Genomic DNA, 72,089 nt, shown 5'->3' on the forward strand with positions numbered 1-72,089 from the left:
GAAAGGTAAAAAGGATGGTGGAAAAACCTTTAATCCAGACAATATGAAAAAAAGAAAAAAAATGGTGATGTTTAGCTAGGAGAAGATAAGAAATAGGTGAAGAATATAATAACTATGTTCAAGTGCTTAAGGGACTGGCATGGGGGAGAGGATAGGTCCCAGTTGCTACTGTGAATGATGTCATTCTCCTTTGCATAAATTTTCATAGTATTTTAGTTTTCAAGTTTGATTGTCCTTATAAATTTATTGCATTTTTAGTGTCTGCTCGATGCTAGATCCTAGGAATATATGGTTTCCTGCAATAAGTGCATAGACTCTTTTCCAATTTATATATATATATATACATATACATATGTATATATATATATTTATGTATATATGTATTTATGTGTGTGTATATATACATATCTATATCTTATTTTCCCTATTTTATAGTGTCAACTTTCTCGCATTCTTTATTGTCCTTTCTTATGTATGTGCCTCAGGTATCCATTGTGAATAAAGCAGAGTTTTACGTAAAGTAGTAGAGGTAAATTCACCCACTTGTCTGCCATGTGAACTTTTTTCTGTATTGTCTGTAGAATCATAGATTTAGAGGTGGAAGAGAAGTGATTTCAGCTAAACTCTTTCCTCGTTTTATTTTATTTTATTTATTCATTTTACCTTACACTATTTTTATTATTTTTTAAAACATGAATTTTGACTTTTTAAGTATTTTTTAAAAATTTTAAAGAATATTTTCCCATGGTTATATGATTCATGTTCTTTCTCTTCCTCCCAAATCCCCACCCCTGCCTTCCCTGTAGTTGATGCACAATTCCACTGGGTTTTACATGTGTCATTGATCAAGACCTATTTCCATATTATTGATAGTTACACTGGGGTGGTCATTTAGAGTCTACATCCCCAGTCATATCCACATCAACCCATGTGTTCAAGTAGTTGTTTTTCATCTGTGTTTCTACTCCCAAAGTTCTTCCTCTGAATGTGGATAGTGTTCTTTCTCATAAGTCTCTCAGAATTGTTCTGGATCATTGTCTCATTTTATTGATGAAGAAACATTGACTTAGAAAGTTAAGGGACTTACCCAAGATCATATATATAGTAAATGAAGAATTCAAACTTAATTTTTGCACACTTTCCACTATTATTGTCCTCATAAACACTGAGGAAACTGAGACAGACAGAGATTAAATGTCTTGCCCTGGGACACAGAACTAGCAAGTGTCTGAAATTGGATTTGAACTGAAGTCTATCTGACTTTAGGCCTGGAACTTTGTCCACTGTATCACTCACCTAGCTGCTTTTTCTTTTGGAAAGAGCATCATATATAATTGAATTGATATAAATGAAAATTGTCTTAAATGACTACAATTGTGCTCCCTACTCTTTTCTCTCTATATCTGGCTATATCTAACTGTTTTAATCACACTTATGGCTGGAAGAAATATTACAGATCACTCAGTTCAACCCTATAAGTTAACAGAAAGTGATGTCTTCAGAATGGCATCAGTAATAAAAATCAACATCGGGGATTTAAAATCTGCTTTCTCATCAAATGGTCAAGAATATCAAGTAAATTAGTAAAAAAAATTAACGGAGGCCACCCAGAGGCCACCCACCATTTTCAAACCATATTACTAAGTGGTAAGCATCAAAACAATTTGGTGCTGGATGAAAAAGAGAAGAGTCGATTAGTGAAATAGATTCAGTATACGATTTGCTACAATAAATGAACATAGTAACCTAATGTTTGGTAAATCCAAATATTCAAGCTTTGGGGGGCAATAACTACAATAAACTTCAGAGCAATCTGTCAGAAACTAGGAATAGACTTAACATCTCATGACATATGTCAAAATAAGGTGAAAATGGGTTCATGATGTAGACAAAAGGGTAATATCATAAGCAAATTAGGAGAATATAGAAGAAATTATAAGGGAAGAGTTTATGACCAAAAAAGAGATAGAGAGGATTGTAGGAAGTAAAATGGATAATTATGAATGCATGAAATTAAAAAAAGGTTTTTATAAGCAAAACCAATGCATCCAAAATTAGAATTAAATCAGGAAATTGGGAAGAAAATTATCACAAGTGTCTTTGATACAGGCCCAATTTCTTGAATATACAGGGAACTGAGCCAAGTCTATAAAAATAAGAGATATTCACCAATAGATAAATGATAAAGAGTAAGGAGATACACAAAGGAAATTTTCAGAAAAAATCAAAGCTATATAGTAATATGAAAAAATGCTCTAAATCACTAATAATTAGAAAAATTCCTATTACACCAACTCTGAGGTACCACTTCATACTTATCTTATTGGCTAACATAGCAGAAAAGGAAAATAACAAATTATGACGCGAATATGGAAAAAAATCAGCACACTAATGCATTAGTGATGAAAACCCTTACCATCCTCCTTGGAATCAATACTGTGTATTTGTTCCAAGGCAGAAGAGTAGTAACGGCTAACAATGGGGGTTAAGTAACTAGCCCAAGGTCACACAGCTGAGAAGGTCTAAGCATTCTGGAAAACAATTTTGAATGATGGCCAAAGGGATATGAAACTGTACTCTTTGATCAAGAAAGACCATTACTAGGTCTATATTCAAGAATTCAAAAAAAAGGAAAAGGACCAATAAATATGTACACAATATATATAGGGGATCTTTTTGTGTTACCAAAAATGGACATTGAGGGAAATAACTGATCAAGGCATTTTATATAATTGTGATGGAATGCTATTGTGTTATAAGATATTGACAAAGGGTATGACTTCAGAAAAACCAAGGAATACATATCAATTGATGCAAAATGAAGAGAGCAAAACCAGGAAAGAATTATACACAGTTACAGCAATATTGTAACAATAATTAACTGTGAAAGACTTAGTTACTTAGAGCAATACAATCATTCATAACAATTCCAAAGAACTTAAGATAAAAAAAAATGCTGCCTACTTCCAGAGAAAGTACAGATGAATTACGTGTGTAAATCAAAACATCTTTAATCACTTTTTTGCTTTATTTTGAAACATAGCTAATATAGAAATGTATTTTGCATAACTTCATAGTATAATTGGTATTATATTTCTTCCTATCTCAGTGGATTGGAAAGGGACTGGAGGGAAGAAGAGAATTTGGGACTCAAAATTTTAAAAATGTATGTTAAAAAAATAAATGCTGTGTGACCCTGGGCAAGTCACTTGACCCCCATTGCCCACCCTTACCAATCTTCCACCTATGAGACAATACACCGAAGTACAAGAGTAAAAAAAAAATAAATGATCATGACTTTTGCTAACTGAGATGTCTGTTCTCTTCCAGACTCTTCATTGTGGTGTCTCTTTTGTTAATGACTAAGTTTATAAAAAATGTTGATACAATCAATGTCTACTGTTAACCATGCCCCATTTTGCATAGTTGAAAGTTTATTTAAACAGGTTAAGTTGAAATAATTGTAATTACATAGAGAACTATCTTCTTATAATTATTCTTCTAATTTAGGGGTTTCTTTGTCCTACATAATTTAATGTTTTCTGAATTTTTTGAATGTGAGGTCAATTATTTGGCAATGCAGTAGATAGAAATCCAGGCCTGGAGTCAGGAAGACCTCTGAGTTCGAATCCAATGTCAGACATGTACTCACTGTGTGACCTTGGGAAAATCACTTGACCTTACTCAGGTCGCTCCTCTGTAAAATGGAAAACCACTCAAGTATCTTTATCAAGAAATTTCTAAATGGAGTCACCAAGAGTCAATGTAACTGAAATGATGGAAGAATAGCAAAAACCACCAATTATTTGATTTTTAAAAATCCATTGGATTCACTGCATATTACTTGTTTTGTTAATATCTATTGATTGAATAGATACTCGAGGACAAAAATATTATAGTTTGATACACTTATGTGTTGCATTTCTTCTCAGAAACTTCCATAATTTTCACTGATACTGTCAGATTGAGTCCCTGAAGGTAACTTCTACTTTCATGGGTTCAAGGATACTGGACTGGTACTGTTCATTTCATTCCTCGAGGCCCCACTAATATCTTTACCCATCAACACAATTAATTTTTAGCAATGCCATTTACTAAAATATAATAAAAATCAGCTACAAAAATATCTCCTCATCCTTACATTTAGCACACTCTAAAAATACACACAGAATGCATGAGAAAAATAGACCCAGGTTTTTAGAGGAAAATGGTAGTGAGGCAAGCATGTACAGAATATACGTGACCAAGGCTATTTATTCACTTCTTCAGTACTATGAGTGTTCAAAAAACCTTCTGTCCCAGTAAAGTCCCTCCAAAGTTCTCCCATTGGCATAGCACCTTTTCTAGTTGGATTTCTCAATCAGTTTCCCAGGATCTATTCTTACCTTAAGTTGGTTCTCAATCTCTAGGTCTAATTGCCTCTTAAGTTTATAGTTGATTCTCTTCATTGTTACTTTTTTTTTTATTAATTTTTTATTTTTAGAAAAATTTTCCATGGTTACATAATTCATGTTTTTACTTTACCCTTCACCCCCTCAACCCCACCCCCCCCAGTCCCTCATAGACAACTCTCATTTCCACTGGTTTTAACATGTGTGGTCAGTCAAGACTTATTTACATATTATTGATAGTTACATTGGTGTGGTCCTTTCGGGTCTACATCTCCAATCATGTCCTCATCAACCCAAGTGTTCAAACAGTTGTTTTTCTTCTGTGTTTCCCCTCCTGTAGTTCTTCCTCTGAATTTGGGTAGCATTCTTTTCCATAAATCCCTCAGAATTGTCTTGTGTCATTGCACTGCTGCTAGTACAGATGTCCATTACGTTCAGTTTTACCACAGTGTATTGGTCTCTGTCTACAAAGTTCTTCTGGCTCTGCTCCTTTCACTCTGCATCAATTCCTGGAGGTCGTTCCAGTTCACATGGAATTCCTCCAGTTTATTATTCCTTTGAACACAATAGTATTCCATCAACAGCATATGCCACAGTTTGTTCAGCCATTCCCCAATTGAAGGACATACCCTCGCTTTCTAGTTTTTTGCCACCACAAAGAGTACAGCTATAAATATTTTTGTACAAGTCTGTTTATTTATGATATCTTTGGGGTACAAACCCAGCAATGGTATGACTGGATCAAAGGGCAGGCATTCTTTTAGTGCTCTTTGGGCATAGTTCCAAATTGCCATCCTGAATGGTTGGATCAGTTCACAACTTCACCAGCAGTGCATTAACATCCCAATTTTGCCACATCCTGAAAGTTGTCTCCTGTATCTTTTTCAGGGCTTCAATGACCATCTTTCTCCATCTGTGTCTTCTGCAGTTGGTGTGTCTCTGATACTTTAGCTAGGCTCTGGACTTTCTCAGACTGATCCTCCATGCTGGACTGATCACCCATGCAGAATGGGAGGTTTACTTTTGGATGAATAGCTCTGTTGCTAAGATGTTATGGCTAACATATAGGTGGAGTGGGATTATTAAAAAAAAAAAAAAAACTCCTCTTGCCTTACTTTATAGCTCTCATTGCCAAGTTCCTCCAAGTCAATACTGAAGAGTACTGATGGATTTTTATTGACTCCAATATTTAGATATCTAATGTTTACAGGGCATGGTTAATTTTCAGCCAAGAAAAATTATTTCCCCTTCAAACTGGGAGAGAGGTATTTATACTTCACAAAAGGATCATGGGGTGGTAAGCTCTGGTTACTATAGCAACATGTTGTCATCTATGTCCAAATCCTGTGACTATATCAATTAGATCTGGGCAGAGGTGATTCAAGTTCTTGTTCCTAATTCAGATATGTTGATCATGTGTAATGAACCCATGAGCCCCATGGATTTGTAGCTCATATTTTGGTAACCAACCACTGCTCTCTCAGTGATCTGACTACAAATAGAAATATATTATTAAATGGCATCTATGCCCCAAAAAGTTGTTTTCTACTTGTTAAGATATAAGTCTCTGAGTTTTTGTGTATATTGCACACTATGTGAACATATATGTGAATAAATATGTACACGCATGTGTATTAATTTATGCACATAGCATGCATGTTCACAATCATAGCACATGTACACATATTTATGTACATGTGTCATATAAGTACACACATATATTGGTGTCTGTATACATATAACATGTATACACACATGCACACATGTATGTACATAGACACAAGCATATAGTATGTCTACATGCACAGAACCTCAGGGAATTCTTGCTATTAGGGAGTGATATGTTAATAAACAAAACAAATTACCTTAGATATATCTACTATCTCTTTGTACTATCTCTTTGTAATATGTATATATCAATTATATATTTGTGCAGCTATGTAGCACAGTGGATAGAGTCAGAAAGATCTGAGTTCAAATCTATGCTCAGATATTTAGCCATTGTGTGACCCTGGGCAAATCATGTAAGCCTGTTTGCCTCAATTTCCTCATCTAGAAAGTGAGCTTGAGTAGAAAAAGGTAAACCGTTCCAGTATCTTTGCCAAGAGAAATCCAAATGTAATCAGGAAGAGTTAGACGTGACTTTAATGATGGAACAACAGCATTATGTGTGTGTATATAGAGTCAGAATTAGAAGATCTGTATTTATATATTGGAATACATATGTTCTCTGCATATACTACATACATAATGTGTACATATAAAAGTATGTATCATATATGGACATACACATATGGATGTATACAAGTACATATATTGGTATATGTATAACAATACAAGTTAATAAGTACAACTATATAAAAGTTAAATACAAGGTAGTTTGGAAGGCAGGGGATTAGAAGCTGATATAGTATACACAGAGTTACATACATATAACTAATAAAAAAATGTATGTATTTTAAAAGTACATAGTGAGCTTCCTTGAGAGGAGGATGTCTAAAGTCCAGTATGGGCTAAAAAACACAGTGGAGTGTTTCATTTTTATATTCATATTTAGTAGTTTTTTGATCCTTTTGTGCTTCAGTATAGATTTAAGTCAGGAACTGAGAGATAGTAAGAAAACATTTTAACCTGAAGTTTTTAAAAGCATTCGGCTGTCTTCCTAGATCCATTAGATGCCCTGGTTGACCTCTTTCCCTCCCAATCCTTTGAATCCACTTGAGGACACATCCCAAGTTGGCTTCCATTGCCTGTGGTAGACTAGAAAGCCCATTTCAGATGCTGGCATTTCATCTAAAGAAACGTTTGTTGTCTTCACTCTGGCATCATTTTCTATTCCACTCATAAGAAAGTTTCTTCTCCAAAGGTCATTAACCTGCACAACCAAGAAGCCAAAGAGGGAACATTACAGACCAGCTGGAATAAGGGAAGAGGAGGAGGGAAATGTCCCAGCTGTGATACTATCTTTATTCTCTTCCAAAGACTTGAATGTCTGCTCCATTAATTTGGAGGAATTGAAAGCAGGTGAAGGAAGGACTCATGCTTGCTGATGTTATCAGGAACATACCTGCCAAATAAGTTACCCAGGCTTAAATCTGCTGGGAATTAATTTAATGGAGCTGAAGAAAACCAGAATACCCAGAAACAGTTCAAAGACTAGTTATGTTTTATTTTTTTTAGAAAACATCAAATGTTTAGCAGTCCGGCTATGTTAAATGTAGTTTTGTATACCATCAGACATGAATTTTAGAATTTGGGAAACTCTTCAACTTATTTTGAATAATCTGTCTTCTGCCACAAAGTACACAGATGGAGTTTCTATGATCTCTCCCTGGCACTTGACGCAGCCTCCTGACATTCTGTAATAGACCTTCCCAAACTTTCCTGCTGGTCAAATGGATAACAAGTGTTATTCTCCCTTCTGTCAAGTTAACTACAGGAACATTTTTGAAGAGTGAATCACAAACTTAGAAAATTTTAGAGTTGAATGAGACTCGTAACGATAATAATAGCTGGCATTAATAAAGCACTTCATTTTGTAAAGCACTTCACATATATTTTTCATTAGTTCCTCACAATCTTGTGAGGTATATTCTACTAATATTCTCATTTTACAAAAAGAATTGATCTTTACAATATATCCAACAAGTGGACATCCAGCTTTTGCTCAAAGACCCCAAAGAGGAAGAACTCCCTGTTTCCTGAGACAACCCATTCCATTTAGGAATAACTCTATTTCTAGGAAATTTTTCCCGATATGAAGTCTAAAATTTCTTCTTTACAAATTCTGCCTATTGCCCTCCAGGACCAAAAAGAATGAGTTGAATCCTTCTTCCACATTCTTTCCAAGCTTAAAGACAGTTATCATGAGCTTTGTAAAGGCTCTACAGTAAGAGGGCCTGTTTTCAAAGTTTTCCACTGATACTACCTATGCGACTTGTCAAAGTCATGTTAACTCTAGATTTCAGTTTCTAGCCGATAAAATGAGTATGTTGGTCTAGATGGCCTCTGTGTTCCCTTTTAGCTCTTGAGTCACAATCTTGTGAGTCCTTGTGTTCCTTATTCTGGGCTAGACATCTCCATTTCTTTCAACAACTCTTTCTATGGCAGTGGTTCCCAAACTTTTTTGGCCTACCTCCCCCTTTCCAGAAAAAAAAATATTACTTAGCCCCCTGGAAATTAATTTTTTTTAATTTTAATGGCAATTAATAGGAAAGATAAAGGTACCTGTGGCCATCACCGCCTCCCTGGATCGTGGCAGCACCCACCAGGGGGCAGTAGTGCCCATTTTGGGAATCACTGTTCTATGGCAAAGGCTCAAGCCCCTTTTCAATTCTGATTGATCTCTGGATATTTTCCAGCTTAGCAAAGTTCAAAGAAGAACTATAAGCCCAGAAGTGAACATGGTACAACAGATATAGTTTGATTTTAACTTTTATTATATATTTCTTTTCCAGATGACATATAGATGCAATTTTAATTAATTTATTTAAAAGCCCTAATCTTTTGTCTTCGAATCAGTGCTAAACACCAGTTCCAAGGCAGAAGAAAATTAAGGGCTAGGCATCTTGTCTTAAGTGACTTGCCTAAGGCCACATTAGCTAGGAAGTATCAGAGGCCAAATTTGAACTCAGGGCCTCCCATCTCTGGGCCTAAATTTCTATTCTGAGCCACCTACCTGCCCCAGATGAAATTTTTAATAATCGTTTTTTTTCATTTTGTGATCTATGTTCTTTCATTCTTCTCCCCCTCCCTAAGATTTCAGGTAATATGACATGTGCTATTATACCATACATATTTCCAAGTTCATCCTGTTGTGAATAAAGAAATATACAAGAAAAAGTCTCATGAAGGAAATAAAATAAGAATGAAATGCTTCAATCTGCATTCTGATTCTGAAATTACTTCTGTGGTGGTAAATAGCCTTTCCCCCCCTCCCTCTCAGGAGTCTCTTGGAGTTTTCTTGGATACTTGTATTACTTATAGTTAAATCATTCACAATTGACCATCAAAGAATTGCAATAGATATAGTCTGACCAAGACCAAATAAAGTGGTACTATCACCTCCTTATTCCTTAGATTTATTATTGCTGACTCATATTCAGTTTGTAATACACTAAAACCTTTCTAACCACCTTTCTGACCACACAATATTAGACATGTGAAGGGGACTTTTTAAAGCTTATATATGACTTTACATTTATCCTGATTTAATTTTATCTAATTAAATTCAGCCCAAGGTTCTGGTCTATCAGTAATACTTTGAATCCAGATTCTTATCCATTATGTTAACTCTCCTAGGTTTGTATTATCTGCAAATTTGATAAGGATGTCATAAGGATGTTCTTATCCAAGTTTCTGGTAAAAGTGTTAATCAGGAGGTTCTGGGTTAAGATGGCGGCAGAGTAAGGAGCAGCTGCTTGATCTCTCCTAACCGAAGCATATAGGACTCCTCAAGGGGACATAAAAACAAATCCAGATGAACGAAGGGACCCCACAATAGGGTGCAGCATTGAAGGTATGTGGAATCGGGGCATTTCCACACTATAAAGGGATGAAACAGCTTTGTGCTAAAGCCAGCTCACAAGAGTTAAAGCAGGTTTGGGGCACCAATTAAGTCATTGACAGCTCTAGGACCTGTTCCTGAGAGCAGCAAGACTTAGGACCCCAAGAGGCTAAAGAAAGCACACAGACTTTGATTATAGACCCTGAGCTCTGGCGTGGGTAAAGGCATTGATATAGGCATGGACAAGGATCTTGAGCACAGGCTTGGATCTCTAGTGGGGACCCTGTGCAGACAGGAGCACTGCTATGGAAGCAGTGCCCTGAGACTGCTGAAGGAGCCTCGGGCAGAGGGGCAGATCAGGGGGACCACCAGGAGGCTTGACCCCAAGAACAACGAGACCTGAGACCTTGGGAGCCTAGAGACCACAGACAGACCCTGAGTGTGAGGATAAAGCTGAGAAGGCACTGGGCTAACAACAATGGCAAGCCAAAATTGGAAACCCCAGAAGAGAAAGATCATCAAGAAGAAATCTGTAACACTTGACAACTTTTACACAGAGAAAATCCAGACAACAGAGCAAACAGCAGAGTAGAACAAACAAGTAATCATATCCAAACCTTCTCAAAATAATGAAAACTGGTCACAAGCTATTGAAGAGTTCAAATCTGAGATGATGAGAAAGATGGAAGAGATTTGGTGAGAGAAGTGGGAAATAGCTCAAAAGGAAATAAAGAAGTTAGAAGACAGAAACTCCCAAATGGAGAAAAATGCCCCAAAATCACACGAAATGGTAATCAAATTGGAAACCAAAATCTGGCAAGAAAATAAAAGTTTAAAAGGCAGAATTTCACAATTGGAAAGTGAGGCAAGTAAATTGAACACCAGAAATGACCAGATTGAAAAGGAAAACCAAAAGGTTATAGCCAAAAACCAGTCCATAAAGGCTAGAATTGAGCAATTAGAAGCTAATGATCTCTCAAGACAGCAAGAACAAATAAAACAAAGTCAAAAGACTGATAAAATAGAAGGAAACATGAAATATCTCAAGGAGAAAGTGACAGACCAAGAAAACCAGTCTAGAAGAGACAATCTGAGAATCATTGGTCTTCCTGAAAAAGCAGAAATTAATAGAAACTTGGACTCCATACTAAAAGAAATTATTCAGCAAAATAGACCTGAAGTTCTACAACAAGAGGGCAATATAGACATTGAAAGGATTGATAGATCACCTTCTACACTAGACCCAGAAAAGACAACTCCCAGGAATATAATAGTCAAATTCAAGAGCTTCTGAGTAAAAGAAAAAATCTTACAAGAAGCCAAAAAGAGACAATTCAAATATCAAGGAGCACCAATAAGGATCACACAGGATCTGGCAGCCTCCACGCTAAAAGACCACAAGGCTTAGAATATAATATTCAGAAAGACTTGGCCTTCAACCATGGATCAACTACCCATCAAAACTGACTATATACATCCAGGGGAAATTATGGGCATTCAAAAAAATTGAAGATTTCCAAGTATGTGCAAAGAAAAGACCAGGACTAAATGGAAAGCTTGATATCCAAAAACAAAAATCAAGAGAAACATGAAAAGGTAAATAAGTAACAGAGAGGAAAGAAAGAAAACTCATAATTTTAAAATTTGACTCTTTAAGGGCTTCAATAAGATCTAATTATCTGTATTCCTATGTGGAGAAATGCTATGTATAATTCTCTGTAGTGAACTCTATTCAATATTATAATATTCACTATTAGAGTAATTAGAAGAATTATTCATAGGGAGAGTTTGGAATACTAAATGGTCTAAGATGATATGGGGGTGGGAAAGAGGGGGGTGAATAGTAGAAGACACCAAGAGAAACTTGAATGAATAAGAAAAATAGGATATTATATTACACACAAAATGGGCATGGGAAGGGGAGGGAACAAATACTACTATAAGAAGGAGAGGAAGAGAGCATTAAGAGGTAATATTTAAACCTTACTCTCAGTGTAATCAACCTGGAGAAGGAAGAGTAGTTGTATTATCCATTGGGATATAAAACTGTATTTAACCCTACTGAGAAAGTCAAAAGGGATAAACCAAGGGGAGCAGGGGAGTGGGGAGGTCAAAAAAGGGAGGGGAGAAGAAGGGGGAGGGAATTCATTAGGCCTTTAAAGATAAAAAGAGGGGAATAATAAGGGAGGGGGTAGAAAGGGAAGTTTCTCAAGGGAGGGGATAAGGGTTACCAGCTTAAAGCAAACCACTGGTTTAAAAGGAAATAGAGTAAGAAGAAGAGGTAGGACTAGGGGAGGATACAAAAATGTCAGTGAATGCACAACTGATAATTACAACTCTGAATGTGAATGGGATGAACTTGCTCATAAAATGGAAGTAAATAGCAGAGTGGATTAGAAACCAAAATCCTACAATATGTTGTCTACAGGAAACACATATGAAGCGAGTGGACATACACAAGTTTAAGGTTAGGGGCTTGAGCAAAATCTTTTGGGCATCAAATGAGAAAAAGAAGGCAGGAGTGGCTATTATGATTTCTGACAAAGCAAAAGTAAAAATAGATATGATAAAAAAAAGACAGGGAAGGTCATTACATCCTGATTAAAGGCAATAAAAACAATGAGGAAATAACACTGCTCAATATGTATGCACCAAGTGGCATAGCATCCAAATTCATAAAGGAGAATCTGGCAGAGCTCAAGAAGGAAATAGATAGTAAAACCATAATAGTGGGAGATCTAAATATTCCTCTTTCAGATCTAGATAAATCAAACCAAAAAATAAATAAGAAAGAGGTAAGAGAGGTGAATGAAGTCCTAGAAAAATTAGATTTAATTGATATGTGGAGAAAAATAAATAGGGACAAAAAGGAATACACCTTCTTTTCAGCTGCACATGGTACATTCACAAAGATTGACCATGTAATAGGGCATAGAATCATTGCAAACAAATGCAAAAGAGCAGAAATAATAAATGTAACATTCTCAGATCATAATGCAATAAAAATAATAATTAGTAAGGGCACCTGGACAGGCAAATCAAAAACTAATTGGAAATTAAATAATATGATTCTCCAAAACCAGCTAGTCATAGAAGAAACCATAGAAACAATCAACAATTTCATTGAAGAGAATGACAATGATGAGACATCTTACCAAACTCTGTGGGATGCGGCCAAGGCAGTACTCGGGGGGAAATTTATATCCTTGAGCGCATATATTAACAAATTAAGGAGGGCAGATGTTAATGAATTGGGCATGCAACTAAAAAACTAGAAAGCTAGCAAATTAAAAATCCCCAGATGAAAACTAAATTAGAAATACTAAAAATTAAGGGAGAAATTAATAAAATCGAAAGTAAAATAACTATTGAATTAATAAATAAGACTAGAAACAGGTATTTTGAAAAAACAGATAAAATAGACAAAGTACTGGTCAATCTAATAAAAAAATGAAAGAAGAAAACCAAATTGACAGTATCAAATATGAAAAGGGAGACCTCACCTTTAATGAAGGGGAAATTAAGGCAATCATTAAAAACTATTTTTCCCAATTATATGGCAATAAATATAACAATTTAGGAGATATGGATGAATATTTACAAAAATATAAATTGCCTAGATTAACAGCAGAAGAAATAGAATACCTAAATCATCCCATATCAGAAAAAGAAATTGAACAAGCCATCAAAGAACTCCCTAAGAAAAAATCGCCAGGGCCTGATGGATTCACAAGTGAATTCTATCAGACATTCAAAGAGCAACTAATCCCAATACTATACAAATTATTTGATATGATAAGCAAAGAAGGAGTCCTACCAAATTCCTTTTATGACACAAATATGGTACTGATTCCAAAGCTAGGTAGATCAAAAACAGAGAAAGAAAACTACAGACCAATCTCCCTAATGAACTTAGATGCAAAAATCTTAAATAGAATACTAGCAAAGAGACTCCAGCAATTAATTAAGAAGATCATCCACCATGATCAGGTGGGATTTATACCAGGAATGCAGGATGGTTCAACATTAGGAAAACCATCCACATAATTGACCATATCAACAGTCTAACAAACAAAAATCACATGATTATTTCAATAGATGCTAAAAAAGCCTTTGACAAAATACAACATCCATTCCTATTGAAAACACTGAAAAGTATAGGAATAGAAGGACCTTTCCTAAAAATAATAAACAGTATATACCTAAAACCATCAACAAGCATCATATGCAATGGGGATAAATTAGAAGCCTTCCCAATAAGATCAGGAGTGAAACAAGGATGCCCATTATCTCCTCTATTATACAATATAGTACTAGAAACACTAGCAGTAGCAATTAGAGAAGAAAAAGAAATTGAAGGTATCAAAATAAGCAATGAGGAGACTAAGCTATCACTCTTTGCAGATGATATGATGGTCTACTTAAAAAATCCTAGAGAATCAACTAAGAAGCTGGCAGAAATAATCAACAACTTTAGCAAAGTTGCAGGATACAAAATAAATGCACATAAATCATTAGCATCTCTATATATTTTCAACACATTAGAGCAGTAAGAGGTAGAAAGAGAAACACCATTTAAAATCTCCCTAGACAGTATAAAATACTTAGGAATGTATCTACCAAAACAAACACAGTAATAATAAAAAAACAACTACAAAACACTTTCCAAACAAATAAAATTGGATCTCAACAATTGGAAAACCATTGATTGCTCATGGGTAGGACGAGCTAACATAATAAAAATGACCATTTTACCCAAATTAATTTACCTATTTAGTGCCATACCTATGAAACTAGCAAAAAACTTCTTTACTGAATTAGAAAAAAACTATAACAAAGTTCATTTGGAATAACAAAAGATCAAGAATATCAAGGGAAATAATGAAAAAAAATGTGAAGGAAGGGGGCCTAGCAGTACCAGATATTAAACTATACTATAAAGCAGCAGTCATCAAAACAATATGGTACTGGCTAAGAGACAGAAGTTAGGATCAGTGGAATAGACTTGGGGGTAATGACATAAGCAAGACATTGTATGATAAACCCAAAGAGCCCAACTTTTGGGACATGAATCCACTATTTGACAAAAACTGCTTGGAAATTTGGAAAACAATATGGGAGAGATTAGGTTTAGATCAACATCTCACACCCTACACCAAGATAAATTCAGAATGGGCGAATGACTTGAATATAAAGAGGGAAACTATAAATAAGTTAAGTGAACACAGAATAGTATACTTGTCAGATCTCTGGGAAAGGAAAGATTTTAAAACCAAGCAAGAGTTAGAGAAAATTACAAAATGTAAATTAAATGGTTTTGATTATATTAAACTAAGAAGCTTTTGTGCAAACAAAAACAATGTAGTCAAAATCAGAAGGGAAATAACAAATTGGGAAAAAATCTTTATAACAAAAAACTCTGACAGGGGTCTAATTACTCAAATATAAAAGGAATTAAATCAAATGTATAAAAAAATCAAACCATTCCCCAATTGATAAATGGGCAAGAGACATGAATAGGCCATTTTCAGGTAAAGAAATCAAAAGTATCAATAAGCACATGAGAAAGTGTTCCAAATCTCTAATAATTAGAGAAATGCAAATCAAAACAACTCTGAGGTATCACCTCACACCTAGCAGATTGGCTAAAATGAAAGAAGGGGAGAGTAATGAATGTTGGAGGGGATGTGGCAAAATCGGGACATTAATGCTTTGCTGGTGGAGTTGTGAAGTGATCCAACCATTCTGGCTGGCAATTTGGAACTATGCTCAAAGGGCTATAAAATAATGCCTGCCCTTTGATCAAGCCATACCGTTGTTGGGTTTGTACCCCAAAGAGATCATAAATAAACAGACTTGTATGAAAATATTTATAGCTGTGCTTTTTGTGGTGGTAAAAAACTGGAAAATTAGGGTATGCCCTTCAATTGGGGAATGACTGAACAAATTGTGGTATATGCTGGTGATGGAATACTATTGTGCTCAAAGGAATAATAAACTGGAGGAGTTCCAGGTGAACTGGAAAGACCTCCAGGAACTGATGCATAGTGAAAGGAGCAGAGCCAGAAGAACATTGTACACAGAGACTGATATACTATGGTAAAATCGAATGTAATGGACTTCTGTACAGGCAGCAATGCAATGACCCAGGACAATTCTGAGGGATTTATGGTAAAGAAAACTACCCACATTCAGAGGAAGGACTGCAGGAGAGGAAACATATAAGAAAAACAACTGCTTGAACACATGGGCTGAGGAGGACATGATTGAGGATGTAGACTCGATACTACCACACCGATGCAACTATCAACAATTTGGAAATAGGTCTTGATCAATGACACATGTTAAAACCAGTGGAAATGCGCATCGGCCATGGGTGGGGGAAGCTTGGGGGGTGAAGGGGAAAGTAGGAGCATGAATCATGTAACCATGTTAAAAATGAATATTAATAAATGTTAAAAAAAAGTGTTCATCAATATGGGGCCAAACACATATCCCTGAGGCCATTCATTAGGTACACTCTTTCAAGTTGATGTGGAACCATTAGTGACTAAACTTTGATTCTAGCTATTCAACCAATTCTGAATTATCTATTTACTATCATCTAGCCCACATTTCTCCATACTTTCCACAAGAAGAGCATGAAATAGAATTTCATTGAACATTTTGTTAAATTCTCGATGAAGACAATTAAATCTACTAAAATGATCTCAGTCTTTGGAGTCATTGACATGAAATTGACAAAGAATTAAATTCTGCCTCTGCAATTTGCTCCTAGTGTGACCTTGGAAAAAATCTATAACTCTGGTCCTCAATAGTTTCTTCATTTGTAAAATGGCAATTTAGATTAAATTATATTTAAGGTATCACTGAGTGTTGTCTTATGAGTTTAGGAGCAAATATTTGTCAATAATTTTCTTCAAATCTCATTTCCATGACACCTTCCCTAACTTAACCTCAGTCAGTGTTTATACATCTGTGGACATTTTTTTCTCATTCTTTCTTTTCCCCTGACCATCAGCATTTAGAACAGTTTGAATGAAATGTTGAGATTTCTGAATTATTTTTACTGACAAAGAAACTATTATTCTTCTTGTTTGGCTAGAGGGATATTTTTTCTTTTATGAGAGCCTTTAATCATTAATTTAACCAATATTAATTAAATAGCTGCTGTGTGCAAAGCATTAATCTTTAGGAGAGATATGATGTTTATATAATACCCATCTGTCTTAATGGAGTTTACTGTTTACAAAGGGGATAAGATACAAATACAGATCACTATAGTGTGCAGCATTACATGGTAAGTATTTAGAGAAGAGTAAAACAAAGAGCTAATAGAAATTTAAGAGGAAAAGGCTATTCTTTATAGAGGTGCCATGTGGATTACTCTTCAAGGACTAGGGAAGGGAGAGATTTCTGATCATTGAGAAAAATAGTGCAAAGACAAAGAAGTAGGAGAGTGCTGGTCATAGTTAGAGTTCAGAGAACAGATCGATATGACTAAAAAAATCATATGAAGAGCAACAATAGATATAAAGCTGGAAAGATAATCTAGTACCAAATTTTAAAGAGCCTTGAATGCCAGGCCAAGAAGTACAAATTGTACTAATTGGGCAATATTTTTGAGCAGAGATAAAACTAGCCCAGATATATGTTCAAGAGAAGTTTTTCTTAGAGTACAGTGAACGTTAGATTAGAGAGGGAAATAGGGAAAGTGAAAGACCCAGTTAGAAGGTTATTAGAATCATCAAGGCAGCCATTTGATGAGGAATTATGTCAGAGTGCATAATATGGAATAGTGAAAAAGGGATAGATGTGAGAACTATTGCCAAGATGGAAGCGATAGGTCTTGTTAACTTATTGAACGTGAAAGGTGAAGGAGAGAGAAAAGTAAAAAAAAATATATGTCCTCATTGTCCAGTTGGTGGATAGTGGTACCAGGGGCAAAAATAATGAAGTTAGAAGGATGAACAGGTCTAGGGTTAATAGAAGAATTTCAATTTGAGAAATATTTAATTAAATTTTAGCTTTTTAGACAATAACCTTTTTTTGACTCAGCTTTTAACTTTAGAATTTAACAGTCCTGAGACAGAGGCTTAGGAGACCTAGACTTGAATTCCAGCTCTACCATAGATTAACTGTGTGTCCTTGGGAAGATTCTCTTCATCTTGAAGGATCCTGGGTCACCTTCTAGAATGTGAGGGCATCTGAATAGATTACCTCCTTCCTGGTCTAACTTTCTCTGATTCTTCCTCTGAATAAATTCAAGGAAAATCATCTGTGCAGAAGGGTTTTAATATCATGACCTCATAGTCTACCCAGAAGGGAGTGAGTTGCCAACATTTCTCTTGCTCACAATGCCTCCCTTTGAGTGACACATGGGTAACTGTTAAACACGATTGTAATGTGAGAATACACATTAGATGAGTGTAAAAACTTGAAGCCTCACAATTTCCAGATGTCAAGATCTCATAATGTTGTCATTTTTTTCCTTCAGTTCAGATGTTCCTATGAAAGAAAGGCAAATGGCTGCGAGAAACTTGTCCCAGCAGTGCATTCCTTTTGTTTCAAATTAAGCAATTTGTTCCTGAAGATTGATATGCCAAGCCCAGGCACTTCACAAAGCCAAGCTCTCTTTCTGAATATTACCCAGGTTTGGAATGACTCCCTCATGTCTTTGTGGTGTGTGTGTGTGTGTGTGTGTGTGTGTGTGTGTGTGTGTGTGTGTGTGTGTGTAGATACGTGCTATTATGGTGCTGTTAATACTTCTGGCTGTGGATCTCATTTAATTCAATTAGAGAAATTAAATACCAAAAATGTTCAAGGGTGAGGTGATCAGTTGCCAATGACAACACCCACAATTCTCACCCAAGTTATATGAAGAAGGAAATGTGTTTGGGATAATGAGGCACGGTGGAAATGGTGATTTAGAGTCATGGAACCAAAGTTAAATCATGGATCCTCTACTTATTACCTCTGTGATGTCAGGTAAGTCATTTCACCTATTTGAGATTCTATTTCCTGATATGTAAAATGAGCAAAAAAGAAAGAAAATAAAAATTTATTAAGCATCGTATATGTGCCCAGAACTGTGTTGTGATTTACAAAATAATTTCAATCATAGGTAAGCTACTTAAATGGTAAATGGTAATATTTAAATGACTTTTATGAGTCTTCCTTAGCTCTCAACTTGTGATTTAGATAGAGATATCAGACATTAGGGTTTAAAATCAAACTGATGTAAATTCAGTTCAAAGGATTATAGATTTTGAATTAGAAGGAAGTTTGAAGGTCATCTAGACCAACATTTTCATTTTAAAGATGAGGCAAGTGACTTGTCCAAGATCACACAGGTAGAAAATAGCAGAACTGGGATTTGAAACCTGACACGATTCAGTTAAATAAATATTAATTAAGTACCTAGTATATGCCTAAAAATACATATATTTAGCAGCTCATAAAGGCAAATCCTGATGTCTCATGACAGTGTGGTGGTAACCATGATTCTCAGAGGCAGTGCTCATGGAATCTAAAGTCTGGGAGAACATAGCAATCTAGAATGACTTTAAGTGTATCCTGATGCTAAACAGTATGTCTGTGGTATGAGGAATGGCCTCCCTTCATTGGGGAGATGCATCACCATGCTGGTTATAGAGAATGAATAAGAGGTTAAGAAATCACTTTCAAGTGGAAAGAGGGAAGGCTAAGAGAGGACTTAATAATGAATGATATCACTTTGCATTGTGCTTTAGGGCTTGCAAAGTTCATTTTGCCCTCCATACAAATAGTGGAAAAATCATATTTTTAACTCTGCCTCCTTTTCCCTTAAAGGACCAACTCAGGTATTATACTCTTTTAGGGATGGCATAGTATAGTGGAGAGAATGCTATGCTTAGAATCCTTAAAATCTTCATTGGAATCTCCTTAAAAGCAGAAGTTGATTATGGAGTCAAAAGACTTGGGTTAATCTTGACTTCACTTATTAGATGGGGCAAGTCACTTTCTCTCTACACTTCTGTGTCCTCATACAAAAAATGGCGCTCAAAATAATACCCACTTCCCAATTTATTGTGACGGGATAAAGTATGCAAAACCTTTGCATGTCATAAAGCTCTATTTAAATAAACTTATTTCATTTGATTTTTTCCAACAACTTTGTGAGGCATCTATATTTCTGCAGATAAACTGAGTTTAAGGGAAGCAAGATGTCTAGATTATGGTACCATAGTTAACAACTGGAAAGTGTCAGAGGTAAGATTATATTTCATGTCTCACTCTCTCTCTTTTTTTAAACCCTTACCTTCCTTCTTAGAATCTGTGTATTGGAGCCAAGGCAGAAGAGTGGTTTGAGTTAGGCAATGAAGGTTAAGTGTCTTGCCCAGCATCACCCAGCTAGGAAGTGTTTGAGGTCACATTTGAACCCAAGACCTCTAATATCTAGGCATAGTTATCAAACCACTGAGCCACTTAGCTGCCCCCATCCCATATCTCTCTTGACCAAATGTCTAGAATTCTTTCTAACATACTAAAATATCTACCATTTTGGCTATTAGTTGACTTGAATCTGAGAAAGAGATAGATTTCATCAGGGAGCAGAAGGGGTATAAGGCATCCATTCCAGGCCTCGGGCACAGAGTGAGGAAAGGGGACAACATAGAACAGGTGGGACAAGATTAATACATCTAGGAAATCCTAAGTTCAGTTCAAGAGGTCCAGAAAATGGCCCTAGGGAAGTATTGATCAGAATCTTTCCTCTTCCCTACTTTTCACCAACAGCTGCCTCCTCTTATCAGAGAGAAAGAGAAAATCTGCAAATATTCGAAAGAGAAAGATTAAATCTGCTTTTTATGGCCCCAAGAAAGCTATGGAGCAGAGACATAAAAGAAGTAAAGCATTCAACTTTGAAAGTCATTGTTTCTTTAACCTCCTCATTAAGATGCTCCTAAATTTCAATTTTCCAGAAGAGATTTTTAAAGAGTCTGTTGGCCTTCTTTCAAAGGCTAACCTCTCCACCTGTATTACTGGATCCTAGTGCTTCAGACCTTATGTAAAAGGCTCATTTCTTTCTTCCTTAACAATTTAACCTCTCCCTCTCCCTTCTTGATTTGTTTCTCTTTGCCTTTTGGCTTCTTTTTCTTTTCTTTTCTTTTTTGAGGGATGTCTTTTTAACATGTTTAAGTTGACTAAAATATTCTTGTTTTGACCAAAATTTCCATACATCATGGCTACACTACATGATTGGCAATTTACAAATTGCCTCCCAGTTCTATGCTGCTAAAGTCCTAATGCCAATATTTTTCCCAACAAGTGGTTATACAGTTTCCATCTGAAGGATGTCCAATGATGGGGAGCACACCACCTCCTGAGTCTTCTTCATTTCAGGGTAGCCTTATTTGTCAGCTAAGTGCTACAGTGCTGGTGTATTGTACCTGGAATCAGCAAAACATGCGTTGAAATCCAGCATCAGAGACTAGTGAATTATTTAACTTCTATCTGCCTCAGTTCCTCATGGTAACTATTTACCTCCCAGGGCTATTGCAAGAATACAATAAGATAACATTTGCAAACCACAGTAGAACACTTAAAGCTTTATATAAATGATAGTTATTATAATTAATAGGAAATTCCTCCCTTCCACCTTACATCAAATGAAAACTTGCATCTCTGCAGTTTCCACTCCTTTCTCCTAGCTCTGGTGCCAAGCAAAACAAGTTTCTTCCCTCCTAGACACAAGAAGGAGGCATTCAGATTCCTGAAGATAACTCTCATATTCTTCCTAAGTCTTTTCTTCCTCAAGCTAAACCACTCAATTTTTAAAAAATAAACCTTCATGTAGCATTTTCTTTGGTCATCATCTTGGTCACCAAACTATCTTTACTAGCTGCATGACCTTGCACCAGTAAGCCACTTCAATGTCCTGTGCACCATGTTCACACATTTAAAATGGGTGGAATGGAAGATCACATTTAGGTCTCTTCAAGGTCAAAGAATGCTGTTCTGAATTTAAATTATGCTAATTTGGCCTTCAAATCAATAATCCACTAAATATGAAGTACAGGCAAGGCATAATTCAGGGAAATGTATACTCATGAAAGGTATTCATCACTATTCAAGAGAACACTCAGCAATGTCCTATGCAAGAGATTCCACAGATTCTCCTGCTTATGGATCATGCTGTGGCAATTTCACTGAGTCTTAGGATATCTCTTAGTATCTGTACTGACATTCCCATGCACTCAAAATATTTTGTTCTAGTCACTCAAAATGCAAAAACAGAGTGGAAAAGAATTTATATCATACAACTAATAGTATCATAATAATTATAATAATGGCTACATTGATTTGGAAACCTAAGATCTACAAAACACTTTACATACAATTTTTTTCATTTAATAACTTCATAATAACCCAATGGTTATTATTATATTATTATATTATATTATAATGGCACTATTATTATCTTCATTTTATAGATGAGTAAAATGATGCTAAGTAAAGTTAAGTGACTTACCCAGGATCGCAAAGCTAATATTTGTCTTGATTGACATGAACTTTAATCTTCCTGACTACAGATCAAGGGCCTGGAATGGATGCCACGTGGTCTTCAAGCATTTGGAAGGGCAAACCAATGGACTAATCTCCCAAGTCATGATCTTGTATAAATGCTACATGGACACTGAGGTGGGACCACCATCAAAATAGTGGGAAATGAGATTGAAAAGCATTTGAAAAATTTGGGAAGTTGTGCTGCATTTTCAATGACATTTAGTTGCTAGCTAATAGAAAAGTTAATCTTTTAAATGTCAGTATTGTTCTACCAAATCTATAGTCAAGTAGTTTAACCTCTCTGGGCCTCAGTTTTTCTTGTCTATAAAATGAGAGGATTGAACAAGATGACTTTGAAGATTTTCCAACTCTAGATTTATGATCTAAGATCCTATGGCCTCAGAAGGATAACTGCAGATGACAAAAAATAGTCATGGAAAAATGTTTTACTTATGGAAGTGAGCTAGAGCATATTACTTTTCAACATATGAAAAATGGCAAAGAAGATATCATCAAGCAAATGTATTACTATAAACAGAAGGGGTAAAGTTAACTATCAAGGGTGAAGGATAAAAAATGAACAGTCCACTTGTTAAATTACTACCGATGCAGAGTATTATACTGAGGAAAAAATGGATTTAGAGTTAGAGGACATGGATTCAACTCCATCTCTGCTACTTGTTACCTTTGTGATCTTGGGCAAGTCTATTCAGCCATGTTTTTTTAATCTATAAAAATATAAGGGAGTTTGGCTAGATGACCTCTAAAGTTCTTTTCCATACTAAATATTTGATCTTATACAAGACCAAAGCAAGCAACATGCCAGGAAAGTTCTCACTGAAAGATTTATGAAAAGATATAAATAGGGATCACGCAGGATGGGAAGGCATGATTGGCTTATGAGGTACCCTCACAAAGGGTTTTACCAACATAGATGAGACTGTGAATCCATTGAACCAGTAAATTATTGAGAGAACCCAGTTCTAGAAAGGCATGTTGTTTGTAGCTCAAGATTTCAGTTCAAACTTCAAGACTAGCATCCAGGTCTCCAGGCCCCTGAAACTGTGCTAATTATATTGCTCGCAGAACAAGTGGCACCAGGTAAAAAATACTCTATAAGCAAAAACAGTATAATTTATTTGTGAATTCTGAAAGTTTCTTTAGAATCTCATCAGTGATTAATAATATCTATTTTAGGAAGAAGACCTAAAGATAATCAGTTGAGCAAATTTTGTCAGGCAGACCTTAGAATTTTTTACAAAGGAAAAGACAATTTTTAATTGCCAAACTTTTACATCTAGAATTTGGTATGTGTCTTTTAAAATTAGGATTAGAGGCAGGAAAAGAGTGGATATTTTGAATTTATTTTTTATATATTGGATTAGAACACACGCTTTAAGCTGATTTGAGATTGTTATTGATAGGGGTGCTGGACACAATCTTTGAACCCTGCAAGATCCAGCCAAAAATATTTCAGAATAGGAGCTTGGGAAGATTTTTTTCAGACCTATTTCAAACACGATAAATATCCCAAATAAACTTGAGTGAGGCAAAGAGAAAAAAGAATAGACTACAAAGGAAAATATTCAGGGGTAAGAAAATTGAATGTTAAAATTATCTTGACATGTTCTATATTTTAGACCAAATTTATGTTATGGTGAGTTAAATGGTAATAACCAACAATAATGATTGATACCTGTAAATATAGAACTGGTGACAGCAGGGCGGAAAGAGGAAAGGCTTTTCTTTTCCCATCCCCATCTCTCCCTTCTCTTGGGAGGTCAGGAAGCTTTGTATAATCAAAGCCCTGTCTTCCAAAACATGTGCTTCTGAAGTCAGGAAATGTGGTATCTTTACCAGGTGCCAGACCTAGGGGTTCATAGGGTTCTAAAATCTCAGTTGTGAAGGATTGGGGGCTACATAATCCAAGTTATTATTCCTTGGTTGAATTTCCTTCTGTGATATATAATCTTTATTTGAACATCTCCAGGGGTATTCAACTCACAATCTCACAGTCTGTTCCTTTGTTGGGCAACTTTGATCACCAGGAAACTCTTCTTTAAATCAAATAGTAATCTATATATACTTACTGCCACCAAAGCCTCTCTCTGTGGGTGAACAGAATAAGTTTAGTGCATATTCAACATGATACTTCTTCAGATACTTGAAGAAAATTAATCCTCTGTTTTTCTATCCCTTCCCCATTTTACATTACTCAGGGAAGTTACCCAACAATAAATGTTTTTTTTTTTCAGAGTCAGCCCTAACTCACCATTCCCACACACACACTCAGAGATGTCCTGGAAAAAGCTTATCAACTCTTTATAAAAAAAACATGTACACACAACACACTTTTAAGTTTAATCTGCATTATAAACATTTTCTCTATCATTTTCATAAGTTTAGATAACCACTAAAACAATAAAATAGCACAATATACTTTAAAATTTATTCTGCATGAACATTTTCTCCATCATTTTCATAAATTTAGTCATCCAACAAAACAATCGATTAACCCTTACTTTATAACATTTTCTCATTTAGAAGATGCAAATGCTTATACTGAAAATTTACAGATCAGCTCTCATTAGCCATTTGAGCTGGCTCCAGTACACAGGGACTAACCCAATGTTGTCCTAGCTCTTGGGATAAAGTCTTAGATTTGGTGTCATAAGGCCAAGATTAGAATCCTACTCTGGATACTTCTGACATGTTTAGTAATGGATAAATCATCTAATATCTCAGATCCTCAGCTCCCTTATCTGATAAAAGAAGGACAATTACACTTATACTCCCTAGCTCGCAAGATTATTTTAAGTAAAGTGTTTTGAAAACCTTCAAATACTTTGCAAATTTTAGGGATGATACATTTGGCCAAGCCTCACTAATAGTACTTCTAATTTTTAAATTGTTTCCTCACAAAAGTCTACTGAGATTAATGTTGGGGGCATTATTATCTCCATTTTGCAAAGGGGGGAAAATTGAGAGCATTTTAAGTGCTGTGACACAGAGCTATTGAATGTCAAGGTCAGGGTATGAACCAAGTTTGCCTATGTCAAGGGCTCTTTCCTATGTCCCATAATCGACAATTCCTTTGGTTATCATCATGCATCATCACAGCTGTCATCTTCGCCACCCCTCACACTCCTACCACTGGCACTATCACCATCACTACCATTAACATTATACAGAAGCAACTTTGAAAAAAATACTGAAACTTCTTTAAGGAATTAATTCTCAGCTCTGGTAAATTTTGCAGTCCATGTATTCTTTCCCACCTTAACACCCAATGCACTCTCCCTTTAGCACCACCCAGAATGAGTCTCTGAAAGCTCTGGGGATTCTTGAAACAGGAAAACCAACATGGCATGGCACAGGGACAGGTAGACATGGAATGCCTTCTGCCTGTTTGCATTTGTTGGAGGCATTTTGCCCATTGCTAACATTCCTTCTGAGCATACTTGCCTCCTTCTTTCCACAGCGACAAGGATGCCAGGAATTACTCACTGTTGCTGTGCTGTGGGTTGGCCTCTGTAGAAGCAGACATGGCTTAAAAAATAAATAAATAAAGAGAAACCTACATTGGACCAACTCATTCCACTTTGTGTTAGAGGAGAGATTAGTGCATGAAATAGCCCTTCTCTCTTTCCTTACTCTATCAAACAGAACTTCAGTCATGGAGTGTTAGTAGAAAAGGAGGCATTAGACAGGGATGAAAAATAATAAAGTGGAAAAATCAATGGATTAATGGTCAGGGGCCATGTCTCACCTTTTGGCTTTCCTACTTATAGGTATCAAATATGATTGGACAAATAAATTTTTTCATTTCCCTGGTATCCCTCGCATAAATGAGAAGGTTGGACTAGATGACATCTGGGGTTTCTTCTGTCTTTATATCCTATGATAGAGTATGATGTTTTCATTTAATAGAGAAGGAAAGTGAGCCTCAAGGGAATGTAGTTCTTAACCCAAGGTGCATAATTATTAAATAGCTGAGTTCAGACTAGAACTCAGGTCTTCTGATGCCCAAGTTCAATTTACTAGGCTATGTCATATAGTGGGGAGAGAAGTGAACTGGGATTCAGAAAGTGCTGGGTTTAAATCTTGCCTATGATATTTACCAACTCTATGACATGGGCAAGACAACTTTTTTGACCATTTTTTCCCATCCTACTCTGGAGGAGGAAAAGTAAGTTAAAAGATAAGTACAGAGATGATAATTTAGCAATGCAAAACAGAGCTTTAACTACTAAAGAGATCAGAAAATTCCCACAGGAAACTGAACATGATTTATTTAGGAATCTAGAAATTATAATAAGCAGAGCTGAGGAGGGAGTTCATTTCAGCCATGGGGAAGAGTCTAAAAAAGGCATAGAGTTAGAAGATGGAATGCCATGTCAAGGGAAAATCAAGTAACCTAGTTCAGCTGAAATAAAGGAATAAGATTGGAATGATTATTTGAAGTCAGATTAAGGAAGACTTTAAGTGGCAACCAAAGAGCTTGTATTTTATCCTAGAAATAACTGGAAGTCACTCAAGGCCCTGAATGTATTGGTAGTTGTGTGAAGGATGGATTGACAAGGGGAGCTCAATTTGGAAGATGCTGTAATAGTTCAGGCTATATGTGCTGGATGTTAAACGCGAGCTCCTAGATAGTAGGAACCCTTTTTTGCCTTTCTTTATATACTGAACACTTATTGCAGTGCATGGTCCATAACAGGGGCTTAATAAATAGTTATTGGATGACTGACAGCACAGAAAAGGAGCAGATATGAGAGATGATCTGGAGTCTGAATTGGGGAGATCTGGCCACTAATTGGATTAAGAAAGAAAAGGCAAGGTGAGAAATCAGCTTCCTAGAAAAACTAAATTTAAAATTATTTATTAGGGACCTACTACATGCAGAGTATTTTCTTGGCTATAGGGAAAAATATAGTAAATAAGTAGGATCCTAGGATATAGACCTGAAAGAAAATTTAGAGCTCTATCTCCTACCCCAATATAACTTTGTCCTTTCTCCTACTGAACAGATGTTCTAGTTGAGGTTAACATTATATATGATCCAAGGGAAGGTATGACACTTTTTAAGCTACATTTTATAAATAGCTATAAACTTCATTAATCAATTCACCAAAAAGCATTTATTAGGCTTTTACTATTTTTCAGGTCCTATGTATAATACTAGAGACTCAAAGGAATGGAAGAATATTTTTTCCCTTATGTGGCTTAAACTCTAATGAGGGAGACAACATGTATTTATGTTCAAGAGATACACAGAATGGATAGAATATATGAGATAATTAAAGATCAGTCAGGAAGACTCGTCTTTCTGAGTTCAGATCTAATCTCAGATGCTTGATAGCTATGTGACCCTGGGCAAGTCACTTAACCCTTTTTTCCTCAATTTTTTTCATCTATAAAATAAACCAGAGAAGGAAAATGGCAAACAAATCAAATATGTACTAACATGTTATCTTTTCTTTTGTGTAAGTCATTAATAAAAACACTGAAAAGCCAAAACTTGTACTTGGAAATTCAATAAATTTTAGAATGCAAACCCTTTTTCAGTACCTCTCTGTGGCAGAGTTCTTGAAAACTCTTTGAGTGGGACCTACACTCTGGAAGGTCCTACCAAGACAAAAAGGCTTCCAACATAGAAGTTTTATGTGTTCATTCTTCAAAGAGTTTTATCATTCGTTTTGGAAAATCTAATTACCCATATACCAATCAAGAAGTGAGGAAACATTTGGGGCTACATTGTCATAAAAACTGCATAAAGGTTAGAATATTCTCTTTGCATAAGGCATGCTCTCATGAAGTAAGTTAGAGATGCTAGAAGTATTGAGATAAGTTTATTACAAGTTGTAGTAGTAGTGGTAGTGGTAGTAGTAATAGTAGTAGTAGTAGTAGTAGTAGTAGAAGTAGTAGTAGTAGTAGTAGTAATAGTAGTAGTAGTAGTAGTAGTAGTAGTAGTAGTAGTAGTAGTAGTAGTAGTAGTAGTAGTAGTAGTAGTAGTAGTAGTAGTAGCAGCAGCAGCAGATTTAGAGAGTTGGAGCTGGACATTAATTAGCTTTTAACATTATAGGGAATTCCTGAAGTTGAAACTCTGTTCACCACTGAAGATATAGGCAAAATAATTTACCTTTAACTTTTTACCTTAGAGGATTAAATAAGGGCACTATAGAGATTAAGTGACATATATGTACAGATATGTGTGTAGATAGATAGATAGATAGACATAATTTTTCCTGATACATCCATTTAGAGACTGGCTTTTTTAGGGCAATAGACCTCATTATTCCCATTAATCTCTTTGCATATATATTAAGTCATTTTACTTTTAGATTCTATGAATTATAGTAGTGATCATTTTTATAATGCTTTAAAATTTGCCAAATGCTTTACATATATTATTTCATTGGATTCTCACAATAGCCATGTAAAAAGGATGCCATTATTAGCTCATTTTATGGATGAGGAAACTTAGAATGAACTGTCTTTCCTAGGGTTATATGGTTAGTTATTTGAAGCAGGGTTTGAAGTGGGGTTTTTCTGATTCCAAGATGAGCACATTATCTACTACTCTACCATCATACTGTATATCAGCTAACTCAAATAAAGTATTTACAGTTTAGTGGTTTGTACTCTAATGGTGGGACAAGTATATACTATTATATATTGTGAGTAATCAAAAGACAAATTAAAACAACCCATAATTATTTTGTCTTTCAAGAGGAATAGGCATGGGAAGGGACTTGGGGTTTTGTCCAAAGGCTTACTTTTGCTTATCATCTCATTAACTACTCCTAGAGACTTGCCCACTTCTGTCTTACATTATATGATCAAAGAAATTAAATCAAAGAAAGATTAACATATAAATTTCAAGTGATCCAAACCTAGCATTCATCATCACTGGCTGTGTTGAACAAAAATCCAAATGGAGGTTACATGCACTTATAGTATAGAGATTATCTACCTATCAGATTAAATGTCTTAGTCAAATACTGAATGGACAAGGAGATGGGCCTAAAATTGAATGGACAGAGTGGGTGGGTTTGCCTTTGGAACTTTATAAACTATTATCACTGACCTTAAGCTTCTCCTCAAAAATAAAGTCCATCTTCTTTATACCAATGTTGAGAAAGTATGGAGATAGGTGGACCCTCCTGATCGACTTCAAGTAATACAGAGATGAAAAAGTGCATAGGCTGGGCCTCAATGTTTGAAAGCTATGCCTTTTATGAAATTGCCAAATCAATGATAACACATGAGTATAGGAGGATTGGAGTCTCACTTAATTTCAGATTGGGTGGCTTCCTGTAGGAGTCATAGTACATAGGAAAAATCCTATACAGTCAGAAAAATTCATTGTAAACTTCTTGAGGGAAGGGAATATTTGTACTTTGTCTTTGTCTTTGTCTTCATAGAATTTACCACAGTGCTTGGCACATAGCAAGTTTAGTACTTAATAAGTATTTGTGGATTGATTGATTGATTGAAATGGAACCAGTTCTTTAAGCCAAACACTCTGGGACCACCTCCATCATATCAGATGAATGAATCAATTGGGCTAGCTGTCTTTAGACTGGTAAAAATATTTTAGATACCAACAATAAATGTGACTTAGAGCTATTTACATAAATGGATGGATTTAAGGGGTCATTTAATCCAACATCCTCATTTTACAAAAGAAGGAATGGGCTTAGAGATCAGAATTGACTTGACCACATCACAAAGTAAGTATCATTATCAGGACCATAACATATATTTTACCTCCTGATAGCTTTCTTGATATTATACTGTGCTTCCTCCTGTTGAAAAACTTGATTATTTGGTTGTTCCTTTTTACCACCAGTTGCACCATTTTGAGAATTAATAGTGGAACTTTAACCCCCTGGTCTACAGTAGTCCCTATATTTTTACCTAAAGCAAATCTAAAATTCCCCTCTCCTATGTTACAAAGCAGCAACAGCAACAACACTTAAAAAGAGAAAATCTGGAATGTACATCAATTTAACTTGATATTTTTTTTGACTGTAGATTTTCCATTTACTCGGACAGCTCTCTAGATATGGAAGTCATCCTTTCCTGAAGAAAATGAAAGGAAAAAGTCAAACTTTTAATCCCCAAATAGAAGGCAACCATTTACTACCTCTAAAAGTATATGAAGTATAGGATAATTGGATACTTCCAAACTATGACCATTTTAAAAAATGTTGCTGAAAAGGATAATAGTCTTATAGCTATAAGGGACTATATGGTTAATTTATTCCATTCTACTCATTTCAGATATGAGGAAATTAAGGCTGAATGGAAACAAGTGATCAAGCCAAGGTCATACTTTTTATAAGTGACAGAACAGATTTGGAATCCAGATCTTTTGATTGAAATGCAAAATCTTTTCCACTGTGCTATTATAACTCTAATACCTGTAAACAATTTATTTTGCCTTCTTTCTTTCATCACTACCCAAATTAATTGCATTTCATTCTTATTTCCATATAGTATATGGGGTGGAATGTCTATGAGTAATTCAAGGTTTTCTTGGGGGACAAGAAGCTATTGTCCCTTCAGTACCCAGCAAGTCTATACCAGGACCTTGTAGTCATCTGTGTATTTTCTTAGCAGATCAGAAGATGATGAATCTATTATTGTCTTTGGCAAGAGCTTGAAATATCATGAATCTATTTTAACCTTTCCTATGGCTCTCTGGGGCAGTTCCCTTTTCCAAGTCACCTCTTTGCCATCAGGAATAAGCATGTTGATTAACCCACAGCTGTGGATGCTGTTGACTTCTTATCATTGATTCTGTTTAAGGTGCAGCATCATCCTTTGAACTTCCTCTTGAACTTGGAAGTATGAAACCTAAAGAAATTAGTTTATATGGTTGCTTCCTTTCATTCTCTCTCTTGTGTTTCAGAAAGCCTGACTATTACCCCTGGAAGGCAACCATTATTCAAATAGGATATCCTGTTATGTTCTTCAACATTGTGTTATACTTTAGCATTGACTGTAAGCACACGATAGCCTTCAGAAAGTGACTATAGACATTGAGAAATGAACAGAAATGTGCACCATATTCAGGAGCACCCAGGAATTTGTAATATTCTATGGTATAAAGAACTTGGAAGTCAAATATCCTATTATACACTATCTCTAAGTCAGAATACATTTAGAGTGGTGTGTCCAGATCAAAACATTCCTATTAAAATGGACAATGCTAAGCTAGAAAAGAAGGCAAGATAATAATGGAATTTAAAATCATTTTATATAATGAGGGTATAAAATAACTGGAGCTTATTAGCCTGGTGATGAGAAGGGTTAAACAATAAAGAGTGTTACCTTCAAATATCTGAGGGGCTTTCATGCGGAGAAGGAATTGGGCTCATTTTGCTTGTCCCCAGAGGGCATAATTAGGGGCAATGAACAGAAGTTTCAGAGATTAATTTTGACTCATTGGAAAAAAGAAAGAAAGGAAGGAAGGAAGGAAGGAAGGAAGGAAGGAAGGAAGGAAGGAAGGAAGGAAGGAAGGAAGGAAAATGAAGGAAAGATGGAAGGAAGGAAGGAAGGAAAGAAAAAAGAGGAAGTTTCTTAACCATAAAAGCAGTCCAAAAGTAGAGTAGGCTGGCATTCAGAGGTAGTTTTCCTTCATGGGATACTTTCTAAAAGGATTCACTTGTTGGTAATTAAAAATAATTTTTTTAGATTTAATTTTTCTCCAATTACATGTAAACACTTTTACACATTTTTTTTTTAAATTTTGAGCCACAAATTGTCTCCCTCCTTCCTTCCCTCCAACCAGGCATTTTTGTAGCTGTAGATTCACACTATTGGTAAGGATTGGATCAGGTGACCTCTAAAATCACACAGTTGTTGAAATTCTGTGATGCCGTCATCTAATATTTACTAAACTCCTTTTAAAAAGTTAGACTTTGAGATCTTTTCCAACTCTGTGATTCTGTGATTCTTACTTGAATACTCAGAGGTTGCCAGCACTGTGCTATGCACTGTAAGGAATATCATCCAAACAAAAGGCTTTGACTCTGTTAAGGCATTGAAGATCCAGTTACATTGATTCCTTTGATACCTCATAGTGTACGGAGTTTTGTGAAGTAATATCAGCAGGATCACTAATTCTGAGGAGTAATTGAGGATTGGAAAGGCCTCAGCTATAAGTCCAGGTATAAGCTTTCTGTGCCTGTTGTCTCCTTAAGGATCACTTTGTCTAACAATAGCAAGTCACAGAAACTTGTGTAAATTATTATTCCCTTAAAAATGGACCTATTATTTCATTGATATAGGGAACTCCTAGTCACATACTTCTTCTATAAATGTATATGCTTTACAATGTATAGTGGCACTGAGAGCTTATTAAAAATACAATGTTAATAGCCATTAAATGTAAGAAGTGGAACTTTTCCCAGTTCTTCCTGACTTTAAGGGAATTTCTTTACAGTGGCATGCTACTTCTGAAAAATTAAATAAAATAATTACAATATTTAAAATCATACAGGAAAAAGTTGGAATAAGGTCTTACTGGCATCTCTGAAAGCATTTCTGATATAAATGATTCAGGGTTGGAATACAGTTTCCAAAGACAAAAATCTTAGATAAAGATTTAAATAGGCTGAATCTAATGTGATGGGATTTCATGAGGAGAAATGTAAAGCCTTGTAATTGGGTAAAGTAAGGGAGTTGTGGCCAGTTAGAAAGTCAATTTGAGACATATCTGCAGATTTTAGTTGAATATAAATTCCTTATTAGTCAATTGTGAAAATGAAAGTCAAAAAAGTCATGGGAAATTTAGATTGCATAACAAAAGATATGGTGCCCAAATCCAAGATGCTGCTTTGGTTGGACCATATTTGCAAGTACTGTGTTCAGTTCTGAATGTCATACTTTTGAAAAGGGATTGACAAACAGGTAACTGTTCAAATGTGGTAATCAGGATATTGAAGAGCATTAAAAAATGTCATTTGGAGATTTTGAAGGAATTGTGGATGTTTAGTCCTGGTGCTATGACAGTTTTCTTAAAGGATTTATAAAGCTAACATATATTAAGAAAGTATATACTGTACTTGTGCTGCTTTGCTCTGGAAGGAAAAATAGAGTAGAAGAGAATATGCTTGAGCTTCATATAAGAAAACACTTCTAAACAACTAGAGCTATTTAAAAGTGGACTGAGAACTAATCCAACCATTCTGGAAGGCAATTTGGAATTATGCCCAAAGGGCTATAAAACTGTGCAGACCCTTTGATCCTGTAATACCACTACTAGGTCTGTATCCTAAAGAGATCATAAAAAAGGGGAAAGGATATACTAGTACAAATATATTTATAGCAGCTCTTTTTATGGTGGCAAAGAATTGGAAATTGAAGGGATGTCCATCAATTGTGGAATAAATTGTAGCACATCATGATGACAGAATACTATTGTGCTATAAGAAACAATGAGCAGGATGATTTCAGAAAAAGCTGGAAAGATCTACAAGAACTGATACAGAACAGCTAGAAGATGGTCACATTATGTAGTTACAACATAGAGAAAGAATCTTCCAAAACTTGGTCCTTCATCTCAGGGGTGGGATTCAGATCTTTGTGAAAACCTTTACTAGTAAGACCATTACCCTTAAAGTGGAGCACAGTGAGAATTGCAAGGCAAAGATCCAGACACAAAGGAATCCCCCTGCCAATAGAGTTTGATCTTTGCCGGTAAGCAGCTATAAGATGGGTATACCCTACCTGACCACAACATCCTGAAAGAATCCACACTGCACTTGGTCCTGTGAATGAGGGGAGATGCCTAAATTTCCTTATTTTAAGTTTTTGAATAATTTCACTGCCCTTTTCTTTCAATAAAGTTGTTCCATCACCACCCACCTCAAAAAATGAGTTGCGCTCTGAGATCTCTTTTAATTTCTGTAATATGGGGACCTTCTTCACTTGTACAGACCACAATTATTCTATATTTCAATATAAAGCATTAATGAGTTGATATGGCAAGAAAATTCATTGCCTGGCAGTCAACTTGTAGGACCGAGTCTCTCCAAATTTTGTTGAGCTGCTGTTCAAAGGGCAATCAGCCAGATAACAAACATTTATTAAACTACCTACTATGTTCTTGGCAGCTAGATGGCACAGTGAACAGAGCACTTACCCTAGGGTTAGGAAGATCAGAGTTTAAATTCAATATCAAACAATTACTAGCTGCAGATATTTGAACCCAGGGTTTGTGATCCTAAATCTAGATCTTTCCACTATAAAAATACCTTCATAAATATATGTACAGTCAAGCAAAACAAACTCATATTGCCCAAGTCCAAAAATTATCAAAATAACAGTTAATTTTTATGTAGCATTTATTATGTACATATACTTTGCTAAGTATTTTATAATTATTATTTCATTTAATTTTCAGAACAACCCTAGGAGGTAAGTGCTATTATTCTCTCTCTTTTACAAATTGGGAAACTGAGGTAAACAGAGGTTAAATGATTTATTCAGGACCACATAGCATACAAGTGAGTGATATTGTATTTGAACTTGTCTTGCCAATTCCAGACCCAGAGCTCTGTCCGCTGGGTCACCCAACTGTCCTATAAAAATAATTTTGCATATTTAGTACATCATATCTCTCACCAGGTGTCCTTTGTCCTCTGGAATCCTGTCTTGTCATTGCTTTGACTTTTTTAAATTTGCCCATTTTTGAAATGTTTTAAATATATAGTTTTCTTTTCTGGTTATGTTTACTTTACTCTGAAACAGTTCACACAATTCTTACCTGGCTTCTCTGAAGATACTTATTTCATCAATTTTTCTGTGCATAATAGGATACTATCACATTCATGTGTATTAGTTTTTCAAGCAATTTCTCAATTAATTGGAACCCTCTTAACTTCTTTGCCATCACAAAATTTTTTTTTTCAAGAAAACCTGGACATTTTTTTCTTTCTTTGATATCTTTGGAGTATAGGATTAGTAATGACATTGTTGAATCAATGAAAATGCACAATTTGAAATATAGTTCTAAACTGCTTCCCATAATGGCTTAGCCAATAAACAACTCCTATAAGAGTACACTCATAGGGGAAAATGGGTGACTCATTGGAAAGAGGACCAGACTTGGAGACAAGAGGTCCTGGGTTCAATTCTGACTTGTGTGACTCTGGGCAAGTCACTTTAATCCCAATTACCAAATATTCCTCTGCCTTAGAACCAATGTTTATTATTGAGTATAAGACAGAAGGCAAGGGGTTAAAAATAAATCAATAAAATATTATACTCATGTATGTGCTTTCCCACAGTCCTTGAGATATTTGTCATGTTTCAACTTTGCCAGTTTGATAGGTGTGAGGGAGAACTTTAGAATTCCTTTAACTTGCATTTCTCAAATTATTGGGGATTTGGAGCATTTTTTCCACATGACTATAGATATCTTAGATGTATTACCTTAAGAATTGCCTGTTTATAATAAAATATTTAAACCATTTATTCATTATGGAGTGACTATAATTTTTATGAATCTGAATCTGCTCTTAACATAGCTTAGAAATGAGGCCATTCGCAAATCTGAAAAGTAGATGTCAGTTAATACAATTATAATCACTGCTATTATTGTTATAGTATCCTATAAAATCTTAGGTCATGAAACAATGCCTAAAATTTCCTCAAACATTTTCAAATATAATCTTCAAAATTCTAGAGTTCATGCGAAACCATGCCCAGATTTCCTCTCTTTAATTATCACAAATGCTAAAACAGAATGTTCACTTTACTGTAAGATTCCCATTATATCTACCTTGGTAACCAGTTCTTCTTGTTGCTCAGAACTTGGTCCAGAAAGGAAGCAGTGATAGGAACGTTGATTCATGAATCACCATTCTTTGTGTCTGGTCCATCAACTATTTCCAAATATATATCCCAAGGTCTCAATTTCCTTGCCTTGAATCTAATCTCTAGAAATTCTTTCTAGTTTCCTTCCTTCTATGCTTATAACAACCCTGTTCTCTTTTGTTTGCTAGTGTAATGTAATTACTTCATTGTAAAGCTTAAAACCTTTTAGAAATGTGAGCTGTGATTACAATAATCCATTCTCCTCCATTTTTCAAAATCATGGCGACTGTTCCAGTAATACAGTTCTTTATGACAGGAACAAGGTGATTTTTCTAGATTTCCCAGGACTTAAAACATGATTCTTTCCTTAATAAAGACTGAGTCATAACTCTCTCTCTTGGTATTCCAGGTTCCCCTACAAACTGATTGCATATTCCTCAAACCCCTTACTATCCTGTCCTTTTGCTTTCTTTCCTTTTCAAGGGGATGAGTCTCGAGGTTATTTATCTTTTTAAAATTTTAGCAAACTATTCTGTGTCCTGCTCATACAAAATAGTGAACAACAAATAGGTATGAAATATGGAAATTTTTTTCTAAAAATTTATGACTTCTTTCGCTTCAACCAAGGTGGCTATGAGATTAGCAACTAACCTCCATTTCTTAATAGCAAATGTTATTAGTGCCTTTTAATTTTATTTAATAACAATTTCTGAAAATATTCAGCTCTCTTACCTAAATTCAGATCTCTCCCCTATTCTATTGAACTTTCCAGAGAAAAATATTTAAATGAAAACACCTCATAAGAGAGATCACATCTTTCTGATAAAGGCCCTTTCAGGCCTAGTAGATCCAAACCTTTTTGCTGAGAAGAGAGTAGCAAATTCCAGTATCTGTATTCTGGATTTATTATTGGCTTTAAAATTACTCACTGTATCTTATGTTTAATGATCTTTTCATTTACATCAGTGGTTCCCAAACTTTTTTGGCCTACCACCCCCTTTCCAGAAAAAATATTACTTAGCCCCCTGGAAATTAATTTTTAAAAATTTGAATAGCAACTAATAGGAAAGATAAATGCACCTCTGGCCATCATTGCCTCCCTGGATCACTGTAGCACCCACCAGGGGGCGGTGGTGCCCACTTTGGGAATCACTGATTTACATTAATACAGTTAATTTACCTCAAATTTTCCACTACAAAATATGGGTACGACTTGAAAGGGACTACATATTTAGACATAAGAACAGGAATTCAGACTCACAGGAATAGTTTTACTCTAATGGAGAGAGAAGTAGACAGTATTACTAATTACTTTTTGTTCATTTCTTTTGTTTTTTCAGAAGTGGACCTCAGCAAAGATGCTGTCAATCTATCAACTTCTTCCTGTAATCTCCTCTATTGGTATTCCAAGAATCATAGACCTATAGGCTCACATAACATTAGAGTTTGAAGGAATATTACTTAAATCACCAAATCTTCATTGGAAGGAACATTGGAGTCTACTTAATGTCATTTATATAAAAAGAAAATTCCTGTTCAGGTCATGTATTCATCCAAAAAAGATGAAGACCTCTGAATCAGAGAATTTGAGTTGCAAGTAGCCTCATCAACCATCAAATCCAAACCAAACACTAAAAAGATCCCCACTATAACATATCTAATAAGTAGTTTCATTTATCTTCTGACGGAATACCCCCTGAATGAGGAGGGAGCCAATCACCCTTAAAACTGTTCATTCCATTTTTGGATAGCTCCAATTAATAAGAAGTCATTACTAACATCAAACCTAAATTTGTTACTTCATAACGTCTGCATACTGTTCCTGGTTCTGTTCTCAGGACCCAACAGAACAAGCCTAATTTCTTTTCCATATGGTACTCTTAAAATACTTGAAGAAAGCTCTTATGTCCCTCCTAAGACTTTGGTTCTCATTATAAGTATACTTTTTTTCTTTATTTGATACTCATGTGTCATATCTCACTGCTTGATATTTTCTAGATACTGAAACTCAACAGTATCTTTCTTAAACTTTACTCTCCAGACTCCCATGCAAGTACTCCTATTATTTTTAAGTTAATAAATAAATAAAATATTTTCTTAAAAAGCATGAAGTAAAAGTTGCTTATTTTAATATTATTTAGTTGTTTTTAATATCTGACTTTTCATGACCCAATTTGGGGTTTTTCTAGCAAAGATACTAGCCGGGTTTGCAGTTTTCTTCTCCAATTCATTTTACAGATGAGGAAACTGAAGCAAACAAAGTTGAGTGACTTGCTCAGGGTCATACAGCTGGTAAGTGTCTGTGGCTAGATTTGAATTGAAGAAGAGGAGTTTTCCTGACTACAAACCTAGAGGTCTATTCACCCTACCACTTAGTTGTCCTAAATTGTTCATTCTTGACTTTTTTTTCTCTAAAAACTCATTTCGATGGCCATTAGGGCTCTAGGCAGGAATATGAAAGCCAAGAGTAGGGTAATTAATATTGCTAGGCAGTAGTCATATGAACCCCAAACCCTATCCTAATGCCAAAGTGTTTGGTTGAATATTATTTTGTTGTGTTAATTAAAATGTTAATTAATTTTTCATGTTTCCTCTGGGTTGTAATATATTTTTCTGCATTTTAAACTAATTTGAACTTAGCTCTGATGAGTTAATAGTCTCATTTTGCACAGACAAAAAAAAGAGGTGGAAATGTGGCATACAATTGAATTTACTTAACCCTGAACTATTTAAACATGTAATTGAAAATCAAAAACAGGAAATGGATAGCAGAAATGACATCAGCTGATAGTAATAATTATATCTAGAACTTTAATGAATCCAAATTAATTGCCACAACAAAGAAAACAAAAGAGTCCTGAAAGCACCTTAACTAACAAAAATATGACATATTTGTTAAAAGGGAGATAGATAACTGCCAGAGCAAAATATAAACTTATTTGTAAAATCTTGCAAAGAAGGCTGATGGACAATTATAATGAGTATCCTATCATAAAGCAGAGAGAGAGGCAGTTGAGGATAAAGCCAATTGAAGAAAAAAATTGGCAAGGCTTCCAAAAACATATATTTCCCAAGGGTATTTGAGGACATAGGACTATATGGAGAAAAAAAGAAAATACTTGCAAAAACCATTTCAACAAATTGTTTTCTTTATCAAGGACAATGGAAGCAACATACTTGGCTCCTAATGTCACAATCTCAGAGGTAGAAGTAGTAAAAAATATCACTTAAGAACCAAGATGGGAAAAGTAGCAAAATATGATGACGTATATATGTAGGAGATCTATCCTATGTATAGGAAATACATTTGGAGGGCATTGAAAAAGCTAACATATAAAGTACCTGAAGAAAAGGAAGATACCCACAGGAGAAAATCATGAATATTTTTTATCTTTAAAAATGTGGCTAAGAGAACAATAATAACTACATGCCTATAACCTTACCCTCCCATCTATGCAAAATCTTTGTGAGAATCATATTTATATGCCAGCAACCATCTTATAATAAACATCAAGTGAGGTATAAAATAGGGCAATGTGAAGACTCATATCAGTACATGCCTGATAAAAGAAGAGATGTGGTGCACAATCAAGGTCAGAGAGGGATTATCTGAGGTTTCCAGATATTCCTGTTTGTGGATAGAGATAATATAGTGTCTCCTAGAATAAGTGTGCAAAACTTCAAATGTGTTATATATGTCCATTCACATAGAAAAAATCAAATGGATAAAAAATGTCTGCTACAGATTTCAACATGCGTTTTGATAGATACCATATAAAGCTTGTCCATAAGTATCTGGGACTGTTACTTTTGGTGAACCAGGAATGACTTTGGGGATATTGTTTTACCTCCTTTATGAATTCCTAAATTTCTAGTAAAAACAAAGACCAATATTTTAATACTAATATTCTCTGTTTTGCTATGATTATGAGACAGAAAACAACTGCCAATAATGAAATGAATCTGAGTTTTAGACAAATGACAATGGACAGGCTCATGGTGCGTGTGAACAGGATGCACCCCATAGTCATGAGGAATTCCAAAGAAAAATAGGAATAAAAAACTTCTTCCAGTTATTATAGCATGAGAAGAGAAGGTGGCATAGTCACATGACAAGAATAATGGGTATGAGTTTGACAGTCCAAGTGTTCCACTAGTACCTTTGAAATCTAGAAGAAAGGGAAGATCATTAGCACATTGAATGTATTCCCTATGGCAAACTTTTGGAAGTACATGAATTTGAGTCACATAGGCTGGATAGGTATGTATGGGTCACAATCTTCACTACTGGAAAGATTTTCTAAATTCATGAGATCACACAGATCCATTTGAGTTTCTGAGTATTTGAAAATATATTTTTTTTATTTCAAGTTGAGAATAATTATAGATCAAACTAGAAATCCCTTAATAATATTATTTCCGGGATACAAGTTAATCGAATAGAAAGATTTGTAAAAACCTGAGCAGAATCTGATAGAAAGTAAATGCTCTTGTTCTTGTTATATATTTGAAGTAAAAATCCTTTTACAAAAGCAAATTGATATTAATTGATTAAATGTTATTGGAGTGTTAGTCACTTGCAACAAGGGGCTATACAGCAGGGGGAACACACCCGGAGTAGGGCCTAAAGCTAATTACAACTTAAAAAAATAAAAACACTTGCCTCACCCCTTGGAGATACCACTGGAACTCTGAGGGTGAGATGTAGTAAAAATGACTGTTTTGTTTATTTAATAATTTTTATTTTTTAGAAAAGTTATCCATGGTTACATGATTCATGTTTTTACTTTCCCCTTTACCCCCTGACCTCCTCCCCCCCCCAATAGCCGACACGCATTTCCACTGGTTTTAAAATGTGTAAACGATCAAGACCTATTTCCAAATTGTTGATAGTTGCATTGGTGTGGTCATTTTGAGGCTACATCCCCAGTCATGTCCACCTCAACCCATGTGTTCAAGCAATTGTTTTTCTTCTGTGTTTCCACTCCTGAGTTCTTCCTCTGAATGTGGGTAACATTGTTTTCCATAAATCCCTCAGAATTGTCCTGGGTCATTGCATTGCTGCTAGTACAGAAGTACATTACATTCGATTTTACCACAGTGTATCAGTCTCTGTGTACAATGTTCTTCTGGCTCTGCTCCTTTCACTCCACATCAATTCCTGGAGGTCATTCCATTTCACATGGAATTCCTCCAGTTTAATATTCCTTTGAGCCCAATAGTATTCCATCACCAGTATATACCACAATTTGTTCAGCCATTCCCCAATTGAAGTGTATACCCTAATTTTCCAGTTTTTTGCCACCACAAAAAGCACAGCTATAAACATTTTTGTACAAGTCTGTTTATTTGTGATCTCTTTGGGATACAAACCCAACAATGGTATGGCTGGATCAAAGGGCAGGTAATATTTTATAGCCCTTTGAGCATAGTTGCAAATTGCCATCCAGAATGGTTGGATCAGTTCACAACTCCACCAGCAATGTATTTAATGTCCCAATTTTGCCACATCCCCTCCAACATTCATTACTCTCCCCTGCTATCATTTTAGCCAATTTGTTAGGTGTGAGGTGATACTTCAGAATTGTTTTGATTTGCATTTCTCTAATTATCAGAGATTTAGAACACTTTCTCATGTGCTTATTGATACTTTTGATTTCTTTATCTGAAAATTGCTTATTCATGTCACTTGCCCATTTATCAATTGGGGAATGACTTGATTTTTTATATAATTGATTATCTCCTATTATATTTGAATAATGAGATTTCTGTCAGAGTTTTTTGTATTAAGGTTTTTTTTCCCAATTTGTTATTTCCCTTCTGATTTTGGTTGCATTGTTTTTGTTTGTACAAAAGCTTTTTAATTTAATATAATCAAAATCATTTATTTTACATTTTGTAATTTTCTCTTACTCTTGCTTGGTTTTAAAATCTTTCCTTTCCCAGAGATCTGACAAGTATACTATTCGTAAAACTGACTTTGAGATAATCAAACCATCAGTACTCATTACACCCATTTTATAGATGAGTAAACTCTTTTTTACAGAAGTTACATGGCTTATTCAGAACCAAACAGCTATTAAACATCTGGAATTTAGATGCTAATCATATCACTAATCAGTCAGCACAGTTTTATTGATACAGATTCTGTGCTAAGTGCTAAGGATACAAACATAAAGAATGAGATAATCTATAGTATCAAGGAACTACTTTTTTGTATAGAATGTATATTCCTTGGGGATAGAAACAGTTTCCTTATTTATGTTGTATCCCTATGACTGAGCACATTGTCTGGCATACTGTAGATGCTTATTAAATGCTGGGTGGATTGGATTGAACTCTGACTTTAAGACTAATATTCTTACCAATATATACCACTATCTCTTTTTAAAGTCCCCTCTAGCTCTAACATTCTATATTTCTACAATTTTATGTCACTCATTCAAGGTTCTACAGTCAATAGCAGAGCCAAGATTAGAATTTGGGGCTCCAGACCACAGCCCCCTAATCCTTTGTAGCAGCCTATGCTGACATAATACTGGTTTTGAGATTCATATATTGTGAAATCCTCTTGCAGGTATCCATTTCGAGTTTTCCCAACTCCTGGGGAAGTTACTTGATGAAGAGAAAATGTTTTCTCTACCAATTAGTTTTAAGGAAACCTCATATGTTGGAGATTGCAGCAGACAATGTTTCATTATACTTCCTCGACTCGAACAGAGAGCACAGTGTTATTGAAAGAAAGTAGCATATGTTGTCAAAGTCTAAAGTTACAACTAAGAAACCAAGACCATCAGAGTTATTTGACTATATTTGGAAAATTCACTGAGGTAGGTGATTATATATACATGCATATATATACATATATATATAATTTAAGACACTTTATCAACAGAATCAATAGAGATATTATGCTATGTCTCTGTGTGTGTTTCATGGACAAGAATATATTCATGCTTACAGGCTGCCTTGAAATCTCTAACTCGAAAGTATTTCTAAGAATTATTCTATTTTTTTGATTATAGATTACTTTTTCCTACTAAACCTGACATGTAGAAAAATGGATTGCGACCTATACTCAGTGCTTTATTTTAAAGTATAACCACTTTTTCCTTTTAAAGGAGCTTAATTCATTAAGCAAGCATTTATGAAGTATTTTTTGGGAAATTAATAAGAATTTCTAATAATATTTTATCCCCCCCCCCCAATTAGGCATTTATTAAGTGCCTACTGTGCTAGGTGTTGGGTACACCAAGAAAAAAGTGAAACAATCAATCACTTAAGGAGCCTGCATTCCATTAGAGGGAAAAATATGAATCTATGTAAGTACATATGAGATTTATGCAGAGTAGAGTGGTTTAAAAATGTTTACACTAATTATCTTGCAGTGTTATAAGATGTTCCCTTTGTGATCTTTAAATAGGCTAAACAAATATGAGGATCATGATCATTTGAGATTATATAAGGCTTACTTCTGTTGGTCTCAGTTTCCTCATTTGTCAAATGGAGATAACTCTACCTACCTCACTTAAGGGGATTGTATTGAAAGTCAAATGAGGTAATACCTTTTATGAACTACCCCTCAGGTGTTTACTGCATACCTAAACATTGGACAGGCAATAATGTGGCGAAGATATTAGAGCACAGGGCCTACAGTCAAGAAAACTCATCTCTGAATTCAAATGTGTCTTCAGACACTTACTAGTTGTGTGACTCTGGACAAGTTACTTAATGTTTGCCTCAGTTTTTCATTTGTAAAATGAGCTGGAGAAGGAAATGTCAAACTACTTGAATACTTTTGCCAAGAAGATCCCAAATGGGCTCATGAAGACTTGACTTGACTGAACCACAAAATCATTGCATGCTGGGTCCTGAACTACATTGTGTAAGAGATGAGAAACTCATCTAAAATCACAATAATTCACATATATATATATATATATATATATATATATATATATATATATACAGAATGGTACTTTATGATTACAAAGTCCCTTAGCCGTAACACCTATCATTTTATGGAGGATTATAGAATCACAGAATTACATCTGAGAGCTGGAAAGGAGCTCAGTGGCCATCTAGTCAAGCCCATACATGAAAGGAAATCCTTACTACCACCTAAGTGACAAGTGAGAGGCAGCATGATATAGTGGAAAGAATTCTGAGCTTAGAGTCAGAACCACTAGCAGACGGAAAGATAAGGAAATCTCATATAAGGAAAGCTGTGCTTGAGCTGATCTATGAACAAAACTGGGGATTTTAAGAGCAGAGATGAGAAAAGAATATATTCTAGGCACTGCCCTTGCAAGACACTGTCCTGACAAAGGGATAAAAAAAATAACAAATATAATGGTTTCTTTACCCCAGGACCCAGTATTCTACTAGAAAAAAACAATATTCAAGCAGATAAATCAAGATGATAATTTGAATGGGGAGAGAACACTAATAATTAGCAGATTCAGAAAAAGTTTTTTGGGGGAGCTGGCAACCAAGCTGAGATCCAGAAAGCTAAGATTTTTAAAGGATGAAGATGAGGAGGAAGTACATTTCAAACATGGAGGATAGCCTATGTTATAATATATGGGCAACAGCAAACGGCATTTTTATCGAACCAAGTTTTGTGAACTAAATCTGAAAAGTTCAGCTAAATTCAGCTTATGAAGTGTTTTAAATAGTAAGATGTATGTATATAAGTTTCTTAGAGCTGAGGCACTCAGGGAGAGAAGGGGCTATGTATTCTGGTAACAGTGAGAAGTTCAGTGATAGCTTTGTGGGCAAGGGAAGAGTGAATCACTTGCCAATGGGCCATTTATTATTCATTAAATGGTCATCTAACTCTAAATCTTTCCTGCAGTGCTCTGTTTATATTATGGTGGTGACTCGGCTCTTGAAAGCTTTGCTGTTGAAGCAAAATCTTACCAAACAGAAAAAAAAGACTTTGAGTACAGGTCTGGTGTTGCCTTGTACCTGCTTTCTGAGGAACATATTGGCTAAGCATAGAGGTTTATTGCACAGTTTGACCGTGGCAACTCTTGAAAGGAAATGTATTGACATGTAACTCTATTTCTTTGGTACCATTGTGCTCTTGGTAATGCCATGTGGTTGCAAATAATAGAAAGGACATAATCTCTGGGATCTCATGCACCATTTTCTAAGCCTTTCCTGATCCTCTCAGGTACATTTTGTTGTTCAATCATTTTTTAGTAGTCTGACCCTTCATGACCCCATTTGTGGTTTTCTTGGCACAGATATTGGAGTGGTTTGCCATTTCCTTCTCAAGATCATTTTAGAGATAAGGAAGCTGAGGCAAACAGAGTTAAGTGACTTTCCCAGGATTACACAGCTAGTAAGTATCTGAGTCTAGATTTGAACTCAGGAAAATGAGTCACCCTGATTTAAGGCTTGGCATTTTCCCCACTGCACCACCTAGCTGTGCAAGTACTAGTGCTTTTTATCCCTATTTACCTCATATATTTAAAAATATTTATACATCTGCCTATTATCTGACCTGATAGAATATGAGCTTCTTGGGGGCAGTGGATGTTTCATTTGTATGCTTCCAATCCCAGAATCTAGCAAAATTTGGGATACCTAATGGATATTTAATAAATTCTTTCTTTTTAAAAATTTTATCTCAGCCCATCCTTCCCCTCCCTGTATCAGAGAAGGCATCATCCAGCAATAAGATATGTATATATAGATTATACCTTTCATGTTTCCATTTTCAGGTCATTCTCTGGTGGTAACACATACAAGCTATTTTTTTAAGTATTAAATCTTTAGCCATGTATAATGTTTTCTTGCTTTTATTAATTTCACTGTTCATTATCCCATGTAGTTTTTCTCCAGGCTTTTTAAAATTAGCTTGCTTATCATTTCTTATGGTGAAGTTGTATTCTATAATAATCATATGCCACAATTTGCTTAGTAATTCCAATTGGTGGACATCTTTTCTAGTTCTTTGCCACTATGAAGAGAGCTGCTGGAAATACTTTGGAACATCTAGGTTCTTTCCCTTTTTCCCTTATCTCCTTGGGAAACAGACTCAGCAAAGGTATTGCTGGGTCTTAGGGTGTACAAAGTTCTATAACTGAGTGTAATTCCAAATTGCTTGAAGTTGAATAAATTCTTGATTTAATCTATTATCAAACTTCTGGTGCTTCAGAAGTCAATGGAGATACATCATGAACATAAGTTGACTGCAGCTATTACCAAATATGATCCGTACACAGGAAATACCATATAAGTCAAGGATATGTCTATCCTAAAAGAGGATATGAAGTAGTCATCAGTGAGTGAGGGACATCAGAAGTATAGCCTGAATGCTTCACTGCCATTCATAGGGAATGTTCAATGACCAACAAAAAGACCTTTGTCATATTTGGATGTTCTTCTGTGAAGGGTTTATTGAAGGGCAGGGGCAAAAATGACAGAGCATGAAAAAAGCAATGTAGTATTATGGAAAGAATGTTAGATAGGAAGGACCCAAGTTCAAATCTCACTCAGATACTTACTATCTTTGGTAAGTCAACTGACCTCTCACAGACTCAGTTTCTTTATTGTGATAAGAAGTAGTTAAATTAGACTTCCCACTCTAGGTGTATGATCCTATTAAATACGAACAAGTTGGAATTTATATTGCTTAAGGGAAATTCATGTATTGATAATATCATTAAGCCATTGACTAATAATAGCACCTGATTATATAATATTTGAAGTAAGAGAGTGTGGAGTCATGACAGCTGGGATTTATTTAACATTTTCAGGTTTTCAAAATGCTTTACATATATTATCTCCTTTCAATTGCATGCCAATCTTGTGTGGTAAGGCTACTGTGAACTTCATTTTACAGATAAGAAAACTGAGGATGAAAGAAGTTGAGGGTCTAATAATGATAGTTGACATTTAAACAGTGCTTTAAGGTTTGAAAAGCAATTTAAAATGTTCTCTTATTTAATCCTCACCACAACTTGAGGAAGTAGATGCCATTATTATTCCCATCTTCCAGATGAAAAAACTGAAGCATTTGGAGGTCCAGCGATTTGCCCAAAGCCACACAGCTAGTAAGTGTCTGAGAGAGAATTTGAGTTCATATCTTCTTGAATTGAAGTCCAGCGCTCTATGTATTACACTAGCTGGCCTAGGAGTCAGAAAGACTAGTCTTCAATCTCTGTCCCTGAATACTGGCAATATGACCCTGGGCCAGTCACTCAACCTTTCAATCTTCTAGGTAGCTCTCTGAGACTAAAAGTTTCAGAAAAGATGGAAACACTGATAAAAAGAAGTCCTTCTTTGGGACCTACTTATACCAATAAAACTATAGATTGAGTTCCTATTCTCACAATATCCTGTGATAAAGTGTTACTGTTATGGTCCACATTTTTCAGATGAGGAAATTGGAGCTCAAGGGGAAGTTGAATGTGCTCTTATCCAAATCACTCAGCTAGTAAGTGCTTTAATTTCGATCTAACCATGAGTTTTCCTAATTCCAAGCTCACCATTCTATTCACTATACCAAATTTCTCCTCAGAAGTTAAAAAGTAAATTTCCAAAGGATGAGTGCTTTTCCTGATTCTCATACAATGTTTCCTATCAGAATGAATTTAAGGACTTAAAATCAAAGAACACTGGAGCTACAAGGAGCCTTCCAAATCATCCAGTTAAATTCATTCGGTTACTTTTTCATCCCTTTTATAAAAATGTATATAAGGAGCAGCTAGGTGGCTTAGTGGTTTGAGAGCCTGATCTAGAGAAGAAAGATCCTGATTCAAATCTGACCTCAGGAATTTTCTAGCTGTGTGATCCTGGCTAAGCCACTTAACATCCTTTGCCTAGCCCTTACCACTCTTTTAGTCTTATATCAAATATACAGTATTGATTCTAAGATGTAAGATAAGAATATAAATGTATATATTTATATATATAATTATATAGAAATATAGTTATATAATTGCATAGTATATATAGCATATATGTATATACTACACTACATAACATATACTATATGCTAATCATATACTGTATAATTATATATCTATATTTAATTATAGTTTATATATATAAATATACATAAATGTTATAGTGATATTTAGTAGTTACCCATAGTTGCCCAACTCTCTACTAACAGGAAAGAGGTGTGTTTGTTCTGTTTTTGTGGATCAGGATTGGACACTCAAATTAACCTCAGTTCATCTATCTTTTAATGTTGCTGATATTTACATTATAATAGTATATATACAATATATACACCATTCTTATTTCTACTTTCCTCATTCAGCATCAGTTCATCAAAATATTCAAATATTTCTACTAATTTCTCAATCTGATTTCTTGCAGTACAATAATATTCCATTATATATACATACATCTATATCAGAATTTGTTCTTTCCCTCCTTAAATGATGAAAACCACTCATTTTACAGATGAGGAAACTGACTAGAGAGAAATGACTTTCCTAAGCTCATACAGATACTAAGCAGCAATGCTGAGATTGAGTCAAAAGATAAAAGAATCAGAATTAGAGGTGCAAAGCTCATTGACACTATATATTCCAACATAATAATTTTACAGATGATGGACTGAGCCAGCAAGTTCAAGATTTGAGCCTGAACCTCTGTCTGCAAATCCTTTCCACTATGCCATATATATTTTTTCAAATGGGATACCTATAGAGCATCATATTGTAGGCACTTAAAGACACTCATATCCTGTGAGCATCTCAGTGAAATTCATTTATATTTTTTTTCTATGAAGCAAATGCCTAAAGGATTTTTTGAGATGCAGAAGAGGCCATCTGATGAGTAAAGGGGAAAGAAGAATCTGACCCATTTAGATTGGCCAAATGTCAGTGGAATCTTCTCTCAGTAGTGTGAGCTTAAGGGGGTGTCAGGTTAGTCTGGGTTGGGTGAGAAACTTTGTCAAAGTTTCCACTAGCTCAAAGAGAATTCCAGAAAAATGTCTTTGTTTGACATTTGGGCGTCTGAACTCAATTGCACAGTTTGAATGGGTCTGAGTCTGGAGAAAAAAATTCACACAGTGCTAAAAATAACTGCTAGACAGGTACTTGGCCCTTGCCAACTTTAGAATGTTCTCAGAATTCAGCAGCCGCAAGAGTGACCAATTGTTTGGACATCTGAATTAGCTTTCAATATAGGAACATTTGTTTTCAGTGTAGAAGATTGTGGAATACTTGGTTAACCATTCTCATCTCTAAATATTCCCAAATAGCAAACTCATCAATAACTCTTGGTTATAATATAAGCAAAACCAAGATCATAAATCCTACCCTGAAGCTACTCATTCATTATTCTTTTCCATGGAAAGACAATTTGGAAAAACCATTCCAATGGTCAAATCTACTTTAAAGAATTCAGATGTGTAAAAAACATTGCAACCTAATATGTTTTTAATAGCCACACTCCATAAAACTTTTCCTCACACTTGCTTTGCTTGTTGTCTTAGTGATCTTGGAACATAGAGTGGGAAGAAATCTTAGAGATCATCTAATCAAATCCATCAGTTTACAGATGAGGAAACCGAGGCCTACTGAATGACTTGTAGATTGTAAGTTATTTGCAGAGTTGGGATGTGAGCTCACATTTTCCCTTTCTGTTAGGATTTAGCAAAACAGACATCTTTTTCCCCCTGGAAATGCGCTTTGCAAGGGAATTTCTCTGGATAAACCATTCATTTAATTAAATGTATTATTATGTACCTATCATATACAATGCATTTGCTAGGTGTTAAGGATACAATGACAAAAACTAACAAATGAACAAACCAATCTTTCCCTCAAGAAACACCAGGAATTGTTCTAAATACAAATCTTAACTCATTTGGTCTTAGAATGAGGGGATCTGGATTTGACACTGAAAAATCTACTCAAAGACAATGAGAAAAATCTTTTGAATCCTACTTTAGATACATAGGAGATGATATAGAAATAGAATAGGCAAGACTCAGCAAAAAAAATTACTAGCTCTGCAAATCTTTAATCTCCTTAAGCCTCAATGTCCTCATTTGTCAAATAAGGGTGATAATAATAGTTCCTTAACAAGGTAAGGAGTACAAGTATTATTGAAGAAAGTAAAAACCTTAAAGTATTATATAAATGTGAGATATTACTTTAGACTTGAGCGAGTAACTTATGTTTTCATTTATCAGAAAAAGAGCCTAGATAAAATGATTTTGAAGGTGCCTACTAGATCTGATACTTATTTCTCTGTAAAGTAAAAGAAAAGTGTCTTCTGTAATATTCTTCTACTTTATAATAGCCCTCTAATAATCTACAGGTTGCTTTCTAGCTCTTTTAGGTCCTGCAAAGTAACATTCTATAAGAAATATTCTAACACTTTGAACCCCTACCTTCCCAGTACCTCTTATCGAATATTTCCAATCTTAAGTATCTCTAAGTCTCTCAGACTTTCACCAAGTGACTTACTTGCAAATCTCTTGTTGCCATATGGTATGATCTGATTTATCTAATATATGATCATAAGACTAAAAGTCATTGCTAATAATTGAAAGAAGAATCAATGCTTTGCACAAGCTACCACCACTCACAGCCTACCACTTTGCTTTTTCAGCCTGGCACCGGTCTCTCTTACTTCTACCCACACTGCTGCCTCCAGTCCAACCATCCATGGATATAGTCAATCCCCTTATGTATTTCATGTTGCCATCAATAACATGCCTCCAAACTAAATTATATTTTAGCTTCCAGCTGACAAGATTCAGAAGAGAGCAGAAAATTTGCATTTACTGACTACTAGAGAGAGAGATTTCATAATAGGAATTCTGCTTTCATAGAGTCATTCCTGGGTTCATTTGTCAGGGTGGTGCGTTAGTATAAGATAATGACAATGATAGCAAATTCATCTCTGGAGACAGAGGTAACTCAAATATTAAAGTGATTTTTTAGATAGTTATTCTATTAAATTATAGTAAAATATGTTAAAGACAGTGTAGACAGTTAGGAGGTAGAAGCAGATTACTGCACCTGAAATGGGAGAGACATGAGTTTATATCCCCTTTCAGATGCCTGCTAGCTGTGTGACCTTGATCAAGTAACTTTACCTCTCTCAGTCTCAGTTTCCTTCTCTATAAAGGATTATATATAAATTCCATGCAGGGATTGTGTGAGGACAAAACCAGATAGCAGATGTAAAATTCCTTGCAAATCTTAAAGTGCTATATAAATGCTAGTGAAGATTATGGTGATGACGGAATTGCTCATCTTGGAGGCAAGAAAACTAGGATCTATACATAATTACATTTATATTTGTGTGCATATAAACACATGTATATCTTTACATGTGCATATCTCTATGCGTAACTATAGATATCTATTAGGAGAAAGAATTAGAGGGACAGAGAGACACAGAGAATCATTTAATAGATTGACTCAGTCCTTGTTAACAGAATGTTTTGGACACTCTGCATGTTATATACTGAAAATTAGATGCTAAAATTAAACATGCACTGCACATTTAACTACCTGGAGACAGAGTTGGGGCCTCTAGGAATATATCACAGCATGGATCTCCCATTTATCCAAAGGGATGGAGTGGAAAATTTTCACATACCTCTTCTTTCAAGCCATGTTTGTTCTTTGGGACTCTGCCTCATTCACTTAATTTGTGTTTGTGTGTGTATATGTGTGTGTGTGTGTGTGTGTGTGTGCACGCACACATGCACAGGCATGTTATTTCTGTTTATGTTATGGTAGTAATTGTATATATTGCTTTTTCTTGTTTTATTTTGATTTGTGTTCTTCACTTTGCACCAATTCATGTGCAACTATCTTTCTGTATTTATTACATTTCTTATTTAATAAAGCACAACAATATTCAATTATGTACATACACCATTAATTGGTTTAGTCATTTCTCAATAGATGGGCATGTATTTTATTCTTAATTTTTTGTTACCATAAATACTACTGGTATAGATTCTTTGGTGTACAAGGGGATTGTTTTCTTATCAATGACCTCCTTTTCATATGTCTAGTAGTTAACTCTGGATCAAACAATATGAACATTTTAGTCATTTAATTTGCAGAATTCCAAATTACTTTCCAAATAGATATGCCTACTCACAGTTCCACTAACAATACAGTAGCATATCTATCTTTCCATAACTTCTCTAAGATTAGCTGTTCCTATCCTTTGTCATCTTTGCCTATTTTCAGAGTATGAGGTGAAACCTCAGGGTTGTTTGGATTTGCAGTTCCCTTATTATTAGTGAATTTGAACATTTTTTCATATGGTTGTTAATAGTTTGCAATTGTTTTTAAAATTATTCTTCATATCTTTGACTATCATGAAATATCCATGTAGATATAGGTTAATTCTTTACATATAAACTTTCAGTGTAATTTCTTAGTGTCGTGATTTTGTTGAGATAATGATAGGAACCAAACCCATGATTTCATTGTTATAGGCAATTGAAAGTTCAAGAAACTTCCTATACAATGAAGTTTGGCATCTTCTTTACAACTTATAGTATTAGAGTTGTCCAAATCACTGAGAGAATAAATGACTCAACTATAGGGTTATATAGCCAATATTTAGCAGAGGTAGTACTTGACCTAAGTTTTTCCCATTTTGAGTTCAGTTCTCTGTCCACTAGTCTGTCATTCCAAGTAATATACAAATGCAAATGGAGAGTCAACTTCACTTTAGTGAAAAAAGTGCCTATTTAAAGTACCAACTGTAATGAAGGACTTGTTTGGGGCACTACACGTCTTGATATAAACAAATCTTAGTGACTTTTTCAATGTGGGTGTTGAATTCCTGAAGCATGTCTTCCCAATGTGTTGGGGGCCTTCCTTACTTTCTCTTGATGTCAGGAAGATTTCAAACAGACTCATCCCTTAGTTGTCCCGCATTCCCACTATTTGATTTGGTCTTTTTCCTTCCTACATGTCTTTGATGGCATTCTTTACATTACCTCCTCTGTATAACTGGGATCATAGGATCATGGATTTAGAGCTAGAAGGAAACTTGCAGTTCATTTCATTCTTTGTTCACTTTTCTGAGGAAACTGAGATCTAATGGATTGAAGTGACTTGTCCATGGTTACTTAAGTGGTAAGGAGAATTCAAACTACCCAGGCCTTCTAATACAGATTGAGCACTCATACACCTGTACTTTTATGTTGCAGGCTACTAACACTGTCATCATGTAACTCTCCATTGCCCTTTGGGTGATTCTCCACTTCAGTTCTCCAGAGATGCCATAAAACATTCTTTGACTCACAACCATTTTTCAATAAAAAGGAGAAGAAAATGAAACAATTCCTAGATTGCGGGAGGTAGAGGTAGAAAGAGAATTAAGTCAAAGTGTTCAGATATCAGTTTCCAGGTTTTAATTATCTTAAAACATTTGATTGTTGTTTTGTTTTGTTTTCCTAAATCTGAAACTTTAATTCTACAAGAGTGGTTGTGAGGAGAGGGTGAATGATATTGTTTCTCTGCTTATCTTGTTTTTAATACCTTCATTTTCAATGCTCAAATTTGTTTTAAGGATGAAATACATAAACTCAAGCTGGCAGAAATTTAACATTAAACAGGGTCAGATGCAATTTAGGGATTATGCAGTTTGAATGGTGTTGGGTTTTTGTTTGACTACATGCAGAACTGCCTTGTCAAAGCACTTTTATCTTCATGCAAAAGACTGAGATGATAAAAGGCATTATTGATGTCCTCCCAGCTCCCCCCCACCCCCCACAGATGGAATCCCCCATCACATTGGACAGACTTCAAGAGCTCAATATTTGAAACTAATTTATGTATAGTTTGTTGTATTTGGTTGAGGTTTGTCCTCAGGAAAGTTGGCTAGTTCTCGAAAGGTACACTTAAGTGCCCTGTGTTTACCTACAAGTTCAAAGGGATACTCTGCAGCCAGACACCAGCCTCCCTCAGGAGCAGAGAATGTTGGACCAAGGCCCATCTTGCATCTCCAGAGAAACCAAGAATCCCTGTTTTGAGTGATCTCCAGATGAATCCATTCTAATGCCCCCTGGGAACTTTAAACATTAGTTAGAAATAGACATGACTTGTACTTGGAGTGTGTCTGCCTTTTATTTTTAAATGCTGTCCTGGTTTCTCTAGCTAAAGACTGCCACCTGACATTTAGTCTAGTAACCTCAATAGGTGAGAGGCAGCATGAGGTAGTGAATAGAGATCTGACCTTAGGACTAAAAAAATATGTATTCTAGTCCTAAACCTGACAAATACAAGCTGGATGACCTTGTCCTTTAACTGTCCAGTGGCCCAGATAATTATTTAATTGCAATCTACATGATAGGAGAAGTTCCTTCTCAGTAACTTCTTATATAAAAAGGAACACTATCAGGATCATATTTGTAAGATTTTCTATGCATTAACACAAGCTGTTGCTGGGATAAAAATGTTTCATTTAAGCTGAGATTCTTTTTCTGAATATCCTTAATATGAGATTTAGAGCTGAAAGAAATCCTAGAAGCCATCTAGTTCAATTCTCTAATTTTATGGATAAGGAAACTGATGTTCAGAAAGGTCACATGATTTGTCCATAAAGGATACATAGGCAGTAAATGAGATTTGATCACACATCCTCCAACTCTAAATCTGGCATATTTTATACTGGACCATGCTACCTTGGTATCCAAGTGCAAAACTAGGGGCAACAGACACAATTTGAATAGAATCAGATTGAAATTCCATACCACAAGATCAATGTTCTAAATAATTATGCTTAAACAAAACCAGATTGTATTAACTCAGAAAGTAGTGAGTTCCCCATCACTGGAGAGTGGAAGCAGAAACTCTTATGGTCAGATATAAATTGGAAGATATCCTAAGTCCTTTTATAACTCTGATATTAGATGATTCTGTGATTTTGATACTATTTACTATTCTGAAGATATGATGAGGGATTGCAGTTTGTACACCTTTACTTGATCTGGAATGTTCTTTTCATTCCTTTCTACCTGTCTGAATTTCTCCATTTTTCAAGATCCAGGTATTGTCTTTTCCTTCCTTCCTTCTTTTTTTCCTTTCTTTCTTTTTTTCCTTTCTTTCTTTCTTTCTTTCTTTCTTTCTTTCTTTCTTTCTTTCTTTCTTCCTCCCTTCCTTCCTTCCTTCCTACCATCTCCTTCTTTTCTCCTTGCATTCCTATCTTCCTTCTTTTTTCAGAATACAATATACAGGATTTTTCCCACAAGTGTCATCAGAGATGGTAGGAAAACACAATAATGAGTTCAAGTCACAAAGCCCATTCAAGCTAATTCCCAGCTTATCAAAAAAGCTAGTAGAAATGATTACCAATACTCTTCAAATGATTCTTAAAAGACAAAAACAAAAAACAAAACCCTTTAGTTTCTGTCTTGTAATCAATACCATAGATTGTTTCCAGGGTAAAAGAGTAGTAAGGACTAGGCAATAGAGGTTAAATGACTTGCCCAGAGTCACACATCTAGGAAGTATGTGAAGTCAAATTTGAACTCAGGATCACCCATCTCTAAACTTGCCTCTCAATCGACTGAGCCACCTAGCTATCCCCTCCTCCAGATTCTTGAAAAACTCTGGAGAATGGATACTAAGTTGCAGAATTTTAGATGAGCAAATGTCCTAATCTTCAAATAAAGCAAAAAGAATGGCATTTCAGTGAGACTGATTTTGATTCATGAAAAAAATGCTAGAATACATTATTGAAAGGATAGTTTGTGAGCGTTAAGAAAGACTGTCGGTGGAGGCAAAGACCTCTTTGTAACTATTGGGGTTACACAATGATTATAGCTTTAATAAGTTTAGATCATGAAAAAATTAACTTCCTTCACTTAAAGGGGTAGTTAGACCAAACTGGCATATGTAGGGAATATTATGAACATAGCTTCCCCTCATTTCAATAAGGCATTTGATAAAGCTTCTTTTGATATTTTTGTATATAAGATTGAAATATATGTTAGATGATGAATTTAGAACTGTCTGATATCCTGAAAAAGATTAGTGATTAATAAATTGATGATGTCAACTTCATAATCTATCTCCTTTCTATCTGAACCCTCTCCCTCTCCTTCCCTCTCCTTTTCCTTCTCCTTCTCCTTCTCTCTCTCCCTTCCCTATCTCACCTGGATCTATCATCTCTTCTCACTTGGACTATATTAATAACTGGCCAAATTGTTTTCTCTGTCTCCACTTAAATCCATTCTTCACATTATGGCTAAAACATTCTTCTTAATCTACCCATCTGATCATGTCACTCTCTTGTTTTAAAAGTTCTTATAATTCTCTATTGTCTACAAGATAATCATTGACTTAACTTTCTGGTGTTATTCCACATTACTCCCCTTCAACCAAACCATTATCAGCTATTCTCTCAACATCATGCCATCTACCCCTTCTATATATTTATTCACTTGTATACACCTTGAATATATTCCTTAATCTCTACCTATGCAAATTCATTTCTTGCTGGATGGTATCTCCTTCTTGAAGATTTTTCTGATTCCTACAGCTAACATATTCTCTTTGACCTCAAATTTTCCTAAAGCACCTTTTCTAGGCCTCTCTTTTGCCTTTATTGCATTTTACCTCTTTTACCTATGTATGTACTGTATTAGCAGAATGGAAATTCCTTTATGGCAAAGACTGTTTTTCATACTTTGATTCCATACACATAGTAATCAACAAACATTTATCAAGTACTTTTTATGTGCTTGGAATTTCAATAAATGTTAAATTCATAGGGAGGGGGATGATTTCAATTGAATGTAATGAGACCCATCTTGGCCAGTGTGGTGGCTACCATTTTTCAGTGATTGATAATGATATAGATAATGTACTTATCATTTTTAACAGATGATACAAAGCTGTAGTGCAGGTAGGTGGCACAGTAGATAGAGTGCCAGACCTAGAGTTAGGAAGACTCATCTTCCTGAGTCCAAATCTGACCTTAGATCTTTACTCTCTGTGTGACCTTATGAAAGTCACTTAACCCTGTTTGTCTCAGTTTCCACATCTGCAAAATGATCTGGAGAAGGAAATGGCAAACTCTCTCCTTGCCAAGAAAGCACCAAAAAGGGTTAGAAAGAATTGGACATGATTGAAACAATAGAATAAGAACAAAATACAAAGCTGAAGCCAACATTTTAAATGACAAGATCCATAAGGGCAGGGGCTAGAATAATGATATGAAGCTAATATGACAAAAGTAACGAGGATATGATCCATTGGAAAAAGCACCGACTTTGGAGTCATAGTTTCTGGCTTCTAGTCCCTCTTTTAAAGTTATTGCTTATGTGACCTAAGCACTGTCTCTCTAGATCTCAGTATTATCTTCTGCACAATAAGAAGTTTAGTTCAGATGACCTTTGAGGTTCCTTCTACCTCTACATCTATGATCCTTTAATGGAAAGTCTTTCTCAAGGTCAAAACATAACAGCATTCATTATGTAATGTTTCAAGGTTGTAAAGTGCTTAATTATATTATTTCAGTTGATCCTGACACAGAGAATTTAAATTCCTTGCCCAGAATCACACAGCTTTTAAGTGTCTTCGAAGAGTTTTAAACTTGGGTCTTTTTGACTCCAGATCCACAACATTAGACAGTGTCCCACCTAGCGACTTAAATAAAAAGAGATGTTATTGTTGAGTTATGTCCAACTCTCTGTGACCCTGTGGACCATGCTGTCTATGGAGTTTACTTTGGCAAAGATACTGGAGTGGTTTTGGCATTCTGTATTAAGGCAGACAGAGGTTAAGTGATTTTCCCAACATCACATAGCTAGTAAGTGTCTGAGGCCAGGTTTGAACTCAGGTCTTTCTGACTCCTGGCCCAGTGCTCTATCCACTGGGTCATCTAGCTGCCTCCCTAAATCAAAAGTAGTGGTATATAATAAAAGATCTCTGGCTAGGCAACCATTTGGGTGATCTAGGTCGGGAGTAATATGCTTGAAGTTTCAGTGTGCATGAGCAGAGTGACTCAGTGGGTGAAAAGCTAAGATAATCTTATGCTGTATTTAAAGAATCATGACATGCAAAACAAGAGAAATGAGAAGGGCTCCATTCTGCCCCAAGGTTTTGGGTTCAGTCTTGGGTCCCGCATTTTAACAAGGACAGGCAAAAATCAGGGCATGTACAGAAGAGAAGACTGGGAGAGTAAGAATGGAAAACACATGATATAAGGATGGATTCAAGAAATGGGAGATACCTGGCTTGAAGAAGAAAGAACTGAAGTACATAATAGGAATTTTCAGATTCTCTCAACCTCTTCTCCAAGTCTTATCTGTTGCCATATCCTTTTCAATTGTCCTATCGAATCGTCTCTTGCATACATTCTGTCCTCAGCTTTTTCACCAGTCTCTCATCACCTCATAATTGGACTATCAGAAAAGTTTGCTGCTTTGTTACCTTGCCTCAGGCTTTCTACTCTCCAGTTCATCCTCTATTCAGTGGTCTTCCTGAAGTTCAGGTTTGACCATGTTTATACATTTGTCCCTCCATTCATTAAACTACCCTTTTTTTAATTGTGCACACATCATATCACCACAAATAGGATGGAAAATTCTTGATGACAGATACTGTTCTTTTTCACATTTTGATTCCCTATACCTAAGTTCCTCACAAATGGATTGAATCCACTAATCAGTATCCAACATCCTTTATGACTTGGCCATTTCCTACTTTCCAGACTTCAAAACTATGTGCTATCTCCCTTTGCTGCATATTCTGTGATCCAGTGACATGATAGCCTGTTTGCTGTTATTTGCATTAGGCACTGAAGCTCTCTGGGAGGCATTTTTGCTAGAAGTCCCCCATACCTAGAATTTTCTTCTTCCTCTTCTGTACCTGTGGCCTTCCTTAGTTTCTTTCTGTGATTATTCAGTCATTTCCTACAGTTCATTAGCTCATTTGAGGTTTTCTTGACAAAAGTACTAGAGTAGTCTGCCATTTTCTTCTCCAGATCATTTTATAGATGAGGAATTAGACAAACAGAGTAAGTGACTTCCCCAGGGTCATACAGTTAGTAAAGTATCTGAGGCCAGATTTAAATTCATGAAGAAGAATCTTCCTCATTCCGAGCTCAGTGCTCTGGCCATCATGCCACTTTCAGTCACAACTAAAAATCTACCTTCTACAGAATAACTTTTTTGATTCCCTTCAGTTCTAGTATCTTCTTTCTATTGATTATCTACAGTTGTATATGTATATATGTATCCTGTATATGTATGCATGTGTATGTATGTATATATTATCCTTGTACATAGTTGTTTTCTTGTGGTCTCCTTTTGGACTGTGAGCTTATTGATAGCAGAGTTTGACTTCTATTTTTCTTTGTAGAGTTGCTGTTTATCACGTTTTTTATATAGTAGGAACTTAATAAATGTTTCTTCATTAACTGATTATATTTGAAAATTTGAGGAATTGTCCTATTAAAGAGGGAAAAAAATGTTCTCCATGAATCTAGAAGGAAAAAAATGGTAGCCATGAGTAGAAACTATAGAAATAAATTATAAGTGAACACAAAGAAAAACCTCAACAATTATCAAAATTTAGAAAAAAAAGTTCAGCAACTTTATGATTTTATATGGCAGTGGTGTCCTAGAGAGAGGACTGGAGTGTGAGTTATTTACCCTTTTTGGACCTTATCCTCCTTATCAGTCTTTCCTCATCTGTTAAATGAGGATTTGGAGGTAGGTGATCTCTAAAGCTCCAATATCACAGCATCCTAGAAACTGATTTAGAAGGGATTTCACAGGCCATCTAATTCAACTTGTACTTGAATAATTATCTTTTTATAACATACTTGACAAGTTTCAACCTTCATTGGATGACTTCCAAGAAGAGGGAATGCAATACCTCTTAAGTAGCTTGTTTTAAATCTTATGATCCTATTTCTAGACCATCCTTATTTTTTCCTACTAACTTATGAACTCTTTGAAGGCAAAGTCTCTGAGTTATCTGCATCCCTAGGATCTAGCAAAATGTGCTACCTATGATTGTTGTTCAATAAATGTCTGCTGAATTAAACTCATTTCATTGCTTCAAACCAGTAATGTCAAACTTAAATAGATATGGATCCCAGAAGCCACATATTGACTTAGAAAACCACAAATTAGCATTATCTATGTTGTCATAGTTTATTTATTTTTAAAACATTTCTCAATTACAATTTAATCTGGTTCTGTCCCTGAGGGGCAAGTAGCCTACTGGCTGAATGTCTGACCTGGTAAATTTTTGTGTAGGCAATCATGTTAGGTGCAAAATGTAGTATTCAAAAATGACCGTTACCACTTAAGGCTTGAATAAGCTTGGCTTCTAAGGGCCCTTCCATCACTAGGATGACTGCCATGAATCTAAGCACCAGAAAAAGTAGGGGAATCTGAGAGTTAACAGAAATGGGGTCTAGATGAGGAGGAGGCAGGATGGTTGGGTGGGAAAAGGATGAATGGATTCTTTTTGAAGAATCAATCAGGAATAGAAACTCAAATCTTAGGAGAAGAGGCAAGGCTGTAAGGCTGATCCTTACACCTTAGACTCAAGGTCACTCTATCTTCACTCCCCTTCAGTCTTCTTTCACCTGTTTCTTCAACTTCCTTATCTAAGGCTAAGATTAAGAATCATGCACCTGGATGGGGAACGGATTCCTATTACCTGTTTCCAAGCTCATAAATCTTTTCCAGTCCAAGCTGAATGCCATGGAACCGAAGAGAGGCCATAAGTACAGCCTGCAACAAGCTCATTAGGCCAAGGTCTTGATATTAGCAGGAGCATGGTTTTGCCTGACTTGTTACTCTGATAAGTGCCTTTGAAGTGTCTGATTTAAGCAAACTTTTAAAACCCTGATCCCAAAGTGCCCCGCCTGGCAACTTTGATCTGACTCTGTACAAATCTCTCCTTGGAGCCTCCCCAGGTGGAACTGGGGACAAGGAGAGGTTATAACCCCTGCTCTTTTGGAGTGAGAAAGAACCAGGTTACACAATACCCACAATATGGATTAGCTCTACCCGTATACATATTTGTAGACTCCAACATTCCAATTTTTTTCCCTGGGTTTTCAGATAAGCAAACAAACAAATAAGTATGACCATCCTTGAGTAAATTAGGATGGTTCATGAGTCAAGTGCTTAAACCCTAACTGCAAACTGATGTTGCACATAAAGGAAATACACTTAAGTGAGAAAATCAATGTCTTGGAAGAAAAAAATGAGGGGGACATTATTTGGCTGGAGATCAATGGAGGGAGAAACAAAAGATATATTGAGATAGGAATATAGCATAGACCATTAGTTATGAAATGGGACTTGGATGATGGATTTAGGAAATCTCAAACATGATAGAATCATGATGTACCAACATAGGGAACTTTGTCTAAATATCTGGACATTTTCTTTGCTAAAAGTTGGTTATTTCTAGACTTAATTTGTCAATTAGTTGACAAATTTCTTTGCAATTTTCAAAACATGGAGGAATTGACAGAGGAACTATTATTATAAATCAATGTTGACCATTAAGGAGGAGTTGTCTACAAGGATAGAAATGATATGAAACTTAGGAGGATGTGATCATTATACCTTGAAATTCATAATAGACAATTTTTTTAAAAATCCAGACATAATTTACTGTACACTTTAGCTTTTTTTTTAAAAAGTAGTTTTTTAGAGTTCATTGGGAGAAAAAGGAGGATTTTATAGCATAAATCCTACAAGAGAATTCAGCCTAATGAGAATCGGATAATGAAATTAACAATGAAATTCTGATCAATGAAAATTACTACACAATGGGGACCTCATATAACTACTTGCCAGGCATGATGTAGAGCTGACCATGATGTGACATTCACCTTGGAACTGTAATCTTAGTTTCTCTCTATCCATATGCAGTGTGCTTACTGGCTTTTCAGATGACATCATCCTGCAAATGTCTACACTGTTCCCCAATCAGAATTTTTAGAGGTTATACTGAGCCACAAATGGTCCTATACAGAGACATTTGCTCTGAATCATCCCCTAAAACTCCTCTTGGTAACTTTGCCAGATTTAGGGGTATGACCAGGGACAATATCAACTACATGCACCAATGACTTATGGGGGGAAATGTGAGAATGAGGGGATATCATTATTTAATCTCAAAATCTTGATCTGAAAGCAGAGAAGAAAACAAAGGGAAGCCCATCAATTGGGGAATGACTAAACAACTTGTTGTGTATGATTGTCATGGGATACTACTGTGCCGTAAAAATGATGAGTAAGTTAATTTAAAAAAATGTGGAAAGACCTGCATGAAATTATAAAATGCAAAATGAGCACAACATTATATGGAGTAATAGAAATACTGTCTAAACAACATTTGTATGTCTTCCTCCAGAGAAAGAGCTGATAAAAAGAAACAAACATGACATAATATATGTAGAATATATATACATACATACATATATATATATATATAATATATAGTCAAAGGCTACTAGAGCTCTGCCCTTGCAAGACAGTTTGATCAGAGTTTTAACCATCAGATCCTAAGGTTTAAGATACTATATGCAGCTTTTAAAATTTTATCATAGGGCAAAGGAGAAGGGAATAATCATTTATATAAGTATTTGGCACCTTCACACTTTACTTCTCTGAAAGGTAGTGTCATTTTTATCTATGTTTTGCAGTTGATGAAATTGAGACAAGGATAGGTTAAATGTCTTGTCCAGGGTAACACAACTAGGAAATGTCTGAGACTGGATTTGAACTCATGACTTCCTGATTCTATATATTGCACTCTATACATTGGACCTCCTAGCTGCTTTGCCTACCATCCTCAGTAGATGGGAAAGTGACAACAAATAAGAGAGATAAGGTAGAACTTTTCAATTTTTATGTTCTTAGATAAAACAAAAATTATTAATAGAAAGGTGAAAAAGTTTTGTCAACCCTAGTGTAAGATTAAGCATCTTCCCAGGTAGGATTGGCAAAGCTGGAATAAAGGAGTAGAAGTCAATCATGTTAGAGAGAAAAAAAAACTAAGAAAAAACAAAATTCTAATCTCTTTTGCTGAGGTAGAATTGATTTTTTTTGTTTTGTTTTGTTTTTGTTTTTTTAAACCCTTGTACTTCGGTGTATTGTCTCATAGGTAGAAGATTGGTAAGGGTGGGCAATGGGGGTCAAGTGACTTGCCCAGGGTCACACAGCTGGGAAGTGGCTGAGGCTGAGTTTGAACCTAGGACCTCCTGTCTCTAGGCCTGACTCTCACTCCACTGAGCTACCCAGCTGCCCCCTGGTAGAATTGATTTTTAAAAAATCTTTACCTTTCATCTCTGTGACCAATATTGTTTATTGGTTCCAAGGCAGATGAACATTATGGACTAGGCAATGAGAACTAAATGACTTGCCCAAGGTTATATAGTTAGGAAATGTCTGAGGCCATATTTGAGCCTAGGACACCCCATCTCTAGGCTAGACTTTCAATCTACTGAGCCACCTAGCTGCCCTCTGTTGGGTTAGTTGTTAAAACATTTTTAATAAGACTGCCTGCCCTTTGATCAAGCCATACCACTGTTGGGTTTGTACCCCCAAAGAGATAATAGGGAAAAATACATGTACAAAAACATTCATAGCCACACTCTTTTTGTGGTGGCAAAAAATTGGAAAATGAGGGGTCCATCAATTGAGGAATGGCTGAATAAATTGTGGTATCTGATGGTGATGGAATACTATTGTACTGAAAGGGGAATGATGAACTGGAGGAATTCCATGTGAACTGGAAAGACCTCCAGGAACTGATGCAGAATGAAAGGAGCAGAACCCAGAGAACATTGTACATAGACTGATACATTGAGGCACAACCAAATGTAATATACTTTTCTACTTGCAACAATGTAATGATTCAGGACAAACCAGAGGGATTTATGAGAAAGAAAGCTATCCAGATCCAAAGAAAGAACTGTGGAGGCAGAAATGCAGAAGAAAAACATATGATCAGTCACATGGTTTGATGGGGATATGATTGGAGACGTTGACTTTAAGTGATCACTCTACTGCAAATATTGTTAATTTGGAAATAGGTCTTGTTCAATGATACATGTAAAACCCAGTGGAATTGCTCAATGGCTCTGGGAGGGGAGAAATAAGAGGGGAGGGAAAGAACATGAATCATGTAACCATGGCAAAATATTCTAAATTATTTAATTAAATAAAATTTAAACAAACCAATTTATAAACTTTCTAGAAATATGTTATTTTAAATCCCTCTCTGTTCCCCTTACCAATAAAAACTCTTACAATCTGAATAGGGTAACATATTGGTTTTAGAGAACAGGTCAGGTGGGAAAAGACACTCCTGTAAGCTGAACAAATCTTCAAGAATAGAGAACCAAGTCAAGATGGGAGGAAGTAGAAATAAATAACCAGTGCAATAATGCCAGGGAATCAAGCCATGGGACTTCCTGGTGAAGATAATGCTGAAGGCTAGTGGCAAGAGTCAATTAATTAATTAAAAACCTATAAGCTCTTAATATTTTTCAGAGAATCTGCATATCTATTTCCTCATTTGGTCTCTCCTTTCAGTACCTTTATTTATTTTGCTGGGGGAAAAATACTAAAGAGGAAGGCGTGATGATTCAGTGGTAAGAGAACTGAACTTCTAGTGTTGACCTTGAAGACATAGAATCCAAAGTGGAATTTCAACACTTCTGCCACTCATGTAACTTTGCACAAATTACTTAACATATCTGGGTCTCAGTTTCCTCATCTATAAGATAAGGATATTAAGCTAGATAATTTCTAGGATCCCTTTCAGCCCTAGTACAATGTCCTGTGGTCTTCATTTTACATATGGAGAAAATGAGATAGAAAGGTTAAATAACTTATCCTAGTCAATAACTATTCTTAGTATTGAGAACCAAGATCCAAACCCGAGTTCCTGAATTTTACTTCTGAATTCTTTTCTTCTATCAAATGCAATATCTTTTGAGGTCAAATTCTTGGAATATATTTTTGAAGTCCTTGGATGAAAAGTGTTGTGGTAGAGCAATCTATTATTATGAATATGATTAAAAATTTAATTGCCCTTCACAAATTTATACTGAAAAATCCTTATTTGGATTCTCTACAAATGAGATCTTTTGGCTGCTGAACATAAAGAACATAATGCATGTATGGGGAGTTCTGGATGGATAGTAACGGAAGGATGAATCCAAATGAATATGTGACTAGTCTCATTATAAACCCCACCTCTCTCTTAGCCAAAGCTTTGAAGAGAATTGCTGAGGTTCATGAGCCTCTTAGAGCAATGTAGACAACAAGTATTTATTTTTGCTTTCTCTTTTGCTCTTAGCCTCTTCCAGTCTTGGGAATTTCTGTTAGCATAGGTGAGTAAAGATAACTAAATCTAATGACTGAACCATCCTATCATGAACTATCATGAAACTAATCATGAAAATGGCACAGAAATGGCATTAAGAAACCTAGGTGACAGAGGTGTGAGACTCTGAAAGGAGTTGATCCCAAGTTTCTGAGAATCGTTCTTTGCCAAACACACACACACACACACACACACACACACACAATAAGAAGGAGGATAAAGAAGATGCAGGCCAGCAATGCTGAGGCAGTCAAGATTCAAGCAGATGCTGTTAAGGCTCAAAGCACCAAGGCCTCCAAGGATAATGTCCTCAAGTTCAATATTTCCCAAAGCTAATATCCAGCAAGCTGGCTCCTAGATAGCCACCATGCATTCAGATCCTCGTGTTGGTATCAAATACTTCAGCATCTAAGGTTGTCAGAAATGCTGACCCTAAGGCTGCCAAGCCTGTTGAGTCCAACATCACCAAGTCTGATCTCAAAGTTGCCAAGTCGGATCCCAAGACAGTCAAGTCTAAAGCCAAGATTGCAATATCTCATCTCAAGAACACCAAATTTGATTCTAAAGTCACAAAGCCCAATGATTCCAAGAATGCTAAGCTTACTGACCTCAAGCCTGGGAAGTCCATTAACCCTAAGAGTGCCAAACCCAAAGATGCTGGAGGTAAAGCTACTAGTCTCAGAGGTTAAGTGACTTTCCCAGGTTTTACAGTTAATAAGTGCCTGAGACTGAATTTTAATTAAGATCTTTCTCCCCACAAGTCCAAGGCCAATGTACCATCTAGCCAACTATCTCTCAAGGATTTCCAGGCAGTAGAGACACCTGAACCACTTTAGCATTACTGCAGCTCAAAACTCACTGAATCAAGGGATCCAACTTCCCTATAAGTAGGGATGACACCACCACATCTAAGAGAAGGAGAGATTTAAGCTGGATCCTGAAGCTAAAGAACATATCTTCTCTCTATAAAACAAGGCACTATAGGGTTACAAAGGCAACATAGACCATGGCACCTGCCATCACAATATGATTAATTTGGGGAAGCTGAATGTGGTAAGTATCAAAATAACAGCACAGATTATAGGTGCCTGTTGGATAGAGGAAAGAACACTGGATTTGAACCAAAGGACCTGGGTTGAAATTTCAATTTGATAGTCAAAAAATATTGAGTGCTTACTATACCCACACACTTTGCTAAGTGCTATGGATGCAAAAAAAGTCAAAAGACAATTCCTGTCCTCAGAAAATTTTCAGTGTAATGGAGGAGTCAACAGGCAAATAACTACAAACAGATAATCAGTATAATCTGGAAATAATAAATTTAAAAATAGAAAAATGTATTTTGGGGTAAAAATATGAGCTTTAAATGGATTTTTTAGTACAATGTATGTCCATTACTAATATTTAAGTAAGCAAATATTTTTTAGTTCCCCAAAAGATGGAAGGCACTAAAATTAAGAGGGATTGGGAAAGGTTTCCTCTAGAAGCAAAGATTTTAGCTGATAGCTAGGAGGAAGAAGAGATGAAGAGGGAAAGTATTCTAAGCAGAGGACAATCAGAGAAAAGGCTTAGCATGCTAATGGCAAACCTATGACACATGTGTTAGCTCTGACACGGGTAGCCATTTTCAATGACACGCAGCCACATGCACCCGCAAACAGAGAAGTATGGGACTGCATGCCAAGGATGAAACATCTGCTATAGTATAGTGTAGACACTCTGTGCACTTTAGATGACAATTATACCAATATTAATTTACCTATTTGGTTTATTAAATACAGTTATATATTATGATTATACATTTTTGTTATTTAAACTATAAATACCACGAAATTATGATTTTTTTCTCAAAGTGACACACCAGCTGAGTTATGCTCGGTTTTTTGGGGAATTTTGACACACCAAGCTCAAAAGGTTGCCCATCACTGGCTTAGAGCAAGAGATGGAATGCTTTGTTCCAGGAACAGCAAGGAGCTAGGTTAGTGTCATTGGATCATAGAGTACTTTACATTTCTGTACTTGTTAGCAGGATCCTGTGAGTCCTTTGTGTCTTATCTCTCTTTTCTTGAAGTCAAACTAAAAGGTCATCCCACATCTTTACCCACGTTGTACATTGAGTATCTATGTAGGAGTGAAGACCCTATCATTTACATGTAGGAAAACCACATATATTCATGTACTACAATTTTTCCACCATTCCAGAATTTATGGGAACTTCTTAAGACTTTATACCTCCACTCTCCTCTTCTCTTTTTCCTTCTTTTTCATCCTCTCTTTAGCATAAGAAAATTTGTTTTATTTGTGCCTATTCCCTCTCTAGAATTATTCCTTTCTGTTTCCACTCCTTACTGTTGCCAGTTCTTTTTCTGTTGAAGTATTTACATGCCAAACTATTTGTGTGTGTGTGTGTGTGTGTGTATTTTCATTCTTTCTTTATCCTTTTGAGAAAAGAATGAATTTATTAAAATGTCTACTCTTTCTACCCATTCTTCATGATTCTTACATACTCCAGTTATGAGAAATAGCAAGTCTCTTTTCTAATAATACCATAGCATATAACATAATAATACTAGTGTATCTCTTTTATTCTACCTTCTCTTTCCCCTATCAAAAACCTTAGAATAGAATGGAAACACTTTCTAGGTCCTCTATTTTTTTCTTATCTAACTCCTTCAATACTTTCTTGAAACCATTAAGATTCTTAAGGAAACATATCTTTTCCTTCTTTTAGAATGCTGGTGATATTTTATTTTGTGCCCCCTCACAACTTCCCAAATAAATTTCCATTTCTAGATTTATCTTGAGTCTTGTGTTACATTTCAAAATTTCTATTCAGCTCAGATCATTTCACTGAAAACATTTGAAAGTTCTCTATCTTATAAAGTCCCTCCATAGGGCTATATTCAGCTTTTCTGGGTAAATTATTCCTGGTCATAAGCCTGTAAGTTTTGTCTTTTAACTGATGTATTCCCAAATTATATCTCATTTAGAATAGAAGCCATCAGGTCTTATGTGATGCTGGTTATAGATCTTTGGAGCTTAAATGACTTCTTTCTGTAAGAATACAGTATTTTCATTTTATAGAAACTATGAATTTTGCCATAAACTAGGGGCTTTTTCTTTTAGGCTTTCATATTTTCACTTTGTACCCTGGGTCTAATAGATTTGTTTGCTTTTATGATTCTTTCAAATACTATGTCCAGGAGTTTTTAACATGGTTATCAGACAGTATAATTATTCTTGAAATATCTTCCATTGAACTGTTTTCCAAGTTATATGTAAGTATATATGTGTGTATAAATATATACATATATTTACAGATTAGATATATTTTCTTCTATTTTTTCAGTCTTTTGATTTTGTCCTAATTCTTGTTGTATCATATAATCATTGATTTCTGTTTGGTATATTCTATTTTTTTAAAGCCCTTTACTTAGTATGGTTGGATCAAAGGGCAGGCATTCTTTATAGCCCTTTGAGCATAGTTCCAAATTGCCAGCCAGAATGGTTGGATCAGTTCACAACTCCACCAGCAATGCATTAATGTCCCAATTTGGCCACATTCTCTCCAACATTCATAGCTCTCCCCTTCTCTCATTTTAGCCAATCTGCTAGGTGTGAGGTGATACCTCAGAGTTGTTTTGATTTGCATTTCTCTAATTATTAGAGATTTAGAACACTTTCTCATGTGCTTATTAATAGTTTTGATTTCTTTATGTGAAAATTGCCTATTCATGTCCCTTGCCCATTTATCAATTGGGGGATGGCTTGATTTTTTAAACAATTGATTTAACTCCTTGTATATTTGAGTAATTAGACCCCTGTCAGTGTTTTGTTATAAAGATTTTTTCCCAATTCGTTGTTTCCCTTTTGATTTTGGTTGCATTGCTTTTGTTTGCACAAAAGCTTTTTAATTTAATATAATCAAAATTATTTATTTTACATTTTGTAATTTTCTCTAACTCTTGCTTGGTTTTAAAATCTTTCCTTTCCCAGATATATGGCAGGTATACTAACAGACTTGTATGAAAATATTTATAGTCGCGCTTTTCATGGTGGCAAAAAACTGGAAAATGAAAGTATGTCCTTCAATTGGTGAATGGCTGAATAAATTGTGGTATATGCTGGTAATGGAATACTATTGCGCTCAAAGGAATAGTAAACTGGAGGAATTCCATGTGAACTGGAAAGACCTCCAGGAACTGATGCAGAGTGAAAGGAGCAGAACCAGAAGAACATTGTACACAGAGACTGATATACTGTGGTAAAATCGAATGTAATGGACTTCTGTACTAGCAGCAATGCAATGACCCAAGACAATTCTGAGGGATTTATGGAAAAGAACGCTACCCACATTCAGAGAAAGAACTGCAGGAGTGGAAACACAGAAGAAAAGCAACTGCTTGAACACATGGGTTGAGGCAGACATGATTGGGGATGTAGACCTGAAACTAACATACCAATGTAACTATCAACAATTTGGAATTAGGTCTTGATCAATGACACATGTTAAAACCAGTGGAAACGAGAATTGGCTCAGGGGGGAGGTCGGAGGGTGAAGGGGAAAGTAAAAGCATGGAATCATGTAACCATATTAACTTTTCTAAAAAATAAAAATTATTAAATAAAAAAGTACTTTAGTTGATTGAAGTTTTTGTCTCCCCTTAAAGTTTTTTTATTTTCCTTTGAATTCTACCCTCAAGACTTTTTATTCCTGAGTAAATACTCATGTAGTCCTAGAAGATCTATTCTTTTTCCTTTAAGCCTCTGTTTTGGAATTCTCCAGATTTTCAACAATGTTTGATAGTTGTTTTTAAAAATTTATTCATTTCTCCAACTTAGGTCCTGAATTGGGGCTTTGTGCTAGGCATTTATTCTCTTCCCAGCTATGATTTAAGGTGGTGGTTGACCCAGTGTGGTCTCACCTTTTGTAACCTAAATTTTCACAATGACCTTTACTTCCTAGGGTTAGGCCTCTCTGGATCAAAATATTTTGACTCTTTGGGACCTTCTTGGATATTCTCAGGATAGAATGTTAGGAACTTAGATCCCTTGGAACTTGAGCTATCCTGGTCCTAGGAGTGCAATTGTCCTGGTTGCTTCTGTTTCCCAGAGGTCACACTGTGACTTTATAAGCCCTTTCAAGTTTTCTTAATGGGGAGATCTCTGTCCTTGTTACTTCCTGTCATAGAGGACTATAGGCTACATAAGACTCTAGGTTTTCTCTGGTTATTATGGGAAATTCTGGATCTTTTTATAGAACTGGCTATGCTTTACAGATGGTCTCCTTTCCTATTAAATATGGACTGCTAGCTGACTTTTCAGGTAGATGTTGAGTGGAAGTCATTTATTGTAATTTCTCATTGAATTTTAAAAAATTATTCTTCTATCTGGTGTAAATCTCATATTTTTACTGGAGTAGATGTGGGGAAAATGGGAAGTCTTCCTCCTTTCAGCTATCCATTGTCTAAAAGTTCCCCATCTTTTTCAAGATGAAGGAAACAAGATCCAGAAAGATGCTGTGGCTTGCTTAAAAACAGAAAGCTAGCTATTCTATGTCATAATGACTCTGAGGGAAAACCTGGAGCCTGGGAGGTGGTGGGAAGTAGGAGGCATTTGGACTTTCGCCCTATTGTTGTTTGTTTCCAAGTACAATGGCTTCTCATTTGAGGGTGCCCTAACCCTAGTTTGGAACATTCTGCCACAGCCACAGCTTACTTACAGGGCACTCTCCAACAGGCAATAATGAAGCAAACTAATATACCCAGGAGAAAGATCAGTGAGACAAAACACATCAACAAAGCAGCCGAGCTGTTGCTGCCATGACATTTCCTATAATGAGCAAATTCTCCTCCAAAACAATTTGAATTTGTAGTTGATAGGGCCTATTCATGGCCAAGTGGCCAGCCAACTAATCATCCATGGTAAATACCCGCCTTGCATGGACAGAGGGAGACAGCTTTGTTTTGCTCCCATTCCCATGGCAAAGTTAGATCGAAAATGAACTCAATCAAGGCTCATCATGTTCCTGCTGTACTAAAGGCACAAATTGTATCTCTTGGCATGCCAGATTCTGTGTGACAATTTTGTCATCTGTCCTAGACAAATCACACACACACACACACACACACACACACACAGAATTTATCTTGGATTTCTCCTGTTTAATTTATAGAATTATTTTAATAAGGATTTTTAAGTGAAGTGGGGAAAGAAGCTTTTAAAAAATGTATGAAACTTGTAATTATGCATCTCATGTATAAAACGTTTTTTTTTTACTTCTGTAAATGACTGAATTGATCTTGATGGCCTCTGAGTCAACAAATTCCTTCTCGCTTTTCATCTATAATGTTATGATAAATTTGCAATTTTCAATTAATCCATCAAACAAGAAGTATTTATTAAATTCACCCAATATGCCAGGCACTGTGATAGATTCTGTGGAATATAAGAATATAGAATGAAACAATCTCCTCT

Source organism: Gracilinanus agilis, chromosome 1, assembly GCF_016433145.1.
Source record: "Gracilinanus agilis isolate LMUSP501 chromosome 1, AgileGrace, whole genome shotgun sequence".
Taxonomy (NCBI): domain Eukaryota; kingdom Metazoa; phylum Chordata; class Mammalia; order Didelphimorphia; family Didelphidae; genus Gracilinanus; species Gracilinanus agilis.